The sequence below is a fragment of the Coffea arabica genome, chromosome 11c (assembly GCF_036785885.1).
Source record: "Coffea arabica cultivar ET-39 chromosome 11c, Coffea Arabica ET-39 HiFi, whole genome shotgun sequence".
Classification (NCBI taxonomy): domain Eukaryota; kingdom Viridiplantae; phylum Streptophyta; class Magnoliopsida; order Gentianales; family Rubiaceae; genus Coffea; species Coffea arabica.
Genome location: NC_092330.1, coordinates 18346811 through 18418899, shown reverse-complemented (window position 1 = coordinate 18418899; position 72089 = coordinate 18346811). Strand labels below are relative to the sequence as shown.

General features: G+C 39.2%; 1 protein-coding gene and 1 non-coding gene across 2 annotated transcripts; one reads left to right on the top strand and one right to left on the bottom strand.

Annotated features, from left to right (window-relative positions):
* The first annotated feature begins 30842 nt into the window (after window positions 1-30842).
* LOC140016488 (uncharacterized) lies at window positions 30843-54652 on the top strand. Its single transcript, XM_072070018.1, has 2 exons — window positions 30843-31476; window positions 54627-54652. Exons 1-2 carry the CDS (start codon window positions 30843-30845, stop codon window positions 54650-54652), a joined length of 660 nt encoding a protein of 219 aa, XP_071926119.1.
* Window positions 36113-36184, bottom strand: TRNAT-UGU (transfer RNA threonine (anticodon UGU)). Its single transcript has one exon. It is a non-coding gene; the product is annotated as a tRNA-Thr (tRNA).
* Window positions 54653-72089: the final 17437 nt, after the last annotated feature.

Below are 72089 nucleotides of genomic sequence, written 5' to 3'. Positions count from 1 at the left end.
ATTTTAATTTGTGCAATGATAATTTTAATTCATTCCACCTATTAATAAATTTATGTTAATTTATTTCCTTGTTTATGTTGTTATTACATAAAACACAAACTATCAACTATCTTAAATCACACGCACGAAACTGCCACGGGTTGCATGGTCCCTATCCCCTAGTAGAGCACATAGAAAGCTGTTTTCTGGTCACACACTACAAGGTTTTGTTTTAACTTGTTAGTAATTGAACAAAGATCAAGTTGCCGAACAAAGATCAAGGCTTTACTGCACCTATTTAATTCCAATTAAAGCGCAACGGATCTTCTGTCCCACACTCTGTGTCACTCTCTATTCTATTTTTTATTATATTGCTATTTCTCATTCATAAACATCATGTTTTAATTCTTTTTTACTTGCTTAAGATCCAATAACTATTAATTGAGTAATACACAAAATTTAACAAACTCAAAAAATCAAAATGCATAAAAAATGAGATTTTTTATGAATTTTTTGCTGTATTTTTTAATTTTCTATTATATATTGCTTTTTTGAAACTGTTATATTTATTTTTTACTTAATTAATAGTTATTGGATCTTAAGGAAGCAAAAAAGAATTTAAACATGTTATTTATGTAGGAGAAATAGCAATATAATAAAAAGTGGGACAGAGAGTGGCACAAGATGTGGGACAGAGAGTGGCACAAGATGTGGGACAGAAGATCCGTTGCGCAAGTAAAGATTGTTCCTTTTACCATTGCACATGGAATCCGTGCAACCATCAGAAAACTAGAGGCATCCTCAGTGTCATATGCTTCTCATTCTGCTAATGGCATCAACATTTTGAAATTAACATAGAAGCATCTAAGACAAAGCGCCAGTTGATCCAATGGCTGAGTCATGAAAGAACAACACAGAACTTGAAATGCATTAACAACAATGAAGCAGCAGCATAATCAACTCTTAAAGGACAGCCAAGCCATACAAGGCCATTGCACAACAGCATGAACCTCCCGAGGACGAACCAAACTTAAGTCCGTTTCTAAGAATAAGCACTACGTTCACCGACCAAAGCCAGCAAAAAAATAGCAATAATGCCCATTATACACTTGTACAACCTCCCATTTGAGATTGTAATCTTCCTCTGTTGCATCTGAACGGCCAATGCATTTCTTGACCGAAACAAACATTGTCAACAAACCCGTGGCTAGTCGGCTCTGAGAAATAGAAACCACGTAAACTGCCTAGAACCTGGTACTTTCTGCTGGTTCTACAATAAGGATGAATTGGAATCATTGATTTCTATAAAGGAAAGCCCAAACCATTCAAAATGTGTGCTATTTTATGTACGTTATCAACCATAATCTAATAGTATTTTTCATGATGTACAAGTTCTTGGATCACATCATCAGTGCTTATAAAAAGAGTCTGAATCAATTAAATTACCAATTTTCAAAGGAGTTGTCTAGTTTAATCATCAAGAATGAAACATCTAAAACCACAAAAAAAAAAAAAACGTAAGCCTGCTCAGCATTTCATGGCAATAATAAAGCGAAGAATTAATAAGCTGATCAAATACATTTAACTAAAATGAGCACTTAAATGTCTCGCTCTTGCATGTCCTCATTCAGTGAAAATCCCACCCCAAGAATTACGACTCTGGAATCACATATATACAAAATCAAAGACTAACCAATGAACAGTCACTACCGAAAGACCGTTGCCCTAGCGTTGCATTGCAACAAGAACCATCACTATAAAATAAATGCACCTTAGTCCTTACAGATCCAAAAGAGAAATTCAGTTTACGAGACAAAATAGCCAAATAATCCCATTAGTTCCAATAGTAAAGCAACCAACAATCCCCTAAACTTATATTTCAACATTCTTGAGATTAATACAAGTGTTAAGCTTAACATAAGTGTTCCCACAACTTAAAGGTATACTTCAAGTTCCAAGCATAAATGTGCATATAGCAAGTTGTCAAAGATTAATATGAGAAAACAAAGAATTAAACCACATAAAGGTCTACCGACCAAATGAAATATAAAACTAGTGGGTGAACTTTTTCTCCTCTAACTTGAAGCCTTATTCTTGGAAACGTTATGCATGAAGCATAGCTAGTTAGACTGCAGATCATGTTACTAGTCTAACAATTACTCTATGAAATCGAAAAGGAAAAAAAAAGGTGAAACACGGAGAATGGTTTGCACAAACTCACGAACAAATAGCTCAATTCCATTATAAGGCACGAATGGGAATTTTAGTGGATGGTCTGTGCAAGCTCAAGGAGAAACAGCCTAATGGCATTGTAAGCCAGCACTAAAATGGGAATTTCACATAAAATTCACTAAAATTCAAAACATATTAACAAATTCAATAGATATTAGCTGAGAGACATGGAATCCAAGATTGAAGCAATCAATTTTTACCAACCTGTTAAATTCCAATATGTCATTACCTAGGGTTTAAGAAATGGAAATGGATGAAACAGTAAAATGCAAACTCCAAGATCAGGAAATGGGGCTTAATTGTATTAATAATTCTGTAAAACTATTATAGAAACAGAGGAGATGGAATAAGGATAGAAGGGGAGAAGAATGAAGGAAACTTGGGGAGGGGAAAATGCTACAATCTGTCTGGGTTTGGCTATCTGATTAGAAATCTTTCTTCCTAATTTTTCCTTCACTACTGATTCACCTTCTTCCTTATCCATCTTCATCTCTTTTCTGATCAACCTATGTTATTATTAAAAACATTAAACCAATATGGAACCCTTGAAGAAATCTCTAAAATGCTGAATTACTTGCTGGTGGAGCTTAAGAAGCCTAAACAAACAACTAACGTAGTAGAGTATATGAGAAATTTGAAGAGTGGAGACACCAAGTGTTGGCTTTGAAACCAGAACTCAGTGAGGATTACTTTATTCATGGTTTTAACTTTGGGCTTGATTGGAATATCCAGATGAAGCTAAAGGGATTTAAGAATCCACCCTAGATTTTGTATGAAGCATATCTCCGAGCAAAAAACAAAGAAGTCGTAATGGAGAAGCGTGGTGGTAAGGATGGTGTTAGTGTGGAGTAAGGATGTGTGAATGGTGGCAGGGAGATTGTAAAAGCCATTGACGATGAGGAAGACCAGAAATCAGCTTCAAGTAGAATTGTTTTATTTATTAATAATCAACCAAACGAGCAGGTGCTTGATGAATTGCTCAAAATAAATTCTAGTGAAATTGAAGATGGAAACCAGGTATCTGTGATAGGGAGAATATTTGGAAATGATGGGTTTCAAGTAGAAGAGAGGGAAAAGGAACCATTGGTTCTGAAGAGCTTGATTCTGCTCTTGACTTACCAAAAGGAGAGCAGCTTATGAAAGAAAATGAGGTTATGGAGGCTGAATGTAATGATATAATCACTAACTTAATGGATGAAAGTGTCGTCAGCCACAAGTTTGATGAATTGTCTCAAAGGACTCCAGAGTATTTTTTAGAGGTGAACCAACATGAAACATCAGCAAGGGACTATCAAGAAGAAAATGCTATAAATCAAGTGTTTGGCCACAAGGCTTTACAGGCAAGGAAATATTTAACTTTGCTTCAGCACTTTATTGTCCCAGAAATCAGATTGGTCGGCCGAGAGGTAAAGCAAAAGGTCACAGAGGTAGAAATCAATGGGATCAGTTATCCTGTAGTGGTTTTCAGTTCAGAAACCGTTCTTTATATCTAAAATCTATGTTATCATCTAAATTTGTAAAAATGGATAATGATGAACAAAAACATGAAGATGCTGTTAATACTGTTCCTTCACAACAAAATAGACCAATTCATGACTGGATATTTGATACTGGGGGCGGTATTAAAATAGCAATGAACAAAGGCTGTAATGACTTTGAAATTGGTGTGCTTTTGATGCAAGGTATATTTTACATAGCAATAGTTGAACACCTTGTTTGCTTGATTAAAGGGTTGCAAAGATTAAGGACTACAATCCTAATGTTGCTGTAGATGAGTACTGCTCTGTGTCCTCATTTTGGATAATGAAAAATGCAGCACTTGGGGTGAAAAAGGATGCAAATGCATTCATTCTCATGTTTGACCCCAGTGGGGTTATCTTGCTTAAAAACTTCTGCAATGGACAATTGAAATATTTACAGGAGTGCAGCTTCAAATTGCTTGAAAGAAGATGTCCACAGAAAGGAGAAGTAGAGAAGTATCCAACAGTTATCTATGGTGTCCGCATTTCCATTTCACGACTTTATGCTCTTGCTATACATGGTGACAAAAGTAAATTTGTGATTATGGAGGCTGGGGAAAGTGAACCTTTTAGTGAGAAAATTTCCCAATCTTTGTTATGGTGCAGTCAAATTGACTTTAGCAAGGATAATAGCACATTGATTTGTGGCATATTACAAGCGATAGTGTTTCAAGATAAGGATATCATACAAGTACATGAACCAGTGAAAGCTATATCAGTGCTTGCTAATTTCTTGAAATTAAGTCAACAAATAGGTACTTTGGTGTCCAGTGTATGGTTGGCTTGGCCTGTAATGTCTATATAGTAATTCTCCTGTGTATCTGTTTCAAATCCAGGAGTGACAGTAGGACTTCTAACCTTGCTTGGTTGTGTTGATGCTGACATGCAAGATCTTTTAAAGCCAGTACAGAAATTCCATTGGTTGCGTTATCTGGATCAGGTTGCTTTTAGAAGATTATTTATTGTTGGTGGTGCTACTTTTAGAATTTCAGCTTTTGTTGCTCGGCTAAAATTAATTCCAGGACTTGGCTTTGGGAGTGATGGACAACATAGAACTTTAATGGTTGTAAACAATTTTGAGGCACAGGGCCTTGCTGACAACCAAACTTGTAAACTCCCAGTTCCTTTTCTTGATTCTTCTATTTCAGATGTGCAACAATTGGTGGTTAAATTTCTTTTGCATGAGTTTATGGAAGATCAACTTCAGAAGAATCAGAAAGCTTTGTCATTTTCTTATACTGCTTGCTTGCTGCGAATTGCCAAATATCAATCTAAAGACTTTGTTTGGAATCCTGGAACTTTGTTTGATATCCTTGAGGACAAGGATTGATTAAGAGGGAGCGTTTGTCATGGAGTGAGCTGAGTAAAATGAGGGATCCCAATCAGCTAAATTGGGAAGCTATGGAGAAGGCGGCATGGAACCAGACAAAAAGGGCAGCTAAGAGGCCATGAGAGCTGAAGCACGTCTTCACTTTGAGTCTCAACACTAAACATGTGCAGTAACCTGGCCAACATCTACATTCCACTTAGCCACGTGTTTAGATTGTGTTGGGAGTCTTGGAAGTTAGTTAGAATAGTAGCAGTATAAGTAGGAGAAATTGCTGTTGTAATTTTCAGATTTTGGTTTCCTGGAGTTTGTATTGGTTAATACTCATCCGAGTGCCGAGTGTTTCCATTTTGCCCTCCCCAAGTTTCCTTCATTCTTCTCCCCTTCTCTCCTTATTCCATCTCCTCTATTTTTGTAATAGTTTTGCAGAATTATTAATACAATTAAACTCCATTTACTGATCTTGGAGTTTGCTGTTTCGTCAACTCCCTTTTCTTAAACCCTGGGTAATCTGATCACTCCATGACACAATATCATTATTGAAAAAAATTTGAAAAAACAAAATGCAAAAGGTTTTTGAATTCATCATTATCATTATCATTACTATATATGAGTCTTGGCAATAGAGAATGTAAGCATGTTTTGATTTTAGTTTTTGTTATACCTATATTACACTCATGTCTTTTAATTAGAGTTATTGCATTTCAATCATGACACTAATATGAAAAATGAAAAGTTTCAATAAATTACATCTAAAAAATGTTGGTAATTAAAATTAAAAACTGCCCACTTATAACTATATTCATCAATCGTTTTCTTCATCTTCAATTGCTGTATGTGTTAAAATTATCTCCAATTATTATATTCTTATGCGTGATAATTAAAACTAACTATATTTTATATACATATTGGTTTAGAAGAAAATTACATTTAATAAGAAGACAAAAGGTTATAAGCATTTAATGAGAAAATAAAAGGTTCAATTGATTATTAAATTCACTATATTATGTCATATTGACTAAGAAAACTTCAAGAATACTATCAATAATTATAAAAAAATATAGCAGAAAAGGTTTTCAACTACTAAAATTGATAAACTTTGTTGTATCAAAATCATAATTGTAGACACCAAATTTTTGATTTTTAACTTTATTTGTTTAATTAATTTAATTTTGCTTTATTGGTTTCAATTCTAGAGTTTTTATTTTTATTTTATTTTTATTTTTGTTCTAGTTCATTTTATTTTATTATCTATTTATTTTTTGCCTTCATACTAATTTTCAAAACAAAAAAAAGAGGAATATGAAAAATACAAAAATACAAAATGTGTGGATAGGTGGAAGTGTGCATGTTGGACAAGTGTACAAAATAATCATTAGACAAGTGTCTAAGGAATTATAGGACAAGTTGTCAGGAACTTAAGTGCAATTGTTTATATCTGAGTTACGTTTGGAAATTAAGTTGGAAATGAGCTGAAGATTGCAGAGAGGGAGAGAATCAGAGAGAATGGGGAAGAAACAGAATTTAGAAAGAGGAATTGAAATACATCTGATTACCAAAACAAAGTCTGTATCTCTCATGCGTGGGCCCCCTACTTATAACAAACTTAACAACCTGCAATTGCTAAGTAACTACTTTAACTAACTACTTAACCCAAACGACATCGTTTTGACCTTAATTGAAATATACCCAATTAATCTCAATTCAACAATTTCATATCCTGACAATTCCCGCCTCTTAAGATCAGACTTGTCCTCAAGTCTGGAACGTGGGAAACTGGTGCTCAATGAAGGACTTGTCCTCCCATGATGCTTCCTCATAGTCCAGTTGATCCCATTTGATCAACAATTGTATAACAGGTTGGTCTCCCCGCATAATGGCCCTCCTCTTCAGGATGACTTCTGGTTGTAGAGGGCATTGATCCTGAGTGTCGAACTCTGGAAGTTTGGTGGAGCTGTTCTGCAATGGCCCCAACTTCTTTTTGAGTAATGACACATGAAACACAGGGTGCAGTTTAGTGCTTGCAGGTAGTTTAAGTTTATAGGCCACAGACCCAATCTTCTCTTCCACTTGAAAGGGACCAAAAAATTTAGCAGATAACTTGAGACATTTCCTGACCGCAATAGTTTGTTGTCTGTATGGCTGCAACTTCAGAAACACCCAGTCTCCCACAGCAAATTCCCTTTCAGTTCTGTGTTGATCAGCAAAATACTTCATTCTCTGTTGAGCTTTGACTAAGTTATCCTTGATGCAGTTGGCAATTCTGGTCCTTTCCTGGATCATGTCAGAAGCTGCTGGCACTACTGACTCTAAGTAAGGACCAAGGGACAGGGGTACTGGTTTGTATCCAAACAGGGCCTCAAAGGGAGTCATTTCAAGACTGGAATGGTAAGTAGAGTTGTACCACCACTCAGCCATTGCCACCCACTTACTCCACTGGGAAGGCATTTCCCCAGTCATGCATCTGAGATAATTTTCCACGCACTGGTTGAGTCGCTCGCTTTGTCCATCAGATTGGGGATGGTAGGATGAAGTATAATGCAGCTCAGTTCCCATCACCTTGAACAGCTCTCTCCAGAACCCACTAGTGAAAATCCTATCCCTGTCAGTAATAATGGATTCTGGCAGACCATGCATCCTGTAGATGTTGTCTAGGAAGGCTTGAGCTACTGTCTTGGCTGTGAAGGGATGAGTGAGCAGAATGAAGTGGCCAAACTTGGTGAATCTGTCAATGACTACCAATATGGTATCAAAACCCTGAGATTTTGGCAGTTTTTCAATAAAATCCATGGATATGTGAGACCAAGCTTGTTTAGGAATGGTAATTGGTTGCAGTAGTCCAGGGTAGGGAACATGCTCAGACTTATTTCTCTGGCAGACGTCACAGTTCCTTATGAATGACACTACTTCTTCCTTCATTCCTGGCCAGTAAAACAGGCTCTTTACCTTCTGCCAACAATTCCTCTGACCAGAGTGGCCCCCTAATGCTGAGGCATGTAGGACCCTAATGACCTTGTTCCTGGTCTCATTGGCACTACCAACAAAAATCTTACCTTGATGTCTAAGTACTCCATCAACCCAAGTGTAGTCAGAATGTGAGGTGGAATCCAACAGTAACTGAGCTATGATATCTTGGCACTGAGTGTCACCCTCATAGCTCCTCTACAGTTCCTCAATCCACCCAGGTCTAACAGTAGTGATATCTAGACAGGAACTAAGTGGAAGGTGGTGAACATCATCAGGTCGCCTGGATAGTGCATCTGCTACTTGATTCTCAGCACCCTTCTTGTATCGTATCTCATAGTCCAATCCCATTAGCTTGGTCATCCATTTGTGTTGAAGGGCAGTGTTCAGCTTCTGATCCAGTAGGTACTTCAATGACTGATGATCCGTGCGGATGATGAAGTGATTTCCAACCAAGTAGTGCCTCCATTTGGTAACTGCCATCACCAGAGCAAGCAATTCTTTCTCATAGACTGATAGGCCCAGGTTCCTTGTGGATAGTGCCTTGCTCAGGAAGGCTATGGGATGTCCTTCCTGCATCAGAACTGCTCCAATGCCCCCTCCACTGGCATCTGTCTCTATCACAAAAGCCTGCTTAAAATCTGGTAATTTAAGAACAGGAGCTAAACACATGAGTTGCTTCAAGAGATCAAATGCAGCCTGTGCCTGTGTGTTCCACTTAAATTTGTCCTTTCTAAGTAACTCAGTCAGTGGCTTGCATACAAGTCCATATTGTTTAATGAACCTCCTATAATAGCCAGTAAATCCCAAAAATCCTCTCAGTTCCTTGACAGATCTTGGTATTGGCCATTGTGAAATGCTATGGATCTTGGAGTCATCCATACTAACCCCCTGATCAGTGATAGTGTGCCCCAGGTAGTCCACTTGTTTCTGAGCAAACGCACACTTGGATTTCTTCACATAGAGTTGATGCTTTCTCAGCAGGTCCAGTACAATCCTTAGATGTTGAACATGATCTTCCAGTGTGTGGCTATATATCAAAATATCATCAAAGAAGACTAAAATAAATTTCCTCAGGTAAGGTTGAAATACCTGATTCATGAGTGACTGAAAGGTTGCAGGGGCATTTGTGAGCCCAAAAGGCATTACCAAGAATTCAAAATGGCCACAGTGAGTTTGGAAGGCTGTTTTAAAGGTGTCCTGTGGTTTCACTCTGATTTGGTGATAGCCTGCAGTCAAATCTAACTTGGTTTTGAACACAGCTCCTGATAACTCATCCAACAGTTCATCTACATTGGGTATTGGAAATCTGTCTTTAATAGTGATCTCATTCAGCTTCCTGTAGTCCACACAAAACCTCCAGGTGCCTTCCTTCTTCTTGACTAGTAGTACAGGGGAGGCAAAGGGGCTGTTACTGTGTTTCACAATACCTTTCTGCAGCATTTCAGTAACCTGTCTCTCTATCTCCTCCTTGTGACAGTGAGGATATCTGTAAGGCTTAAGTTTGAATGGCTGAGCCTCCTGTTTGAGAGGAATCTCATGGTCTACGCTCCTACTTGGGGGTAATGAGCTAGGAGTCTGGAAGACATCCTTATAGTCCTGTAGCAGGGCCTCTACCTCTTGAGGTGTGGTTTCTGACTTCCCTTGTCTGTCTTTTTCCTGTTGGCCACACATAGCCATACACATCTGTTTCTTGTATTCTATAAATGTTCTTAAGTCCTTGCCCCTGATCAAATCCATGTCACAGTTATCGGCTTGGCCATGTAGATGGATTTCATCTCCTTCATGGTGCAGGGATATCCTGAGTTGTTGGAAGTCGAATGTGATGGGACTGAAGTGTGTCATCCAGTCCACTCCTAGGATTATGTCCCAACCTCCCAGTTCCATTACCTTGAGGTTATACCTGAAGTTGTGTTGATTAATCCTCCACTGCACCCCATTGCATATTGCATTGCTGGTGACACATGATCCATTCCCCATTATGACAGAGAATGGTTGATCCACCCACTGATAGCCTATGTCCATCCCAATTACAAGCTCACTGCTAATGTAGCTGTCTGAGCTCCCAGTGTCCACCAATATCAGTACTTCCTCCCCATCTAAGATTCCAGAGAGTGTAATAGTTTTTCTCTTAAGAGCCTCAGATAAAGCATGCAGTGACACTTCCATGGCCTGTCCAGGATTCCCAGTCTGTTCATCTTGTTCTCCAAGGGCATCCTCAAATGCAGAATCCTCCTCCTCTTCCAGTGTCATACAATTTGAGTGACCCACTCTACACTGATGTCCCATTCCATACTTCTCTCCGCACCTGAAACACAATCCATTACTCCTCCTATACTGCAACTCCTGAGCAGACAACTTTGCTGGTTCCTTAGTATCCCCTGGTGAACTCCTAAACTTAGTGTGCTTAAAATTGCTAGTGGCAGGGACCTTGTAAGAATTTGTTCCAACAGAAGTGTTAGCACTTCTGGTTATGCCAAATTTGTTTTCTCCCATTGGCCTGGTGTTTTCCTTGGAGCTTTTATTCTGGATTCTTATGACTTGCTCTTGCCATTGAGATAGCTCGAAGGCTTCAGATAGTGTGGCAGGTTTCAGCATCCTGACCACAGGCTTAATTTCTTCCTTAAGTCCACTTATGAAACTGGAAATAAAATAGTTTTCATCCAGGTTTCTATTTTTGATCATCATCAAAGGCTTCAGCTCCTCAAATCTCTCCTGATAGTCCTCGATACTGCCTACTTGTTGCAGTTTATTGAATTCTTCCACTATATCCTTACACGATCTGTCATTAAACCTCCTACATAACAGATCTTCAAATTCCTCCCATCCTAATCTAGGCTTTTCAATTTTTACACCTTGGAACCATTTGTCAGCCTTGCCATCCAGATACATTTCAATGATTTCAATTTTATGCTCGTGTGGAACTTGATAATTCAAAAAGTATTTATTACATTTCCTCAGCCAATCCCTAGGATGTTCTCCAGAAAATAGCTGTAAATCAATTTTAGGAGGATTTGGAATCTGAAACTTACTCCAGTCCTTCTTGAAGAGTTTCTGAGCTTCGCCTTCAGGTTGTATCCTGCAGTGAGCTGGTGGAGTTGGTAACAGTGGCGTCTGATCTACTGGCAATCTTCCATCCCCTTCAGTAGTCTTCTCCTTCATAGGAGTCCTTAGCAGAAGATTGTTCAGCTTTTGCTCCAAAATTTTGAGAAAATTCTGCTCCATACCTGATAATAGGCCTTCCATCCGTTTGCTACTCTCCTCCAGTTCCTGTTTCAATTCCTTTTTAATTTGCTGCTGCTCCGACTGTGATGTAGATTCTACCAATTCCTGCAGCTTGATTTCTTATTTCTTAACTTGCTCCTCCAATGACCGGAATCTAGTGCCTTCTGCCATTGCTAATGGTAATTTCCAAGGATCTCTTGCTCTGGATACCAATTTGTCAGGAACTTAAGTGCAATTGTTTATATCTGAGTTACGATTGGAAATTAAGTTGGAAATGAGCTGAAGATTGCAGAGAGGGAGAGAATCAGAGAGAATGGGGAAGAAACAGAATTTAGAAAGAGGAATTGAAATACATCTGATTACCAAAACAAAGTCTGTATCTCTCATGCGTGGGCCCCCTACTTATAACAAACTTAACAACCTGCAATTGCTAAGTAACTACTTTAACTAACTACTTAACCCAAACGACATCGTTTTGACCTTAATTGAAATATACCCAATTAATCTCAATTCAACAATTTCATATCCTGACACAAGTGTATAGAGGGGTAGGTGTCAAGGACACTTGTGGGGCTTAGGGAATTTTTGAAACAAAAAGAGGATAGAAAAAGAAAACAGCAGGGGAGGCTTATGGCGGCTGGGGAATGACCGAGAGAGAGAGAGGGCTAGGGGTCAGTCGGCTAAAAAAAAAAAAGAACGGGAGCAAGAAAATGAAAGAGGCTTCGGCTGAGAACAAAAGAAAGACTGGGAATTTGAGGGAGACAACGGAAAGAAAAAGAAGAGTGACGGCTGAGTTTTAGAATGGAGGAAAAACTGAGAACGAAAAGCAGAGCAAGAACAGAGGCCGGCTAAAAGAAAAAATTTGGAGAGAATTGGGGGAAGGCTTCGGCCAAAAGATCAGAGCAAAATAAAAAAAACAGAGGAAAAATCCGCGGCTGCAAACGGAAGCAGAGGAAGAAAGCATCGGCAAAAAATGAAGGGCAAATTCGAAAAGCTCGTAGCCACTGCCGTTCACTGGAACCGCCATTGCTCGCCACCGCATCATCGGAATTCACCGCTACCGCTTGTGAATCTTCACCGTGAGAAACAAGGTAAGTTATTCTTGTCCTTTTACATTTCAGTTTTTTTTTTCTTCAAGAATGGATTTCAGAAACATGTCTGCCGTGGGTTTGTTCATCGCAATCGTCCTGTTGATGGTTCATGATTTTAGCATACGCATGTTCATGTATTGTTTGGGTTGTTATCTCTTGCGTTTCTGACCAATTTGGGGCTAATTATGACATTGATTGAGCAAAGAATCGTTGAAATTCTTCATGCCCATTGATTGCTTGATAAAATACCCCAACGAAAATCTTGAGCCAAAGGTGTAAATCTGATAAGACTCCGTATGCATGGGAGGAGAGTTCCCATCAGCCCAAAGCTTAGTTGAAACCCGTGAGTGTACCCAAAAATTTGAGAGAGACCGATTATGTTTTTCTTCTATTTCCTTTTTGCCGTAGCACGAGGATGATGTTTATATGGTTTTGTTCTGGTTCTTCCCTGTTTCATGATATGGCAACGGCACTTTGCACAAAAATTCTGTTTTGATCACCTGTTTTTTTTTCCTCTCCTTTTCCTTTAGCATAATTCTCTCACCTCTTTCTGATGCTTCTGGTTTTTTCTATAGGAAAGTTTATTGGGTTGCTGTGAATTTTGGTTTTTGCTATTGCGCAAATTGATGAATCAATTCAAGTTTGATTAATGCACCTAACCTGTTTGATGAAATGCTTAACTGAAAATTCTAATTGAAGGGTGAACTTTGTTGCATTTTTTTGTACGTGAGGAAAATAATATGGTCTTTGTGAAAGCTTGAGTCCAAGAAAACAAGTCTGGGAAGATGAGTGGCCTGCATTTTGCTTGTAAATAAAATCTGGTAACATTTTCAGAAGAAAAGAGCCTGAGCATCGCGAGGAAGACGAACTGGGTTGGAGAAATGTTTATTAATTTTCAGTTTGGCCCCTGCTCTGTGATGAAATCACATTAAAGCCTGCATAACTTCTAGATTTTGTTCAACTGAGTCATGACTTAAACACAAATTGACTCCTGGGCTTTACTTGTCTTTAATTTCGACCCCAAAGTCTTCACAATTCATCCAATTAAGTCCCTATTTTGTTGTGATTGAACCCCAAGTTCCCTCCTTATTCTGATATGGCCCAAAATCTGGGAAAATTGAACTAATTTTACCCTTTTAAGTTTAATCCTCTGTTTGTATTTTTATGTGATTTCTTGGATAGATTAATTCTTGTTTGTAGGTTATAATTGTGGTTTAACAATTTTATTTGATTTTATCATGTTGGGTTTAATGAAACAAGTGATGTTGGCTAAGAGTTTATTTGTTGTTTGGGTTTAAGAAAGTGGGTTTGGTTTATTTTGTTGGGGATTTTGGTTTGGGTTTAAGAGGTAAAAGCCCACTCCTTTGGCTGATTTTGTTTTATTGGAATGTGAAGCCTGATCCACTCCATTTTGCCTTGGACTTCCGTTTGGATTTGGGAAGCTTGGGCCCAAACAAATAGAGGAAATGGCCCAATGTTTTGGTCCATTAGGAAACCAGAAAACGTTTTTGCAAATCAGTCCCTGAATTTCTCCTTAACTGCATGGTGGCCCTGGAAATTTTCAACTTCTTTTAATTCGGTCCTTAATTTCATTGCAATTAGGTCCCTGAACTTTATTCTTCTTTAATTTTGACCCCAAAACTTTGTTCATTTTTACAATCAAATACTTTCATCTTTGGACTTCTTAAATGTGGGTTGTCTACATGATTTAAGTGATTCAATTTCATGTTTACTTTTATTTTTTTGTGATTATTTCTTGATTAAAGTGATGCCTTGACTCTTTTATTATTTTGGAGGGTAAATAAGTAATTTCTCCTCATTAGGAATGCCAATTCAAGGGAGGTACACCCTAATCCTTATTTTTACTTTATTTGACTACTATGTGCCTTATGTGCCTTTACATGCTTGATTGTATGCCTTTTGGATGCCTTTTATTCATTTCATTTATTTATTTATTTGCTTTATTGGCTTTGAACATTTATTTTACTTCAATTTCATCATTTGGGAGGCACTCGAATGCCAAATTTGTAATAGTTAGGTATTTATTTTTTTACCCTTAGATTGTAGTAGGGCATTCCCTTTTGTAATAGATAGGGCTTGGAGGAGCATTCGATGAAGACCTATTGAAGACGTGTGCCTAGCTAGCAAATGTAATAGTTTATTAGTTTGGTTGCTTGCTATATGTTATGTGTTACTTGCTTTATTAGGTTCTTGCATCTAATCGAGCATGCTAAGTGTTATGTGCTACGTGTTTATAAGCGTTTGGCATGTCTACTTGCTTTCTATAATCGTAGATGAATGTGATGGATGAATGTACGTTTCCACTAGTCCAACGCTAGTAGGAATTCATAAAAATGGGCTAGTCCAATGCTAGACCCAATAGGCCGCCCCCTTTCGTAGGTGCATATTTGCGTGTTTCACTTCATTTCACGCATTTTTCCTAGTTTTTCTATCATTTGGCATGCCCCTCTAATCCCTTCCCTCTCACTTTAGGTTTTTTTTGCATTTCACGCTAGTTATAAGGTACATTTGCTTGAAGGGTCCCCTTAAATATGGGATATAGACGAGTGTGGCTTTTTCTAAGCCTTAGCACGCTTGTATTCCCTCTATCAAAGGGAAAATTGAGTCACGATTTAGGTCTCCCTGTGCCCAATATGCATACATCCCTAGGCTCATGCATTCTAAATCCACTCTATCATTACACTTTCACTTTCCCTCCCATTTGCACACGTACACCTTTTTATCCCTTCACTTGCACACGAACACTTTTGTCTCATTTGCACACATGCACCTTTTTATCCCTTCACTTGCACACGAACACTTTTATCTTCATTTGCACACCGACACTTTCACGTTTTTCTAATTGCATATATGTATTTTGCCCACTTGCACTTGGAGTATATTTTTACGTTCAAAGACATTTTTTGCACACCTTTCATATTTTCTCTCCTTGTTTGAGCATTCCACTCGCATTATTCGTGACTTCTTCAAAGGATCGTTATTGGGCTTCACAATTAATGTGATTGACACCACTCAACCTTTGAAGAGAAATTTCCCCCAATACCCCTAGGTCTAGGGTTTGCATTCATGTAGTGCATCCAAATGTAATAAATTCTTTGGTTAAAACAAGAAAATCTTTGATTAAATCATGCAACTAGCCTTGGCTAGGTCAAAGGGGTGCCTTGGATTTTATCCTTGCCTTCCCCTTTGTCAAATGTGACTCCCGAACCTTTTTCTTTGGTTTACGTGGACTAGGAGTCGTTTAAAAGGGGTTTCTAACTACTTTTTCCTATTTTTTCTTTAAAAATTCATTTTTTGGTAACTTGGTACACCTTAACTCATTACCAAGTGGCGACTCCAATTTTTATTTCAAAAATCCTTTTTAAACTATAATTTTGGGTCAAATCGTCGCATTCTCAACCCCCCATTTAGACCCATTTTTTCTTTTAAATCACAATTCATTTTTCAATCACAAAAAAAAATACATTTTTTAAACCATTTTATTTATTTATCAAAAATGGGGCGCGACAATAATGTTTTAGCATGCATTTTGCTTAGGTTTTGTTGTATACATTGGTTTAAAAAAATATAGAAAATTTTCTCTTCTTACCGTCATAATTCAAGAAAAATATACAACAACTTAGTTTAAAAATGATAATCTTCCATTTACATAATTCAATAAATTTTTAATTACTTTGTATATAATAAACATTTTCTAAAACTTAGCAATTGCTTAATTTTGTTTATTATATGGTTTCTTAATCAATATTATATCAACAACTTAGTTTAAACATGATAATCTTCCATCTTCAGAGTTTTTATAATTGTAGAATGCCTAATAAACTTTTAATTGCTTTATACACAATAAACATTTTGTGCAATTACCAATTGCTTAATTTTGTTCATTATATAGTTTCTTAGTTTATATTATGGCAATAATCAAAGTTTTGCAAAAAAATTTAATATATTAAAGGTTCTATATTTTGAAAAAATATATTCACGTGCAAAGCATGTGAATTATTACTTGTTATCTAAAAATTCTCAATATCTCAATGTGAGATCACCATCCTAAATTTGCAAAATTTCAAAACGAGCTATGGAAATATTTTAGAGATGTTTCAAACAAAAAAGGCAACCGTAATAGAGGCAACGCATAATCTCACTTTGCCGGGGTCAATTGCCAGTACCATTGAAGATGACCGCTCTCACTTGGGCACAGTTGCTCAACTTCTCTACTTCTCTGTGTTGTTGAGTTTCAGCGTCTCTAATTTTGGGCAACTCTGCCTCTCCTGTTTCATTCTTCTGGTAATTAGAAGTGAGATGTGAAAGGTAAAGCTAAAGGGAGGAGGCAGTCTTTGGATGTTTTAATTATTCACTAGTATTAAAATTAGAATAATCCCTATATGGGTATTAAAATTAGAATAATCCCTATATCCAATTTCCAATTTTTTGTTTCTTTTCCTATTTTGATACTACTAACTTCCTTTTCCATAAAGGATACCAAAATAAACATAAAAATTAAAAGGGTTATTAATTAGTTATACTAAATTTACTAATACATTTATACTAATATATTTAATTAGTGAAAATTTCTTATATCCCATTTACAAAAACCAATGGACCAAATATCAACTATAGTAATAATATACATTCCTGACACTAAACCAAACAAATGTATTGGAATGATTGATTCCATTCCAAATCCGATGAATGATTCCGAATCCGAATCCGATTCCAAACGCCACCCTAGTTTTCACCTAAACTATCATATATATATATGTGCATACTAATAATTATTATCCTCTCTTGCATTTATATATTTTTCCTATTAAATCTTGTCCACCCTCCCTTGTATTTATTTACTTTTCCTAATGAATTTTATATTTTCCAAAATATAACACATCAAATGTATTTTAAGGGGAGCCCAAACCGTAAATAAAATAATACAAAACCCCAAATAGTCATAATTTCCTATTCCCAAATGGAAAACCACTAAGAAATACTCCCTCCGTCCCAAAAATATCATGGCACTTAGAAAACTGTGCTTTTTATGAATAGTTCCAGCATAGGTGAGTTGCTTCAGGTATTGATGCCAATTCAAATTAAAAGCCTAAACAACTACTGGAGGGTAGGACAATAACTTTTGCTTTGTTTGCATATATCTTGTGGGTGCAAAGAGGTCTCAATCAAGTTCCTTATGGTTTTTTACTCCATGCACGTATTCATATGAACTTTTCAAACACATGAATACTGAACAAGTGGGCTCAAAGGGCACACTTAATTTGATTATTGTGGGGACTAAAAGGATAAAAGAGTGAAATTGAATGAAAAGTCTTTACTATTTTTAGCAAGTGACAAATATTTTGGGACATTTTAAAACAGAAAGTATGACACTCTCAATAGAACGGAGGGAGTATTTGTTAATGAACCAAAATCTATATACCCTCAGTCTATGGGAGAATTCACCTCTCATTTGCTTAATCGGATACATAGGCCACTGAAATTTTTGCTGAAACAGTCAAGAGCATTTACTTCGTCTTGTGGCAGGTTTATGATCACACGGAAGAAGGCAAAAAAGTTTACACGTATTACAAATTATTAGTAGACTCAGAAACTGATAATACTCTTCCTCTTATCATGGTGATTGACTTGTCTCAAGCCAGAAACTAAGCTGTTGGCGAGAAATGAATGGTGAATCTTGTATAGTTCATGGATGGCACCCCCAAGGATCATCATCTCAATCTTTTGCCAAAACGCCGTCCTCTACAAGCTCAAGAAGAAGAAGAAAAAGTAGAAAAAGATGAAGAAGTGCATGCTGATAGTGGTTGAGTAATCAAAAACTGTTGCTTATCCAGCTCTAATTGAAAAAACCTGTGACGGCCCCACCTCCCCCTAGGGCGTACCTCGGGGTTTAGCAGACCGCCTGCCCAACTCTCGCCAGGATTCACTCACTCGTATCTCAAGAAAAAACTAAGAACGTACATCCATAGAAAATGAATAACACATCCACTTAATATATACATTGATACTCAAATCCAGATACAAAGCTTCTACACACCAAAATACTCCAAAGTGTTTACAAATCGAGTACAATCAACCCTAGTCGGGTACTAGCGTGAGTACATATTCAAAATTCAAAATAACTAGGCTATGCTAGTCTGTATATGTCTTATGCCTTGCTCGTACCCCCTGTAAGGAAAACAAATGGCGTGGAATGAGCTAAAAGCCCAATGAGGTTCCAAATAACAAATTGACCATTTTGAAAGTACGAATATCAACGTAGCAAGTTAATGGCATCAAAAGTTCATAAAAGTGAACAATAATACTTCAAGTAGCAAATCTCAAAGTGAGCGAGTGTAAAAGTTTTTCAGAAAAAACAATAATCCAATAAACAATAATCATTCCAAAGTATAAGGATACGGATAGCTCTCAGGAGCCAAATTCCCATCGCGTCACCAGAGCTTGATTAAGTAATAGTTGACACTCCGTCAACCTTCAAGTAACCAATCCAGTAGAGCATCACTTACACTACTCTCCGTCCACCATTCACACCCCCTTACTGGGCCCAAAATCCTCAATAAACACGGGTGGTAATACTCGAGTATACCGATTAGTCGAGGAGATATCATTACAATCGACATAACTAACGATCCATTGTTCATTATCTAATCGACCAAGCCCTTGCCGGCTCGACTCGATTAACTAGCCAATGGGGTTTGGGTCCCCAAGAAGTCGATGAGATAACCTCTCCAATCGACGGAATTAAGATAAAAATATGGAGACGGGAATGAGAGGCACCTCCCACTCGGATTGAGTGTGGTACATACTGCCGCTCCACACTTACAAATCAAGTACATGTATATCAAGTTAATTGCAACAATAAACAAGTATAGATCATGTTAGGGCAAGTGCGATAAAGTACACTCTTGCCCGATCAACAAATCTCATATCAATTATGTACAGGTATTGTGAACAAGTGTCCAGGTCAACCAGGTATTTGGAAGCACTCACCCAAAATGCGGTGCCTTTACGAGTTACGTTCGGGTATTACTCCGTGTGCGGAGTCCAAATCTACGATAAAACATTGTTTAAGAACTTTTATAAATAACTAAGGCTTGAAACTTAAGCGTTTCATTTAATAAGAATCAAGAAATTAAAATTCACTTGGAGAATATTAGTGAAACACTCGCTCGCTTTTCAAACTATATAACTTTGTAACATTATACTTGAAAATGTCATTTGAGTCAAAAGTGCAAGGAAAATGTATTCCGAGCAGTCATTATTTTATTTCTCAAGGGTACAAGTTCGGCCAAGTCCTTATTGATATACCTCGATAAAAAAAGATGCAATATCCTAGATGTTTCAAGCAGTAATCAATCTTAACCCTTACTCAAGTTGCAAGTATGTCTACCTAGCCCTTGAACGTAAATTTGGGCAGCACGCCATTTGTATTTTCCTATTTTTCAGCCATTTATGGCTTCATTCTTTTCCTCAATCAAACCCAAAGTTACACACTAAACAATCTCATTCCAATAGCCATTCAATAGGTTCGAGGTAATACAAGTACAAAATCAAACTAACAACATGTGCGGAAATGAGGTTTAGCAAAAGACAGATTTGACGTGTTTTTGCGTAATGGACACAACCGAAGCTATGCTTATTGGTTTGGGATGCAATATATACCATTTCGAAACTAAGACAAAGGGTTACAATTTTGATGAAGATCACTTAGTCCAAATTCCAGTGTAACCTAGTCAAATTCCCAATTCACAGAACCAATTTCCAACTAATAGACCAGTTAACCGCACTACCTTCAAATGGCCATATCTCAAGGTACCAAAGTCTGTTTAAGACATTCTTGGAGGCGTTGAAAAGCTAAGACAAAGTACTAAAACTTTCCTGTTTTGGCTAAATGCTAGTTCAGTACGTATCAAGGTGAACAAACTCAACTAACTTAGTGTACTGCCAAAACTGTCCACTGACTTTACTCCTATGGCAGTCAGGGTATTTTCGTCTTTTCACAGGCTACGTTGATCCGATTGAGCTGAAATTTTGTAGGTAACCATAAATGTCATTCTCTACAACTTTCATGTTTTGTGCCAAGCCTGATTCGGCCTCTAACATGATGAAATAGAATCGGGCAGAACTGAAGCTAAATTTTCCAGAAATCTGGATTTTTTGTTATTTCAAGCTATAATTCACATTTTCACCTTGAAACTACCACTACTATTACCTTCACAAGATCATATACCATACATATACATCATACCACACCTAACTCACAAGAAACCCTAACTCAAAAGTCATCCATCTAATCATCAAAATCACTTGAAACAAGCATCACAAACACAATACCAACATTAATACCCAACTTAATCATGATTAATGAAGAAAGAATGGTTGATCAGCCATTATACCTTAAGACACAAGCTTGCAAGGATGATCCTTCACCTCTCCTTGAAATTCTTGGTTCTTTAAGCTTCCCAAACTTCCAACTAGTGATTAATTGGTTTAGTTTTTCTTGGTTGCACTCAAATGGTTGGATTCAAGGTAAAAGATTAAAAACTCTCCTCACTCTCTTCCCTCTCCTTGCTCTCGGCCAAACCAGAAAAAAAATGAGGGAAAATGAAGCAAGATGAGAGATAAGAAGGCAAGATAAATGGTTGGTTAAGACACCATAGGTGGTTGACACTTGTCACCACCAAGACCAACTAAATTTTCTCTTTCTTTTCCTTGCATTTTGGCCACAATTTTTGGTCACATGTCTGAGGATAAGGGGGGATATTTTTCACAAATATCAAAGGTATGTGGTGGTAAGGAAGTGGTGGTCAAGTGATGGGTTCAATCGGTAGTGATCGATACCCGTCACCCGTCGGTTTGAGCCGATTTTTCTTAAATCGCGTATACTAGGGTTTTTACCTTCTAATCACTAACTTATTATTATCACTTCTAATCATATAATATTTCCTCATCCAAAAGTCACTCTTACCTACCAAATTTGATCCTCACTCCATACCGAAAAGTCACACTACGAAAAAACGTGAAAACCCTAATTCGTGCTAACTTAAAATCGAAACGTGAAACCCTACTTTCTAGGTTCATTTGCACTTATTGTGGGGTGATTGAGTAGTAAAGATATTATAAATTAATAATTTCCAGATAAAAGGGTATTTTTAAGAAAAACGTGAGGGTTTTACAATTTCATAAATTGAATTTAGGGTTTCAGTTGAAATATGAGAAATTTGAGAAAACGGTCAGTCACAAGTGAAACTAGGGTTTTGATTAGACTTTTAGGGTTTCTAGTCTTTTAAAACAAAACAAGGTTTTAAATCAAACCCAAAGAAATAACTTTAGTTTCTTCTTTAAAACAAAATAATGTTTTTTTTAAATAAAAATAAACTAAAGAAACCGTAATATCCTCTTTGAGACTAAACAAAAGATGATCCTAAAAGTTGGGGTATCACAAAACCCAAGGGAGTGATAGGAATGTTGTTTACAGGATTGGTGCGAGGCTTTCTAACAGACGAAGGGTTCAGAGCAATTTTCTCCGATCTGATCCAATTCAGTTATTGTGGTCATTGATGTATGTTGGATTTGTTGGAATTTTGCCTCAAATTTAGAGAGATGCCTTTTCATATTTCGCTAAGGTTCATTCATGTATTTGCATATACATGTACTTAAAGATTTATATCTATTCATTCTACGTTCATTTACTTCTAGATTCATGTAACTCTTGGAATTTATTTGTTCATTCATGGAACTTCAAAATTCATGTATGTGTTAATGATGGTACATATATCTATATCCTAATGTTACTATGAATAGTGAACCTAGAGTCTAAGTTGAGTAGTGAACCACATTTTCTTCTTCCTTCTTAATCTTTGGAATCGACTAATCCATTGAACTCGAAGTTTTGACTTGCGACTGCACGCAACCGAGGCTAGCTATTATATCCTATAGGGTTACCGCCCAATGACCATTTGCACCATGTACACGTTCCTATAGGGACTGAAATCGCTTTCAATGGCAGTAGGGTATCCTATGCTTTAGCTTTCTTCCTAGTTACCAAATATCCCATTTCTTTACACTCTTATTTCGGTAATCAATGTACTTCTTTCCAACAGTGTATTCTCAGCACAACGAAGAAGTAGCTAAGACACAGAAATTTGGCTTGAAACAAGCTATGTGAGGACCCGCAAATTTCCTACATTTTTCCTCAAAAATGCCTTTTATTTGAAAAATATTATTTATTAAGGCTCTACAACCAAATTGTTCAACTATAAGTGCAGATGAACCTAGAAAATAGGGTTTTCCGCTTCGGTTTCAAGATTTGAGCAAAATTAGGGTTTTTCGATTTTTCCGCCGGATGAATTTCCGGTACTGGCCGAGGATCAATTTGATGATTAAAAGTGACTTTTAAGTGAGAAATAATATGTGAGTAGTAGCAATGATATAAGGTTAGTGAATGAGAAGTAAAAACCTTAGTACGTGAGTTTTTAAGAAAAACGGCGCGAACCGGCGGGTCCCGCGCGCTACCGTTTGAACGCACCATTTGACCACCACTTTCTTACCCTACAAGCTCATTGATTTTTGAGCAAAATATCCTCTCAATATCAGCTAAGTCTGACCGAAAATGTTGACTAATTATGCAAGGAAAGAAAGAAATAAATTGAGTGGATGTGGTAGTGCCAAGTGTTGGCAAATGAATGACCAAGACCTTACTTAACCATCTTACCTTCTTATATCCCAAATTAGCTAAGTCTTCCACCTTATTTCTGCTGCTAAGAGCCGAGAGAGGGAGAGAGGAAGAATAAGAGAGAAACCTCTTCATTTCTTCTTGGATTCATCTATAAAGCAAGAATCAAACCAAACCAAACCGATTAATCTTCTCCTTGAGTGATTAGCTAGTGTTTGGTGGTGAAATTTTGGAAAGAGAAGGCTTGGGCTACCCTTGGAGAACTCAAATCAAGGTAAGAGGATGATATCTCTCTAACTTTCTCTTTCAATCATGGTTAAAGTAAGCTTAGTAGCTTGATTGGTGGTGGATTCATGGATGCTAGCATGTGTAGAAGTTTTTCCCCAATTTAATTGATGAACTAGGGCTGTGGAATTTCTGCCCAACTTGATGTGTGATACTTGTATGTTACCATTGAGGTTTTATAAGGTGTTTTGGGAGTGATTGGAGTGAGAAATTAGGGAAAGTTTCACTAGAAACTACAAATTCCAGATTTCTGGAAAATTCTTGATCATTTCTGTCCGAATTTGTATCTATGTGTTAGAGGCCGAATTGGCCTTGGGTCAAAGAATGAAAGTTGTAGGAAATGATGTTTTATAGGTACCTATAAAATTTCAGCTCAATCGGAGCAACGTAGAACGTGAAAAGTCCAAAATACCCCTACTGTTTTAAGAATTTCCCAGCAGTCCGTTTCTTCAGTTCAGTCCAGTTTATCACGATTTTTGACCAGGATCCATTCTGATTTAGCTCTGGGCCAAAACATAAAAGTTGTATTGTTCTGAAGTAGCTTTAAAATGCCTCAAAGAAAACCTGATTCGGACTTGTGTACACTGAGTTAGGTCCGTTACAGCATAATGCGTTTAAACAGCCGATGAATTGGTTTCTGGTTTAGTAATCTGAGATTTTGACTAAGTTACATTAGGAAATGGACTAAGTGACCTTCATGAATGTTGTAGCTTTGTGTCTTAGCTTCGAAACGGCATAGGTTTTGCCTTAATCCAATAAGCGTAGCCTCGGACAAGTTATTTCCGCTTTTATACGTCAAATCTGTCTTGTGCCACATTGAATTTCTGCACTTGTACTTGATGCGATTCTTGTTGTTATGATATTGTGAGCCTATGGAATGGCTCTTGACATAAATTGCTGATATGTATGTTGTTGGGTTGTTGTTGAAGAAAAATAATGAAGCCTAAATGGCTGGAAATTAGGTAAACACAAAGGGCATGCTGCCCGAATTTTTACTCGAGGTCTAGAAAACTATCTTTGCGACTTGAGTGAAGGTTAAGTGATTATCACTTGAACTATCGAGGACCTTTGCCACTTGTTTATCGAGAGCTATACGTTAGGGCTTGGCCGAACTTGTACCCTTAGGAAAACGACATGAATCACGATGAAACCGTTTTACTTGCACTTTTGACTCAAGAGTCATCTTCAAGCAAAAATGTTATCAAAATTTTCAGTTTGAAGGGCGAGCAACTTTTTCACGACTCGTCTCAAGTGAATTTCAATTTCTTGATTCTTATTGAACGAAACGCTTAAGTTTCGAACCTTGGTTGATTTACAAAGTTCTCAAATTAAGTTTTATCGCAGATTTGGACTCCCAACTCGGAGTACCACCCAGACACGAGCACTAGAAGCACTATTTTGGTGAGTGCTTCCAAATATCCGATTGTACTTGATATGTGTACTCCTTACTTGACTTGCGTGATTACATGACAATGAATGAAAGGGCACGGGTGTACTTTATCGCACTTGCCCTAATATGACCTGTTCTTGCTATTGATCATACTTGACTTGTTGTACATGTACTTGAATTATATCTTGCCTGGAATTCCAGAAACCCTGTGGCTAGTTAATCGAGTCGAGCCGGCAAGGGCCTGGTCGATTAGATAACAAACCCTGGGTCACTTGTAGTGTCGAGTGGAGTGTTATCTCCTCGACTAAACGGTATACTCGAGTATTACCACCCATGTTTTGTATGGCGTGCGGGCCCGGAATAGGGGGTTGATCGGTGGACGGAAATTGGCGTGTAGTGGAGTTTATTTGGACTTGATAGTACTTGAAAGTTGACGGAGTGTCAACTACCACTTAACCAAGCTGGAATGGAGCTGGAAATGAGTACTGTATCCTTATATGTGAATGTGAATCTGACTACTTGGCTAGCTGAAGTGCTATTCCCCTGATTTGACTTGTTTGCTCGCTATTTCCCTATTATTTTGCTATAACTTGGTTGTTAACCAATTTGATATTTGGGAACTTCACTGAGCTTTGGCTCACCCCGTTAGTTTGTTTTCCTTACAGGGGTACGAGTGACGCGAGAGACTTGTAAAAGACTAGTATAGCCTTTTGTTTTGACTTTTGACTTTCGGTCTTGTACTCGCGCTTTTCCTCGAACGGAACATGTTGTACTTGGATTGTATACGATTTGAACTAGTTTGGTGTATTAAGACTTTGAAACTCGATTCCTATCAATGTAAATTATAAGTTTGAATTGTGAATATTATTTATGGTTCATGGATGTGTGTCTAGGATTCGTTTGAGATAGTGAGTGAGTCCTGGCGAGAGCCGGGCAGGCGGTCCGCCGAACCCTTTGGTACGCCTTAGGGAGAGGTGGGGTCGTCACAGGTGGTATCAGAGCTTAGGCTTGAATTGATCTGGATAGATTGAGTGCTTGACTTGATAGGCTAGGGTGTTATTATCGAGCTTAACCTTAGTCTTGTTTTGTGCTTGATGTGTACTTACCTTTGCAATGTTATTTGCAAACTTAGGTGATGGCAGACACTGACTCTTCTGGGGGTGCTGGACCGTCCCAGCCTGCACCTACTGACATACCGACCGAGATACCTACTGATGTACCTGAGGTGCCGACTGACGTACCCACTGACGCTCCCATGGTTGAGCCATATCTAGCGGGCCCTGTATGCCGCGTGATCACATACCAGGAGGTTCCCGGCGGGCCAGTGCAGCGGTGGTCCCCAGCGCACAAGATCCGGCGCTGCGACTGCTGGAGGACCTACTCCTATCCAGACCGGGTAGTGCTCGCCGTGGATGACGAGCGGAGACGATTGGGTAGCACCAATCGTAGGTGCTTTGCGGAGATAGAGCGTCTCCAGGCCACTCTCCGAGATCAGGGAGCTCGGATACGCGAGTTGGAGGCCGCAGTTCTGGCAGAGCAGCAGCAGTCTGATGCTTACCGTGATCAGGCTCATGCGACGACCGGACGCCTGATGCGAGTCGTTGGGGACATACGCGACCGGACCGACCACATCCTGACCAAGTGCGAGGCACTCGTAGAGGATGTGATACAGGACTTGACCGAGGAGGGCCAAGCGCCTGTAGCTCCTGCCGCTCCCGGTGCCCCTGAGGAGGATCCAGAGGAGGATCCTGAGGAGGACTTGGGGGAGGAGCCGAGCGCGTCCTCGGAGTCGGTTGGGTCGGCGTCTAGCCAGACCACTTGTTAGGATCGGGGTTTTAGGAGTTTTTGTGGGATAGTTAGGAACATAGTGGGATGACACGTCTTCTTTTGTTTTTGTTTTAGACGTGTCCTGGTGGATGTAAATATCTTTTGTTCTATGTTCCTTGGCTGTCATAGCCTCTGACTACGTGACTTGTTGGCCTGTATATATGGCTTGGTTGTTATATGTATAAAGTGCTTGTTTATTACATGCTCGATTGCCTCTATTTATTCTATTGCAACGTGTTATACGACCCATACCTTATTTTGTTTATATGCGTATAGTTGGTTGACTCTCAAACATGGAGGATAAAAGGAGTCGGACCAAGAAAACTAACCGAGAACGCGGTTCTAGGCGGGGCCGTGAAGGTGAACAATCACAAGAACCGGTGCCAGAACCGAGAGAGGAAAGGGAGGCCGCGGTTGAGCAGCAACCTGAACCCCATGCTGCCGGGGGAGATCAGGTGGCCACTGCCATCCAACAGATGACTAACATTTTAGCCCGATTGGTGGAGCAACAGGGTCAAGCCCCTGTAAATCAACCTAGAGACCCCGATATGGGGCAGGATAGAGTCTTGGAGAGATTCCAGAAATTCTCCCCACCCAAGTTTCTAGGAGGGCCGGACCCGTATGAGGCTGAGAAATGGCTGGAGGCCATGATAAATATATTTGCTGCTCTAAACTATGCTGAGGAGAGACAAGTTCAATTTGCTGTATTTCAGTTTGAGGGGCCAGCTAGGGCCTGGTGGAACGTAGTAAGGGCTAAATGGGAGAGAGAAGGAACTGCCTGGACTTGGTTAAACTTTGTACGGGATTTCAACGAAAAATACCTTCCACCCATCGTTCAGGAGAAGAGAGAGGACGAATTTATTAAACTCCGTCAAGAGCTGATGAGTGTAACTGAGTATGAGGCTCAGTTTACCAAGTTGTCCAAATTTGCTCCCGAACTGATAGCTACGGAGCCGAGAAAAGTACGGAGGTTTATACAAGGATTAAATGTGGAATTACAAGAAGCCTTAGCAGCGGTCCAAATCAATACTTTTACTGAGGTTCTGGAGAAGGCCTTGAGGATAGAGACTGCTAGGACGCAGGTGAGGAATTTCCATGCTAAGCGGAAAGGGGCACCTAGTGGAGCCCAAGGGTCGGTACGAGGCGAGCGGAGCATGCCACCTGCTAAATCCGGTCGTGGAGCTGGAGGTGGACGATTCTCGAACACGTTTAGGGGCAGTGCTCCGAGAGGGAATGCCCAGAGGGGTGGCCAAGGTGGTAGAGGTCAAGGTAGAGGATTTACTCAGGGAGGTCAAACCTCCACTCCCCGAGTGACATGTGGGTATTGTGGAAAATCGAACCACACTGAGGACGAGTGCTGGAGAAAGGCTCGGAAGTGCTTGAGGTGCGGAAGTGCGGATCATCAGATGGTCCATTGTCCGCTAATCAGTGACACCCAGTCGACTGCCAGGTCAAACCCAAAGCCGACTACTGCTGGAGGGGCCAGGTCGAGGGTACCGGCCAGAGTGTACTCGCTAGATCAAACAACTGTGCCTGAACCAACCAGGGTGGTAGAAGGTACAATCCCTGTTTTTCACCGGTTAGCTAGAATTTTAATAGACCCCGGTGCTACTCACTCTTTTGTTAATCCTGCATTTATGCTTGAAATTGATTTGAAGGTTGAAAAGTTACCTTATGACTTAGAGATAAGGACACCTACGGGTAATCAAATCTTGCTGGCAAATGAGGTATATAAGAATTGTGATATTTGGGTTGGTGAACGGAAATTGGTAGTGGACCTCATTAGTCTAGCCATTAAGGGGTACGATGTCATTCTAGGTATGGATTGGCTAGCTCATTATCATGCTCGGGTGGACTGTAGGCTAAAAGTGGTTGAATTTTGTATACCAGGAGAGGCAACTTTAAAGCTTGATGTGAGGGGTATGATAGCCTCTTCTGCACTTATTTCGGGTATAAGGGCTAGGAAATTGCTTAGTCGTGGGGCTCGTGGTTACCTAGCTTTCCTAATTAACACTCCAGGAGAAAAGACTAAGTTGGAAGACATGCCAGTAATCAGTGAATTCCCGGACGTATTTCCGGAGGAATTGGAGTCTCTGCCACCCGAAAGGGAGATTGAATTTAAGATTGATTTAGTACCCGGAACCACTCCCATTTCTAAAACCCCTTATCGTATGGCACCTGCTGAGCTTAAGGAATTAAAGGTGCAATTACAGGACTTGCTAGAACGGGGGTTCATACATGAGAGGGAGTCGCCATGGGGAGCTCCAGTGTTATTTGTTAAGAAGAAGGACGGGAGTTTGAGGTTATGTATTGATTATCGAGGGTTGAATGCAGTAACTATTAAGAATAAATATCCTTTGCCCCACATAGATGAGTTATTTGATCAGTTACAAGGGGCTGTAGTATTTTCTAAGTTGGACCTGCGACAAGGGTATTATCAATTGAGAGTTAAGAAGGAGGATGTGCCAAAAACGGCGTTTAATACTCGATATGGGCATTTTGAGTTCGCAGTGATGCCTTTTGGTTTAACCAATGCCCCAGCAGCATTCATGGATCTGATGCATCGAGTGTTCAAACCTTACTTGGATAGGTTTGTGGTGGTGTTCATTGATGACATCTTGGTGTATTCGAGGTCAAGGGAAGAGCATGAACAGCATTTGCGGATAGTGCTGCAAACCCTAAGAGAGCACCAACTGTTCGCTAAGTTCAGTAAGTGTGAATTTTGGTTGGAAAGTGTGGCGTTTCTAGGTCATATAATTTCAAAAGATGGCCTTGCTGTAGACCCAGCAAAAGTGGAAGCTGTAGCCAAATGGAAACGGCCAGAAAATCCCACCGAGGTGCGAAGTTTTCTAGGCTTAGCAGGGTACTACCGCAGATTTATAAAGAATTTCTCGAGAATTGCAGGACCCTTGACTAACCTGACCAAGAAACAAGGAAAATATATTTGGGATGTTAAGTGTGAAAGTAGTTTCCAAGAGCTTAAGAAACAATTGACTATGGCTCCAGTTTTAGCTTTGCCCAGTGGAAAGGATAGTTATACGGTCTATACCGATGCTTCAAAAGAAGGGTTAGGGTGTGTGTTGATGCAGAATAGGAATGTGATTGCTTACGCATCCCGAAAGTTAAAAACTCATGAGCAAAATTATCCGACCCATGACTTGGAACTTGCAGCTGTAGTGTTCGCTTTGAAGAAATGGCGACATTATCTCTATGGTGTAACTTTTGAGGTTTACACAGATCATAAGAGCCTTAAGTATCTGTTTTCTCAGAAAGAGTTAAATTTAAGACAACGTCGGTGGGTAGAGTTCTTAGAAGATTATGACTGTACAATTAACTACCATCCTGGAAAGGCCAACGGTGTAGCAGATGCTTTAAGCCGGAAGGCTCAACTAGCAAGTTCTATAGTGAGAGAGTGGAGCCTATTGGAAGATGTATGTGAGTGGAAACCTCGTTTGGAACCGGAAAAGGTGGTTTTTGGAAATATTGAGGCGAAATCGGCATTGATGGAATGAATCAAAGAGGGCCAAGTGAAGGATCCAATAGTGCAGAAGTGGGTAGAGAGAGTGAAGAAAGGGGAGTTACCTAATTTTAATCTAAGCCCTGATGGAATTTTAAAGTTTCGAAATCGTGTCGTGGTACCTAGGGATGAGGAATTGAAAAGGGAGATTTTAGAGGAATCACATTGCTCTAGGTATACGGTGCACCCAGGGAATAATAAAATGTACCAAGATCTTAGGAATCTGTATTGGTGGGAGAAAATGAAGGCGGAGATTGCCCAGTTTGTGCAAAAATGTCTTACGTGCCAACAGGTAAAAGCTGAGCATCAAAAGCCGTCAGGTTTGTTACAGCCTTTAGAGATCCCTGAGTGGAAGTGGGAGCACATAACAATGGATTTTGTGTCAGGGTTGCCACGCACACAAAAGGGGCATGATGCAATTTGGGTGATAGTGGATCGATTGACTAAGACTGCACATTTTCTGCCAGTGAACATGAAATATTCCTTGGAGAAACTTGCTAAACTTTATATGGATGAGGTAGTGAGACTACATGGGGTACCAGTGAGCATTGTATCTGATAGAGACCCTAGGTTTGTATCCCGATTCTGGCAGAAATTACAAGAGGCTCTAGGAACTAAGTTGAGTTATAGTACAGCGTATCACCCGCAAACTGATGGACAATCGGAGGAACTATTCAAACTCTTGAGGATATGCTGAGAGCCTGTATTGTGGATTTTGGAGGAAGCTGGAGTCAATACTTGACCTTAGTTGAATTTGCTTATAACAATAGTTATCATTCCACTATTCAAATGGCCCCATATGAAGCCTTGTATGGACGACGATGTCGATCTCCAATCCATTGGGATGAGGTAGGAGAGAGAAAAGTAATAGATCCAGCTACCATACCATGGGTTGAGGAAGCCTATGAAAAGGTGAAAGTGATCCGCCAGAGGCTTCAAACCGCCCAAAGCCGTCAGAAAAGTTATGCTGATCATAGGAGGAAGGATTTGGAGTTTGAGATAAGGGATAAGGTGTTTCTTCGGATCACCCCATTGAAGGGAAAGATTAGATCAGGAAAAGGGAAAAAGTTGCAACCACGATATATAGGACCTTTCAATGTGCTTCAGCGCATAGGAAAAGTGGCTTATCGACTTGAGCTACCAGCTAGTTTGTCTAGGATCCACGATGTCTTCCACGTCTCTTTGCTTAAGAAATACCATCCGGATCCGACTCACATTTTGCCACCCGAGGATGTCGAACTTGACGAGTCCTTAACCTATGAAGAACGTCCTGTTCAAATATTGGATCGAAAGGTGAGGGACCTGAGAAATAAGCAGATTCCTTTAGTAAAGGTTCTATGGAAGCATCATGAAGTGGAAGAAGCCACCTGGGAGCTAGAAAAGGATATGCAAGAAAAGTATCCTGGCCTGTTCACGACAAAAGGTATAAATTTCGAGGTCGAAATTCTTTTAAGGGGGAGAGGGTGTGAGGACCCGCAAATTTCCTACATTTTCCCTCAAAAATGCCTTTTATTTGAAAAATATTATTTATTAAGGCTCTACAACCAAATTGTTCAACTATAAGTGCAGATGAACCTAGAAAATAGGGTTTTCCGCTTCGGTTTCAAGATTTGAGCAAAATTAGGGTTTTTCGATTTTTCCGCCGGATGAATTTCCGGTACTGGCCGAGGATCAATTTGATGATTAAAAGTGACTTTTAAGTGAGAAATAATATGTGAGTAGTAGCAATGATATAAGGTTAGTGAATGAGAAGTAAAAACCCTAGTACGTGAGTTTTTAAGAAAAACGGCGCGAACCGGCGGGTCCCGCGCGCTACCGTTTGAACGCACCATTTGACCACCACTTTCTTACCCTACAAGCTCATTGATTTTTGAGCAAAATATCCTCTCAATATCAGCTAAGTCTGACCGAAAATGTTGACTAATTATGCAAGGAAAGAAAGAAATAAATTGAGTGGATGTGGTAGTGCCAAGTGTTGGCAAATGAATGACCAAGACCTTACTTAACCATCTTACCTTCTTATATCCCAAATTAGCTAAGTCTTCCACCTTATTTCTGCTGCTAAGAGCCGAGAGAGGGAGAGAGGAAGAATAAGAGAGAAACCTCTTCATTTCTTCTTGGATTCATCTATAAAGCAAGAATCAAACCAAACCAAACCGATTAATCTTCTCCTTGAGTGATTAGCTAGTGTTTGGTGGTGAAATTTTGGAAAGAGAAGGCTTGGGCTACCCTTGGAGAACTCAAATCAAGGTAAGAGGATGATATCTCTCTAACTTTCTCTTTCAATCATGGTTAAAGTAAGCTTAGTAGCTTGATTGGTGGTGGATTCATGGATGCTAGCATGTGTAGAAGTTTTTCCCCAATTTAATTGATGAACTAGGGCTGTGGAATTTCTGCCCAACTTGATGTGTGATACTTGTATGTTACCATTGAGGTTTTATAAGGTGTTTTGGGAGTGATTGGAGTGAGAAATTAGGGAAAGTTTCACTAGAAACTACAAATTCCAGATTTCTGGAAAATTCTTGATCATTTCTGTCCGAATTTGTATCTATGTGTTAGAGGCCGAATTGGCCTTGGGTCAAAGAAGGAAAGTTGTAGGAAATGGTGTTTTATAGGTGCCTATAAAATTTCAGCTCAATCGGAGCAACGCAGAACGTGAAAAGTCCAAAATACCCCTACTGTTTTAAGAATTTCCCAGCAGTCCGTTTCTTCAGTTCAGTCCAGTTTATCACGATTTTTGACCAGGATCCATTCTGATTTAGCTCTGGGCCAAAACATAAAAGTTGTATTGTTCTGAAGTAGCTTTAAAATGCCTCAAAGAAAACCTGATTCGGACTTGTGTACACTGAGTTAGGTCCGTTACAGCATAATGCGTTTAAACAGCCGATGAATTGGTTTCTGGTTTAGTAATCTGAGATTTTGACTAAGTTACATTAGGAAATGGACTAAGTGACCTTCATGAATGTTGTAGCTTTGTGTCTTAGCTTCGAAACGGCATAGGTTTTGCCTTAATCCAATAAGCGTAGCCTCGGACAAGTTATTTCCGCTTTTATACGTCAAATCTGTCTTGTGCCACATTGAATTTCTGCACTTGTACTTGATGCGATTCTTGTTGTTATGATATTGTGAGCCTATGGAACGGCTCTTGACATAAATTGCTGATATGTATGTTGTTGGGTTGTTGTTGAAGAAAAATAATGAAGCCTAAATGGCTGGAAATTAGGTAAACACAAAGGGCATGCTGCCCGAATTTTTACTCGAGGTCTAGAAAACTATCTTTGCGACTTGAGTGAAGGTTAAGTGATTATCACTTGAACTATCGAGGACCTTTGCCACTTGTTTATCGAGAGCTATACGTTAGGGCTTGGCCGAACTTGTACCCTTAGGAAAACGACATGAATCACGATGAAACCGTTTTACTTGCACTTTTGACTCAAGAGTCATCTTCAAGCAAAAATGTTTTCAAATTTTTCAGTTTGAAGGGCGAGCAACTTTTTCACGACTCGTCTCAAGTGAATTTCAATTTCTTGATTCTTATTGAACGAAACGCTTAAGTTTCGAACCTTGGTTGATTTTCAAAGTTCTCAAGTTAAGTTTTATCGCAGATTTGGACTCCCAACTCGGAGTACCACCCAGACACGAGCACTAGAAGTACTATTTTGGTGAGTGCTTCCAAATATCCGATTGTACTTGATATGTGTACTCCTTACTTGACTTGCGTGATTACATGACAATGAATGAAAGGGCACGGGTGTACTTTATCGCACTTGCCCTAATATGACCTGTTCTTGCTATTGATCATACTTGACTTGTTGTACATGTACTTGAATTATATCTTGCCTGGAATTCCAGAAACCCTGTGGCTAGTTAATCGAGTCGAGCCGGCAAGGGCCTGGTCGATTAGATAACAAACCCTGGGTCACTTGTAGTGTCGAGTGGAGTGTTATCTCCTCGACTAAACGGTATACTCGAGTATTACCACCCATGTTTTGTATGGCGTGCGGGCCCGGAATAGGGGGTTGATCGGTGGACGGAAATTGGCGTGTAGTGGAGTTTATTTGGACTTGATATTACTTGAAAGTTGACGGAGTGTCAACTACCACTTGACCAAGCTGGAATGGAGCTGGAAATGAGTACTGTATCCTTATATGTGAATGTGAATCTGACTACTTGGCTAGCTGAAGTGCTATTCCCCTGATTTGACTTGTTTGCTCGCTATTTCCCTATTATTTTGCTATAACTTGGTTGTTAACCAATTTGATATTTGGGAACTTCACTGAGCTTTGGCTCACCCCGTTAGTTTGTTTTCCTTACAGGGGTACGAGTGACGCGAGAGACTTGTAAAAGACTAGTATAGCCTTTTGTTTTGACTTTTGACTTTCGGTCTTGTACTCGCGCTTTTCCTCGAACGGAACATGTTGTACTTGGATTGTATACGATTTGAACTAGTTTGGTGTATTAAGACTTTGAAACTCGATTCCTATCAATGTAAATTATAAGTTTGAACTGTGAATATTATTTATGGTTCATGGATGTGTGTCTAGGATTCGTTTGAGATAGTGAGTGAGTCCTGGCGAGAGCTGGGCAGGCGGTCCGCCGAACCCTTTGGTACGCCTTAGGGAGAGGTGGGGTCGTCACAAGCTATCCCAAGATCTTCTAAGTCATTGGACTATGATACTGAGTTAAGTTTTGACTATGCTATCGGTGGCTTGGGAATGAATTGAAAATTACGTGCACACATCAAACAAGAGTAGCATATGGTTTCTGCTGATTTCTTGGAAGGAAAGGCTTTAGGGAATGTCTGCATTTATATTTAGAATGCTGGTAATAATTGAAATTATGTATTCATTTGTTAATAGCAAACATCTCAAGGTTTAATTTACTAAAGTCAGTGATTGTAAAAGCCCTTGCCTCCCTAAAAGATTATGTTATCCTGTCTCTGTTTATTTGTTTGGTGCAAAGGAGTTATTTTCGCATTTCAGGAAGAAAAAAAAAAAAGATGCTGTGGCCTCAAGTTTGAGGCGTCAAGAATGAGAAGTTTTAATTCAAGTTTCACTATTCTGACTTTTTTTTTTCCTGACTATATGTGGGTTAGTTTTTTTTTTTTCCCGAAACGGTAGAAGTTTTTATTTCTACTAATAGAGAAATTACACTATTCGAGCAAAGGCTCAAGTTTTTCTTCACAAAAGTGTATTGAAACACTGAGGATCGAAGAATTCCTCGTCAAAATGTAAATGCATTGCCTGCTGACTCAGTTTATGACTGAGACAATTAATGCTATCATTAGCGGACTGAAACTCAAATGAGCATATCGTAAACATTAAGCTAAGATCTGTTATGTCTTGTATGTGGGCTGCTAGTAGCATGTTGCATGAAATGCACAACATTTGTTGGTTAGTTTGTTGATTGTTTAATTCATTCCCACGATTTTGGATCCTTTGTGGGATCCTTCATAATCTTATAATAAAAAAAAAGTAAAACAGAAAAATGGTTACAGGTTTTAATTGCTTCAAGAAGTTGTGTTTAGGCCTTAATGGGAAAATTAGAATGCGACGGAGACGTACAAGGGAAAGGTGAAAAGCAAAAAAAGAGAGAAGCTATGGGGTTTAATTGCTTAATGAAATTGTTTTTCTGCTTTAGCAAGAAAATATGAATGCTGCATGATAAATAGAGAAATTGGCAAACTGGTTGACCAAAACTTCATAGGGTAAGTAAGAGGAAAAGCTGCAAAGCGAAACAATTTCGGCCCAGAGCAGAAAGGCGAAAAAATGCATTGGATGCCTGGCTTTTTATTTGCTTCTGAAATTTGCTTAGTTTATGGCAGAATCTGTGGACTTGGAGAAAGTTTATCCAGGTTTTGACCTTAAGAATGTTGGAATAGATATATGTCTATACCTATTTGCTAATAGCTTGTGTCTCAGGTTTAATTTGCTAAATTTAGTGGTTGGGAAGTTTATTGCTGCTTCATTTTTCTGATTGAAGAAACAGGTTATGGGTTCTCGTTGAAGCTACTTTTAGGAGATGTAAAAGAAGAGGAATAATGAAAAGCAAAACCATTTTGCCCCCATGCAGGATCGAACTACAGACCTTCAGTTTACAAGACTGACGCTCTACCACTGAGCTATAGGGGCAATGTGGCCTAAGTGCATTGAGTTTATACTTATTCGGTAAATGTCTTAATTTTGTAATCCACCTTTCATCTACTCGTGTCCTGAAGACCACAGAAGTGGTGGTAGATTAGAATGTCACCTTTTGGCCATAAGATTGGTAACTTTTCCTCAAGATATGCTTTTCACCATTCGATGATTTCTCATTGTACTTGCCTTTGTTCTCCACCGTTCGATCTTTGTGGAAGATTCGCGCTTTCATTTGGTGAGATTCAATGGATGTACTTGTCAAAGAACTTCAAAAAGTAAAGAAATAGTGACACGATTATACATGGGAAAGATTAATATCTATCCTTTAATGTACAATCAGATCATCGACCGTTAGATTGGATCAAGTACAAAAAATTTGAGATACATACTACTACAAACAATCGCCACCTTAAAAACATATGTCTATATCCATATTATATACTATTTCTATCTACCTATTATATACAAAAAATGTGGAGTTACTATAGCAATTCCAATGATTGCCAAGTGAATCCCTCTCATTTTGACATATTGCTCATTTCTCTTCTTTTCTTCATTTTGTTTTTTTCTTCCTTTTGTTCGCCTTATTTCCTTTCTCCTTTTTGGCTAAAAACAATTAAACAAACCCTTCCTTATTAGTTTCCACTCTGTACTCGTTTTCTTTTTCTTTTTTTTCTGTCATCTTAATCATTTATTCTGTTTTTTCTCTATTGGATTAGTTGATGCATTTTTTTTCATTTTTGTCCATAATTAACTAAATGAATGGTTTCATTATCGGAGATCAAGAATGGGTTGGATATTTCCTTTCTTCTATAGTCCAATAATCATGATTCATGATCTTCTACTTTTACTGTCTCTCTTTGATATGTACTATTTGATTTTTTTTTTTTTTGCATCTTGATCAGAAACCTTTTACTTATTGCTTTTCTCGCCGCTTCCTTCTTCATCTGACTTTTTTTCGCATATTTTTCTCCCAAATCTAAAGAAACCTTTTGTGAGAACCCTCACTGAAGAATATGAATTCTCCCAAAAATACTTGCATGACAGTAGAACTAAATCACTCATAACATTTCCCTTGCCTTGCATTTTATTGCTCTTACTTGAATGGTAACATTTCCTTGAGTTAACTTTATTTTACTTCGCCACATGCACTTTGACCAAATATTTTTTTTATTAGTGGTTGGGACTTTATATGATAGTTTAGAGGTGTTAAATAGACATTGGTATATTTGGAGGGTAGAAACTTCATTAGTCAAAAGATTAAGGGAAGAAAGAGCCAAGATTGGGCCAAATGGCCAAATCCTAGCCATCCACCTTGTTTGACCAAAGGATTAGAGGAAATTTAAACCAACTTTGCTCCATTTTATCCTTCTTATGGCTGAACCTCTTGAAGCTTCCAAGGGAAGGAAGAAAACTCCATCTTCTTGGTTATAAAGCCCTAGTTTGATCTTGAGCAAAAATCATAAGAGAAGGAACTTGAGTTAGTGAGTGAACCACCTTCTACCCTAGTATGTGTTTCAAGCTTGGAGCTTTGATTTTGGTGGTTTGTTTTGGTGATTCAAGCTTCACATAAAAGAGGTATGTGACTCTTAAATCCTAACTTTCTTGTGTTGTATCATGTGTTTGAAGTTTTGATAGCAAATTAGGAGTTGTTTGGATGGTATTTGTGGTGAAACTTTCTTGAACTAAACAAGTGGTAGTAGAGTTGGTTGGTTAGCATACCATGTGTTTGATGAAATGCTTGAGTTTTGTTTATGGTTTTTCTTTATGTGTTAACATGTTTTGGACTTTTTTTGAGTTAAGGATAACACTTGGTATGATGATAAGTTAATTGCAATGAAAGGATGGAAGTTGGTGATGCAAGTGAACCAGTGGACTGTTTTTCTTTCTCTTGGCTGACCGGTTTTGTAGAGGAGGTTTCTCCTTGATTTTCTGATTCATTTGTACCCTAATTAAGTTTAAGAAACTTGGCTAAACATTGGTTTAAGGTTTGGTGTGAGTTGAAATGGAAATGAAGCAAGCAAAGGGGTTGTTCGGACCATAGTTATTAAACCCAACCCGGGAAGGAACCCGGCGAAGGGGGTGGGTCAACGGGTTACTGGTTCGACCGGTGGGTGAGTGGTTGAACCGGTGGGTCACTAAATATATTTAAATATTATATTTCATAATTTTTTATATAAGATATATGATATAAATTGTAATAAATAATGCCATAGTAAAAGCTCATTTAATTTAATTTGCTATAAAATAATTAATTCATATAAGAATCAATTAAATATAAAGTTATTTAGTAATACACCAAACTTCAAGTGTAAAATTTTATCTATATTTAGTGTAATAATGTAGCTTATTTATGAATTTTAAGTGTAAAAAATTATTAAATTAATATTTATCTTTGAAATGAATTATGTAATGTGTTATTTTTGAAATTCATTTTATAAATTATAGAGTTTGGAGGGTACTAATTTTTATTAAAAGATTTCAAATAAATTTATTTTAGAGAAAGAAAGATAGGATTGAAAAAACATATATATATTATAATAAAGACCTTTTATAAACAAATTTCGGAGTAGCCTAGTGGTAAGCATGCGTTATTGATTGGTGGAGGTCCAAGGTTCGAGCCTTGACAAAGGCAATAAAATTTTTTCACCAAAAACGGGCCGGGAACGGTTCGTGGACAAACCCGGCCGGGTTTCCGGGTTAGCCTGGTCCGATCGCCGGGCCGTTGACTAGTCAACGGTTCCGTAGCCCAAACGATCTAATTTAAGACTCGGCCCGGCCCAATGGCCGGTTCACCGGTTTGACCGGTTCGACCGCCGGGCCGGGCTGGGTTTAATAACTATGGTTCGGACCACTAATGGACTGTTTTGGTTCCTTTTGTGGCTACACTATTTTGGTTTTTTTAATCAATTATGTGTATTGATTTTTGAGCTCTAATGGTATTGGATAACTTGCTCCCCTGTATATGAACCATAGAAGATTGAATTGGATGAATTTGAGCCAAAACAAGTGAAGTTAGCATCAAGAACTAGTGTAACCTTGCTAGGGTTTTAGGGCTGATCAGAACTGAAAAATCAGCCGACTTCCCTGGATCACAGGTATTGATAGGAGACGAACTAGCATGTGCATTTGGTACCGTTAAAAAGCCCTTTGAGTCTAGTTTCTAACGTAGCTAACGACTCCTGATTCTGACCTTTCTACACTGAGATATAGTTATTTTCCCGAGACTGCGTGGGGGCAACTGTTTTACCCGTGAAAAAGACTTTGAAATTGAAGGAATTTTTCTTTTACCCAACTTTCTTGCACTTGTCAAACTTGTTTTCTCATGACCTTTTTGTGAGGACTCGTAAAAAAAAAAAACTATTATTTTATGCCTAATTTATGGCTTAATAAATTATTTAATTGGATTTTATTTCCAAGGAATATTTTCTAGTCTTATTAGACCTAAATACATGGTAATATAACTTCGTTATATTTTTAAAATGATTCGTTTCAAAAATTAATTTCCTGGAGTGCGTTTAGTAAAACTAGTGAATAGTGCTTGGAGATTTATCCGCGTAGGAGCACAATAAACTTGGAATATTGGAGACTTGTACTATGGTTCTAAAATAGGTAATCTTATGAATAAATACTCAAGTGATAGTTAGTAGTGCAATCGTTATAAGAATTTCTCGGAAGTTTTGCGTTATAACGTTAAATTTGACGGTACGCGTTTTCACACGCGCGACTTTATTTGAGGGACCTTAGACCCTTATTTCGAGACAATTAAGAGTGAATAATACTTACATGAATATAAATGTATTGGAGGTTCAGTGCACTAGTGAACCAAACGCGCGAGAAAATCGAGCCCTAATCGCGCCAAACACGCCCTAATAAGAGTTGACTTTGGAGTGATTGTGCACCACTCATTTAATCTTCTCTTGGAAGCTAAAAGAAATCTGATCACTCTCCATCTTCTCTCACTAAGACAGCCCGCCAACGTCTCCCTCTCACTCACTCTCTTGCTTCACAAATTTCTTCACTAAATCAACCCAAAACCTCAACCAATCTTCACCAAACTTGGAGATCATCTAGCAAACTACTTGGAGGTTGGATTTAGCTAACAAAAAGGGCTGCATTTTCACGGTTTCTTGGAGCCTTGAGGACCGAAAATTTCTGGGTTAAGACACTAAGGGAGTATAACTTCATCCTACACCTTAAGCTTGGGTTATGATGGTAGAAATGCATCTTTAAGCTATTGCATGTGTATGGATGGCTTGATATGGTTGTAAAATGTGAAAGTGGTCTCTTTGTATTCCCACACTTGGGTTGTTGTTGCTGATTAGATGATTAATGTTGGATTTAATGGTAGTTTAGTGGTTATAATGATGGATTTATGGAGTATTATTGTTGGAAACTCAAAGTTGAGGTCATGACAAGAAATTTCCGAAACTACCCCTGTTTTGTTCGGCCACTACAAGGCTAATTTTTGGTGATTTATTGGCATGAACCTGATGTTTATATGTTATACTATATGTGTAAAAATTTTCGTTGGAAAACATTAACGTTTGGATGGGCAAATGAATTTATTCGTGAACTAGGCAAGCTGGAAAATCATTTTCGGGTAACCCTGTCCAGCGGTAGCATTTTGGCCATAACTCTGTCCTCGGGTGTCGAAATCAAGTGCCGTTGGTGGCGTTTGAAACTAGACATTCCTGGATTTAATTTGGGATAAAATACACATTCTGATTATTTGTGAGTGATCCGAACCAAACGTTTTAAGTTAGCTGTCCGGTCTCTCGGATTTGCTGGAATGGCTTGTAGAGGCAGCAACTTGAGGCTCAATTTTGAGCGGGTTGCTTGCCGAATTTCAGAACATTTCCTTCTGTGAACCTTTAGTCCTATGCATTTATTTTCTAACACCATAAACCATGCCTCATTCTGAGTTAAATTGATTTAGTTGTGACTAAAACAAGAGGACTGCCCTGTTTTGGAAAAACGTAGTATTTGGACTGATTTGGGGAAAAACTTGGGAATGATTTTTATTAATTGAAGTCTTGATGCTCATCACTTACCAAAGGTATCATGAATGTATCGTAGACCTTTATTTCACAAATGAACCATGATTGGATAGTTTTCATGGTTAAACGATTTGAATTTGGAAATGGAAGTCAAAAGGCAGACTGCCTTAGAATTTTTCCTGAACTTTGGTTGACTAACTAACTATCTTTCCGAAGGTATTTTTCCCTGAAATTTTATAGAGCGGTACCTTTCATATGGGAGTGAAATACTGCCAATTTTGGTACCAATCCAAGTTCGTTTCGATACCCAATTAAATTCCTAGTGTTGGAGGTTCAAATCTGGAAATTCTTCTCCAGTCTTGAATTTCCCTAACTTCGGGCTACCGTATCTCGGTATTCGAAACTCCGATTCTTGATCCGCTTATTTTGTTATAAACCTCACTTGTAACACTAATTGAGCTGCAAATTTCAGAGGCCAGTTTGCAACGTGTGAATCGTGCCGAATTTTCAAAGTTGGCCGAAATCCAACTTAATTCTGCCTCGTACAAAGAACCTGTACCTTCAAGCTCATTTTTGAGTACTTTCCACTTAGATTCGTGGAAATGTATCTTCTAAGAACTTTTAACACTTTCCAAAAGGTTTCCAACGGTATAAAGTTTTCCAGTTTTGGGCTTATATCGAGAGAGATACGAATTTTCAAGGATTTAGGATAAAACTGAAATTTCTCAAATTTCAAGGCAAAGGAGTTTTTCCAAAACTCTTAATTCTCTTGGTATTATTCAAACGTTTTGCCCTCGATTTTCATGATAAAAACTCAAATAATATTGTACATAATAAAAGGCAAGTTGAACCTCGATTTACGTGTAATTGAGGTTCCTTTTGCGAAATAATCCTTAGATTGTACTAGTGTACAATCTTCTTGATAAGTGGGTTAATTGTGTGATTATCCACTATTAATTGCCAGGCGCACAAGGAGACCTTCAAGAGGATCTCACAGTGGACACTTGAACTCCCAGAAAACAATTCTTATTGAACTGCTCGGTGAGTGTCAAGTGTGTGAATTTTGATACTTGCTTATTTGTGGTAATTGTTGGAAGTTTTAAGAATAAGGGCGGGTGCGTACTTTATCGCACTCGTTCTAATTTCTAATGAATGAATGAAATGTATTGAATGAATGAATGAAATGCAATGTTATGTCATGAATACATGTGTCGTTGGAGTGAATCTTCTCGACTTTCAAATGAATGGGGGACGCCCAAACTCATGGGCCGACCTTGGACTCGAGCCGGCAATGGGCTTGGTCGGGAACTTGGGCGAGCCATGAGATATATATAAGCTCGACCTAATGAGAGGTCTTGCTTGGCATACTCGTGGAGTATCGCCTTATAAATGACTTGTGGGCCCTTGAGGTGTACGGTGGACGGAGGGAAGTATGTGGTGATCTACGGAAATGAAAATACCGACCCGGTTGACAGGAGGGTCAACGCGGGAAGGTATACGAATGACATCGGCAGAGCGAGTGGAACTTAGCTCCTGAGAGCTACTATATCCTTGAATTGTTTCTGATTACTTTTCCTGTTCGAATGATTGATTATTGAAAAGACATGGTTTTATTTATTAAATTTGGGATTGTTATTTGACAAAGTGCTTGCATGTGTGTTCTTGGCCTCACGAGCGTTTAGCTCACCCTATAGTTTTGTTTTCCTTAACATGACCGAATCTTGGAGAAGTATGGAGAAACCATCCGTTGTACTTTTGTTAAGACTCCTGCTATATATTTTGACTAGGCCCTGGTTTGAGTTGTACTTTTGGAAATTGTAAACTTGAAAAGTTTGGGCCCTGACATGTATTTTGAATTTAAGTCGTTTTATGATTACCCGATGTACTGGTTACACGTTAAGTGACTTGTTAAGCTTGAACGCTTCCGCATTATTGTATTCATGTTGCTCTCTTCGAAGTGTTTAATTCGGTTTTAAATTGAATGGAATTGCTTGAGTCCTGGCGAGGCTGGGCAGGCGTCCGCGGATACCCTTTGGTCCGCCTTAGGGAGATGTGGGGCGTCACAGTTGGTATCAGAGCACTAGGTTAGAGGTCTATATGGGAGACATATTAGATACTCTACCTTTAAGACTCGATATGGGATGACTTAATCCTACCCTAAGTGATACTTGAGGCGAGCTAGCAACTAAGTTAGTCCTACCTCAAGTGACGATTGGAATGAACCAACAATTAAGTTAGGCATGCATTGCAGCATATTGGAACTAGGTAGTGATCTAAGTTTCTAACCTGAAAAGTATTATTATTTTGCAGGGATGGATGACGGAAATGGAGCCCCGGCGGCTAATGAGAATGGCCATGCGAATGGTCATTACGAGCCTCTTAGGACTATCTTCTACCGAGCTCTAGCGGGAGGAGCTCGAGTACGCTACTTACCGTATGATAGATACCCTCGATGTTCGTGTAGGTTGACTTTCGCCTACCCGAACCATATAGTGCTTGCTCTGGACGACGAGCGTCGTCAGTTGGTGGATGCCAACCGCGATTTACAGGCTGAGGTAGACGAGTTTAGGCAGATGGTTGGCGTTCAGGGTGAGCGGATTGCCGAGCTCGAGGAGGTGCTAGAGGGTGAGGTAGCCACATCTGCAGTGGTTAACGAGGAGCTTCGGGATACTAGGGCTCGACTCACTAGACTAGGACGGGATGTCCGTACTCGGGCTTTCGAGATCCTGGCTGATGCTACTAGATTGGTTGAACATGCTACTGAGGTGATTCCTGATGATGAGGAGGAGGATCCCGAGGAGGAGGTTCCTCCTGATAGCCCCGCTGTGGACTAGGATCTTAGTCGTTGACCCCTTTTGACTTTTGACCGGTACAGTTAGGACTAGTTAGGGTGACGCGAGTGCTGAGGCCATTGTATTTTGCATGCTTGTGTGGCCTACTTTTGGGCACTTGTTCTTACTTTAGTCTTCTGTGACTAAAAGTATACTTTTGAGCACCTGTGTGCTATATTTTTGTGAATTATCCCTAACTTGCTAATTGTACGAACTTGACATGCTTATGAATGTAAATTATTGTTAATTTCAATGCTTTCCTGGTTGGTTCTAATTTTGATATATTTCTTCTTTTCCGCTTAAATTAATCTATTTCTTGCACTAGGCACATTTAGACTAATGGAAGGATTAAGGAGTGGTCGAGGCCGTGGGCGAGCGTCTAGACAGGCCCAACCTCAGGGGGATGACTAGGGATCGGCAACTGGACCGACCCAGGGACAGGAAAACATTGAGGGTAACCAAGTGGTTACTGCCATCAATAGGATGACTGATATCCTAGAACGTCTAGCGGAGAGACAGGGTCCTGGACCATTTAACCAACCTGGGGGCCAGGATAGAGCTCTGGAAAGATTCTTAAAGTTTAACCCGCCTAAGTTTATGGGTGAACCTGACCCCGAAATAGCAGAGAATTGGTTAGAAAGGATGACCAATATATTCGCCGCTCTAGACTACACTGAGGATAGGCGAGTGAACTTTGCTGCTTTCCAATTTGAGGGAGTAGCCCGTGCTTGGTGGGATTTGATAAAAGGAAAATGGGAAAGGGCTTGAACCCCTTGGACTTGGGAGAATTTCACAAGGGAGTTTAATGAAAAGTTTCTTCCGCCCTTAATCCAAGAGAAAAGGGAGGACGAATTTATTAAGTTGAAACAAGGAACCCTTACTGTAGCAGAGTATGAAGGGAAGTTCACTAAACTTTCCAAATACGCTCCTGAGTTAGTAGCCAATGAACGGAGGAGGATTAGAAGGTTTGTACAGGGGCTTAATGTGGAACTTCAGGAGGGCCTGGCTGCAGCCCAAATCTCTACTTTTACTGAGGCTTTAGAGAAAGCGCAAAGGGTTGAGAATGCAAGATCTCAAGTGAGGGATTTCCACAACAGAAAAAGGAATTTCCTAGTCGCACTTCTGGGCAGACCAGTAAGTTTGTACACCTTTCTAAAAAGGGAAGAGGGGAAGGAGGAACGAGAACTGCTGGAGCTTCTAGGGGAGCTCTATCTAGGGGAGGTCGTAGCGGGACGACTCAAGTTAGGGGGGCACCATCTGTTAGATCGACTGTGACACCTCAAGTTACATGTGGGTATTGTGGTAAATCCAACCACTCTGAGAACGATTGCTGGAGAAAGTTGGGAAAATGCTTACTGTGTGGGAGCACTGAGCATCAAATCGCAAATTGTCCGAAATCGTCGAAGACAGGGGGAAGCCTGCAAAGACCTGAAAAATCAACCTCTAAGCAGACGAGTGCCGGAGGGAGTCGACCGAAAGTACCGACTAGGGTCTACACATTGGACTATCCACAAGTTCCAGAGGCGACCGAGGTGGCTGAAGGTACAATTACAATCTTTCACCGCCTAACTAGGGTTTTAATTGATCCGGGTGCAACACACTCTTTTGTAAACCCTGACTTCATGAGTGGAATAGACTTGAAGCCAATTAAGTTACCATATGACTTGGAGGTTAAAACACCGACTGGGGACAAAAGTCTAATTGCTAATCTGGTGTATAAGAATAGTGAAATCTGCGTGAAGGAAAGAAAATTGCTGGCCGATTTGATAGGCCTAGCGATTAAAGGATATGATGTGATCCTAGGGATGGATTGGTTAGCCCGTTATAATGTCCAACTGAATTGTAGGACGAAAATTGTAGAATTGTGTATTCCAGGGGAGGCAACCCTGAAATTGGATGTGAGGGGTAAGTTAGCCTCGTCTGCACTTATTTCGGAAATTCGGGCTAGAAAATTGTTAAATAAGGGAGTTCAAGGATATTTGGCTTTTCTTGTTAATACCCCTAGTGATAAGGTGAACCTGGAGGACACACCGGTAGTGAAAGAATTTTCCGATGTTTTTCCTGAAGAATTGGAGTTTTTACCCCCGGAACGGGAAATAGCTTTTAAAATTGATGTAACTCCGGGAACAGCACCTATATCAAGGACACCATATAGGATGGCCCCAGCTGAATTAAAGAAATTGAAGTTACAATTACAGGATTTGTTGGAACGGGGTTTTATACGGGAGAGTGATTCCCCGTGGGGAGCCCCAGTTTTGTTTGTAAAGAAGAAAGATGGGAGTTTGAGGTTATGTATAGATTATCGAGGTTTAAATGATGTTACGATTAAGAATAAATACCCGCTACCCCACATTGATGAACTGTTTGACCAATTGCAAGGGACGGTAGTGTTTTCAAAGTTGGATCTAAGGCAAGGTTACTATCAATTGAGGATTTTAGAGAAGGACATACCTAAGACTGCTTTTAACTCGAGGTATGGGCACTTCGAGTTTGCAGTGATGCCTTTTGGGTTAACCAATGCACCTGCCGTTTTCATGGATTTAATGCATAGGGTTTTTAAGCCTTACTTGGATCAATTTGTGGTGATCTTCATTGATGATATTTTGGTGTATTCTAAGAATGTGAATGACCATGAGAAACATTTGAGAATTGTTTTACAAATCTTGAGGGAACATCAGTTATATGCTAAGTTTAGCAAGTGTGAATTCTGGCTAAAAGAAGTGACTTTCCTAGGGCATATAATTTCTAAGGATGGGATTAAAGTGGACCCAGCTAAAGTTGAAGCTGTTTCGAAATGGAAAAGACTGAAAAATCCAACCGAAGTTCGGAGTTTTATAGGATTGGCAGGGTATTACCGGAGATGCATCCAGGATTTTTCGAAAATTGCTGGGCCTATGACTGAGTTGACCAAGAAAAATGAAAAATTTATATGGAGTCCTAAGTGTGAAGGAAGTTTTCAGGAGTTGAAAAGACGATTGACTAGAGCGCCTGTTCTACCTCTACCAAATGGACAGGATAGTTTTGTGGTTTACACAGATGTTTCTAAGGAAGGTTTGGGATGTGTTTTGATGCAAAATGATAAAGTGATAGCTTATGCCTCTAGGAAATTGAAACCGCATGAAGGAAATTATCCGACACATGATTTGGAGTTAGCGGTTGTAGTCTTTGCTTTGAAGAAATGGAGACACTATTTGTACGGAGTGACATTTGAGGTTTTTACAGATCACAAAAGCCTTAAGTACTTATTTTCTCAGAAGGAGCTGAATTTGAGGCAATGTAGATGGATGGAATTTCTGGAAGATTATGATTGTACGATTAAGTACCACCCTGGGAAGGCCAATGTAGTGGCCGATGCTTTGAGCCGTCAGGTACAAATGGCTGGATTGATGGTTAAGGAATTTCAGTTGTTAGAGGAAGTTAGCTATTGGAATCCTCGATTAGAACCAAGGAAAGTAATTTTGGGGAATATTTAATAACCTCCACTTTATTGGAACGCATTAAGAAATCTCAGGAAAAGGACCCTGAAGTGCAAAAGTTGGTGGAGAAAGTTAAGATGGGAGACCAGACGGATTTCAAATTGGGATCAGATGGAATATCGAGATTTCGAAATCGGGTGGTTGTGCCAAAAGATGAAGGGCTTAGAAAAGAAATTTTAGAAGAGGCACACCGATCAAAGTTTACAGTACATCCAGGAGGGAATAAAATGTACCAAGACTTGAAAAGTCTATATTGGTGGAAAAATATGAAGAAGGAAATTGCCCAATTTGTTCAGACATGCTTGGTTTGTCAACAGGTTAAAGCCGAACATCAGAAACCATCAAGGCTTTTGCAACCTCTAGAAATACCTGAGTGGAAATGAGAAAATATTACCATGGATTTTGTGTCAGGCTTACCAAGGACACAGAGAGGCCATGATGCCATTTGGGTGATAGTGGATAGATTGAGTAAATCGGCTCATTTTCTACCGATTAACATGAAATACCCGTTAGAAAAGCTGGCCAGGTTGTACTTGGATGAAATCATCAGACTACATGGTATACCTGTGAGTATTGTGTCAGATAGGGATCCAAGATTTGTTTCGAGGTTTTGGCAAAAGATGCAAGAAGTGTTGGGGACTAAGTTAAACTTTAGTACCACCTATCATCCTCAGACTGATGGACAATCTGAAAGAACAATTCAGACCCTTGAGGACATGTTGAGGACTTGTGTACTGGATTTTGGAGAGAATTGGAGTAAGTTTTTGACTTTAGTGGAATTTGCCTATAACAATAGTTTCCACTCTTCTATTCAGATGGCTCCATACGAAGCACTTTATGGTTGGAAGTGTAGATCTCCAATTTGTTGGGATGAAGTTGGCGAACGAAAAATTTTAGACCCAACTACCGTATCTTGGATTGAGGAGGCAAATGAAAAGGTAAAATTGGTACGGCAAAGGATTCAAACCGCTCAGAGTAGACAAAAAAATTATGCCGACAATCGGAGAAAGGATTTGGAGTTCACTGTTGGTGATGTGGTATTTCTCAAGATTACGCCTTTAAAAGCAAGTTTGATGTCCGGAAAAGGGAAAAAACTACAATCAAGGTTTGTAGGGCCTTATAAGATTATTCAACGAGTTGGGAATGTAGCCTATAAGTTGGAATTACCACCGAGCTTATCTCGTATTCATAACGTATTTCATGTGTCCATGCTTAAGAAATATCATCCAGACCCCTCTCATGTTTTACAACCGGAGAATATCGAGATCGATGAAACCCTGACCTAAGAGGAGAGACCGGTAAAACTTATGGATCGAAAAGTGAAGAAATTGAGGAACAAGCAGATACCACTAGTGAAAGTTTTATGGAAGAACCATGGAGTAGAGGAGGCAACATGGGAAGTTGAAGAGACAATCAGAGAGAAGTACCCAAACTTGTTCATCAACCAAGGTAAATTTCGAGGACGAAATTTTCTTAAGGGGGAGAGGATGTGAGGACTCGTAAAAAAAAAACTATTATTTTATGCCTAATTTATGGCTTAATAAATTATTTAATTGGATTTTATTTCCAAGGAATATTTTCTAGTCTTATTAGACCTAAATACATGATAATATAACTTCGTTATATTTTTAAAATGATTCGTTTCAAAAATTAATTTCCTGGAGTGCGTTTAGTAAAAATAGTGAATAGTGCTTGGAGATTTATCCGCGTAGGAGCACAATAAGCTTGGAATATTGGAGACTTGTACTATGGTTCTAAAATAGGTAATCTTATGAATAAATACTCAAGTGATAGTTAGTAGTGCAATCGTTATAAGAATTTCTCGGAAGTTTCGCGTTATAACGTTAAATTTGACGGTACGCGTTTTCACACGCGCGACTTTATTTGAGGGACCTTCGACCCTTATTTCGGGACAATTAAGAGTGAATAATACTTACATGAATATAAATGTATTGGAGGTTCAGTGCACTAGTGAACCAAACGCGCGAGAAAATCGAGTCCTAATCGCGCCAAACACGCCCTAATAAGAGTTGACTTTGGAGTGATTGTGCACCACTCATTTAATCTTCTCTTGGAAGCTAAAAGAAATCTGATCACTCTCCATCTTCTCTCACTAAGACAGCCGGCCAACATCTCCCTCTCACTCACTCTCTTGCTTCACAAATTTCTTCACTAAATCAACCCAAAACCTCAACCAATCTTCACCAAACTTGGAGATCATCTAGCAAACTACTTGGAGGTTGGATTTAGCTAACAAAAAGGGCTGTATTTTCACGGTTTCTTGGAGCCTTGAGGACCGAAAATTTCTGGGTTAAGACACTAAGGAGGTATAACTTCATCCTACACCTTAACCTTGGGTTATGATGGTAGAAATGCATCTTTAAGCTATTGCATGTGTATGGATGGCTTGATATGGTTGTAAAATGTGAAAGTGGACTCTTTGTATTCCCACACTTGGGTTGTTGTTGCTGATTAGATGATTAATGTTGGATTTAATGGTAGTTTAGTGGTTATAATGATGGATTTATGGAGTATTATTGTTGGAAACTCAAAGTTGAGGTCATGACAAGAAATTTCTGAAACTACCCCTGTTTTGTTCGGCCACTACAAGGCTAATTTTTGGTGATTTATTGGCATGAACCTAATGTTTATATGTTATACTATATGTGTAAAAACTTTCGTTGGAAAACATTAACGTTTGGATGGGCAAATGAATTTATTCGTGAACTAGGCAAGCTGGAAAATCATTTTCGGGTAACCCTGTCCAGCGGTAGCATTTTGGCCATAACTCTGTTCTCGGGTGTCGAAATCAAGTGCCATTGGTGGCGTTTGAAACTAGACATTCGTGGCTTTAATTTGAGATAAAATGCACATTCTGATTCTTTGTGAGTGATCCGAACCAAACGTTTTAAGTTAGCTGTCCTGTCTCTCGGATTTGCTGGAATGGCTTGTAGAGGCAGCAACTTGAGGCTCAATTTGGAGCTGGTTGCTTGCCGAATTTCAGAACATTTCCTTCTGTGAACTTTTAGTCCTATGAATGTATTTTCTAACGCCATAAACCATGCCTCATTCCGAGTTAAATTGATTGAGTTGTGACTAAAACAAGAGGACTGCCCTGTTTTGGAAAAACGTAGTATTTGGACTGATTTGGGGAAAAACTTGGAAATGATTTTTATTAATTGAAGTCTTGATGCTCATCACTTACCAAAGGTATCATGAATGTATCATAGACCTTTATTTCACAAATGAACCATGGTTGGATAGTTTTCATGGTTAAACGATTTGAATTTGGAAATGGAAGTCAAAAGGCAGATTGCCTTAGAATTTTTCCTGAACTTTGGTTGACTAATTAACTATCTTTCCGAAGGTATTTTTCCCTGAAATTTGATAGATCGGTACCTTTCATATGGGAGTAAAATACTGCCAATTTTGGTACCAATCCAAGTTCGTTTCGATACCCAATTAAATTCCTAGTGTTGGAGGTTCAAATCTGGAAATTCTTCTCCAGTCTTGAATTTCCCTAACTTCGGGCTACCGTATCTCGGTACTCGAAACTCCGATTCTTGATCCGCTTGTTTTGTTATAAACCTCACTTGTAACACTAATTGAGCAGCAAATTTCAGTGGCCGGTTTGCAACGTGTGAATCGTGCCGAATTTCCAAAGTTGGCTGAAATCCAACTTAATTCTGCCTCGTACGCCGAACCTGTACTTTCAAGCTCATTTTTGAGTATTTTTCACTTAGATTCGTGGAAAGGTGTCTTCTAAGAACTTTTAACACTTTCCAAAAGGTTTCCAACGGTATAAAGTTTTCCAGTTTTGGGCTTATATCGAGAGAGATACGAATTTTCAAGGATTTAGGATAAAACTGAAATTTCTCAAATTTCAAGGCAAAGGAGTTTTTCCAAAACTCTTAATTCTCTTGGTATTATTCAAACGTTTTGCCCTCGATTTTCATGATAAAAACTCAAATAATATTGTACATAATAAAAGGCAAGTTGAACCTCGATTTACGTGTAATTGAGGTTCCTTTTGCGAAATAATTCTTAGATTGTACTAGTGTACAATCTTCTTGATAAGTGGGTTAATTGTGTGATTATCCACTATTAATTGCCAGGCGCACAAGGAGACCTTCAAGAGGATCTCACAGTGGACACTTGAACTCCCAGAAAACAATTCTTATTGAACTACTCGGTGAGTGTCAAGTGTGTGAATTTTGATACTTGCTTATTTGTGGTAATTGTTGGAAGTTTTAAGAATAAGGGCGGGTGCGTACTTTATCGCACTCATTCTAATTTCTAATGAATGAATGAAATGTATTGAATGAATGAATGAAATGCAATGTTATGTCATGAATACATGTGTCATTGGAGTGAACCTCCTCGACTTTCAAATGAATGGGGGACGCCCAAACTCATAGGTCGACCTTGGACTCGAACCGGCAATGGGCTTGGTCGGGAACTTGGGCGAGCCATGAGATATATATAAGCTCGACCTAATGAGAGGTCTTGCTTGGCATACTCGTGGAGTATCGCCTTATAAATGACTTGTGGGCCCTTGAGGTGTACAGTGGACAGAGGGAAGTAAGTGGTGATCTACGGAAATGGAAATACCGACCCGGTTGACAGGAGGGTCAACGCGGGAAGGTATACGAATGACATCGGCAGAGCGAGTGGAACTTAACTCCTGAGAGCTACTATATCCTTGAATTGTTTCTGATTACTTTTCCTGTTCGAATGATTGATTATTGAAAAGACATGGTTTTATTTATTAAATTTGGGATTGTTATTTGACAAAGTGCTTGCATGTGTGTTCTTGGCCTCACGAGCGTTTAGCTCACCCTATAGTTTTGTTTTCCTTAACAGGACCGAATCTTGGAGAAGTATGGAGAAACCATCCGTTGTACTTTTGTTAAGACTCCTGCTATATATTTTGACTAGGCCCTGGTTTGAGTTGTACTTTTGGAATTTGTAAACTTGAAAAGTTTGGGCCCTGACGTGTATTTTGAATTTAAGTCGTTTTATGATTACCCGATGTACTGGTTACACGTTAAGTGACTTGTTAAACTTAAACGCTTCCGCATTATTGTATTCATGTTGCTCTCTTCGAAGTGTTTAATTCGGTTTTAAATTGAATGGAATTGCTTGAGTCCTGGCGAGAGCTGGGCAGGCGTCCGCGGATACCCTTTGGTCCGCCTTAGGGAGATGTGGGGCGTCACACTTTTACTGTATTTTGGGCCTAACTTGCATGGTGAATTGAATAGATTTAACCACTCACTCACATTTGGGTTGGAAACAAACCTAGATTATTAAAGATTTCACTCGTTGCCCTGGGATTGGGAAAAGGAGGTGAACGTAACAAAAGAACTTGACGTTTGAACTTTGATTTGCTTGACAGGTGAGTGTTCCAAGTACATGAAAATATTTACGTGGAATGTCTCCTTACTTGTATAACATGTTTACTTGGTTAAAGTAATTGTTCTTGAATTGATAACCTTTGAGACGAGAATGTACTTTATCATACTCGATCCTTCGTAGTTTACTTTGTGATAGTGGTATAAAATGAAGTGCTTTACTTATACTTGACTTTTGGTCTTGCACTTGACTTGTTGGTCATTCGGAGGGTTATTCCACCGACTTACATGTTACATGCTCATTGTTGTTAGAAAATGCTAGGTACTGGATTTATCATCTCATATGCATGTGTGTGCCTTATCACACTTGACCTAGCTCAACTGAACTTGTGAGATTTTGTGATAACATGTGTTAGTCGTTTTATTACAACTGAAAAGTGGCCAGAATCCGGCCACTTTCTGGCCAGATTTCCGACCGGATTTGAGGCAGTGAGTTTTCAAAATTTTAAGTATTCCCCAGTCAATCTAGCCCTAAATCCGGCCAACATCTGACCGGATTTGTGGCCGGATTTGCTGATAAAGTTTCTAATTTTTTGAGTTTTTTTCAGTTTTCTTGTTTGATCAGGGTTCTTCACCACCCGATTTTCAATTGTTTGGATTTAAAATACTCAAAATACTTGAAACATGTTATGCTGAGCTTAATTGTGACTTGAACCTGTTTAGGCGAGTGTGCTCTTATGTACACTCAATTGACCTAACTTGACTAAACATTTGATATCTCATTTACACATGAGCAAGTAATTTGATTTGTATATGGCCTATGGATTTACTTGAAATACTTGGAATACTTGAGAATGTAAATTGCTGGACATTACTTGTGACTTGATTCTGGCTGGGCGAGTGTGTCATTATCGCACTCAGCCTCCCTTTCTTGAATGATCTTGTACTCACTTGAACTTGATTGACCTGTACTTGTGTTTGACTTGTAAATGCTGAGCGGCCGTATGTACCACACTCCATCGGCTAACTAGTATGCTTGAATATTACCACCACTATTCATTTCTGAATACGGAGCGTTAAGTGACAACTAACGTCTCCAATCTTTACTGCATGAGCATTCGATATCAGCCAATGACTCCATTACTGTTTACTGAATACTGGGGCTATAAGCCATTCCTGAATCACTGAATATCCGGGGCTATAAGTCCAACCTAGGGTTAGTTGGTCGAATCGAACCAGCAAGGGTTTGCTCGAGGAGATCGACGAACCTTGGGTACTCTTGTGGCATTCGAGCCTAGTAAGGGGGTTGATCGGTGGACGAAAAGTGGTGTAAAATGGAGATCTACAGACGTTATACTTCCATGGTAGACAGAGAGTTAACGGATCTTGATTAAGCTATAGTGGAACTTGCTCCGAAGAGCAACCTGTATCCTTTGACATGAATGTGTTCCTTACTGTACCCTTTTGTATGTTTTATCTGGTTATTTGCTTAGCTATATATTGAGTCATGATCCATTCATGTTTGACTTGTTTCTTGATGTTTGGATATGCTATCTTGTTTGGTATATTACCTGCTTAATTACTTGAAACCTCACTGGATTTTTAGCTCATTCCACACAATTTGTTTTCCTTACAGGGATGAGAACATGACAGGTTGAATTGAGGAAAGTCTCGATTTCTTCTAAGATTGTTAGTTGCTCGAGCGTGTACTTCATAGATATCTAGCCTATTTGTTTGGTTTGATTTTTGTAAATCTGATTCTTTGTTTGTGTTTATAGGTCGTGTGGATGTTGAAGGACCATGAGTGCATATGTTAAAGGTTGAAAATTCATATCGCTTTTGTTATCAAGATTTTTTTTTATTTGAAAGTTTCATGAATTGTGACTGAGTCCTGGCGAGAGCTGGACAGGCGGTTTGCCAAACTCTTGGGTACGCCCTAGGGGAAGGTGGGGCTGTCACACCTTTTTTTTTAGTTTTTTATAGTTTATTTATTTTGAAACTACTTCTTGACCTTTTTACTCTTGGAAAAAAATTTCCCAAGGTTGACCTGAATATGGGTGGTGATTATATGAAGAATTTCTAGGCTAACAATGAAAGAATTGTAACTACTTTTCTCCCATAAAATAAATTACACTGTTATACATATTCATTCTAATTCTAATTTTTTATTTATTAAAATTGTTATTTGATAATAGCGTGATAATGCTAGAGTAGAGGAGAAAGAATTTGACAAATGAAGGTCCAAGGTAAATGATGATCGAGAAGAAAAAAATGATGCTATTAAATTAAAAATTAATCAAAGTCTCTTAATTTATGGATGGGTAATTATATTTTGATTTATATAAAGTTTATTAATGGTGAAAAGTGCTTATAAATTGGATAAGGTGGATGACGTGTGACAGCCCCACCTCCCCCTAAGGCGAACCAGAGGGTTCGGCGGGCCGCCTGCCCAGCTCTTGCCGGAACTCAGTTGATCACTATATTCCTCAAATAAATTACAAGATAAATCTCATATATACATCAAATTCTCCAATAATTTTCGTACCATAAGCGAAGCGAAAACCAGTTAACGTACACATACATCCATTCAAGTCCGAACGTTCATACAAACCCTAATAACAACTATTACACAAGAGGAAAATCCAAATTTAAACCATCCATGAGATAATCCATCCATTCACATGAACAAGCACTACAAGCCCTTTCTTCGTCTCAAGCCTTGTGGAGGAGAATAAAATAGTTTTGGGGTGAGCTAGAAGCTCAGTGAGTAACCAGCAAAATCAGTAAGCTAATATATTTCAAGATAATGCACTTCAATGATGTCATGAATCAAGGATCAAATGTACATTTATCGCTCTCGTGAGCCAGTGAAATCATTGCACTTAAACACCCAACGCTCAAAAAGATTATTTAACGATAAACAATAAGGGGGAGCAACGTTGGTGCTCCAGATCATGTCATGAACTCACGAAAGTGGTGGAGACATTGGCTCCAGGTAAATAGTAGAGGAGACGTTGGTGTTCAGCACAAGACTCCCCAAGAACTCATTTAAGCCAAATCATTTCATGGACTCACATGCCGGCACACATGATATGCAAACGAGTAAATAATGCAAGAAACACTTCGTAAGTAACTTTGGAAACAGTTTAGGGTCACTCACCTCCACGGCTCAGAAACCATCCGTCATATATTATTACCTTGCCCGAGTCCAAGCCCTAAAACCCAAAAACAGATTTGACGTCATTTAGCGTATTGGACAAAACCGGCGCTACGATTATTGGATTGGGGTATAATTTATACTGTAGTGAAGCTAAGACAGAGGGCTACAACTTTGATGAAGGCTACTCAGTCCAGTTTGCAATGTTTCTAGGTCAAAGTTACCAAAACAACCCCAGATTTTCCAATTCAAAGTTTACAGTGGCAGTCCTGATTCATTTAGTCATATCTCAGCATATACAACTCCAATTCAAGTGATTCCAAAGCCATTTGAAAGCTAAGATACAAGGTTATAAGTCTTAAGAAGACATCAACAACCAAAGCAGTAGTATTCCTGGTCAAAACAACCAATTACAGAAGCTGATTAGCATGTTCGGATAGAAACAGGGCAGCAGGGGTATTTTGGTTTTTTTACATGCTACAGTGCTCCGATCGAGCTGAAATTTTATAGGAAACTATAAAATATCATTATCTACAACTTTTATGTTTTGAGATAAAGCTAATTTGGTCTCTAACATACTCAAACAGAAACAGGCAGAACTGAACTATAAGAAATCTCAATTCTGGAATTTTCTCAAACAACCATAGAAATCACCAAATCTTCCACACAAACCCACAAAAGTGATATATAAACCATCATTAATCCTTATTAGCATCTTACAACATCAAAATCAACATTTCTACTCAATTGCTATAAGCTTTTACAAGGGTTCAAGGCTGCTTTACCTTCCAAAGGTGGGTTCACAAGGTTGCACTTCAAGAACCAAGTTCCTTAGCTTTCTTTTGCTCTAACTCCCAAGCTTGTTGGATGGGTTGCACAAAACCAGAATTTTTTCTTGTTCTTTCTCTTATTTTCTCTTGGTTTTTTCTCCCCTCTTTTCTCCCTGGAGCTGGCCGAAATTCTCCTTGTTGTTTTGGCCTTTGGTCTTGCTAAGAAGATTAATACTAAGTCACTTGGTCAAAGTCCAACACCTTTTTGATTAGCCAATCACAATTAAGCTTAGGAACTTCATGGGACCTTTAGGAAGTCTAGCAATTTGTGATTAACCAAAAGTCACGCTATGGCCCCAATTTCTTTTAATCTTTACAATAAACTCCAATGAGTTGTCAAAAATATACCGTATTTACCGCACTAGCGGGTCCCACGTCCATAATACATTTCAAACTTAACGTGGACTAACTTGTATCAAGGAAATGATTTGAAAACTATATTCCTTTATAAAAATGTATAAGAAATTAATATATTGAAAAAAAAAGCATAAAATTATAGACAAGGAAACAAAATAATGTCTCGAAAATATAAAAAAATTTTCGGATTCTCATACTCCTTCTTTCGGGGCGTCACATGACGTGTAAAATAATTGTTGGGGCCAGCAGTTTAGAATGTGAAGATAATATTTTGCATCTCTTCATTCAACATTTTGAATTACTAGATTGTATCCATGATAGGTAGTTTATTTTCATGGTTTTAATTTTAGCAAATAATAGCTTTTTTTTTAAAATTAAAAAACTTTATTGATCAACTTGAGGAAAAACCATTACAGACTGCCCTATTCATGGATAATGCGTCTAACCGAAGGAACCCCCCCTCTATCTAGGCGCATGGCTCCTCTAGCTACACGAGGTAAAGCTATTGAAGAAATGTAAACCTCCCCTCTCCCCTGAGCACAGCCGACATTTGATAAAGCATCAGCGACCTGGTTTGCCTGGCGGAGACAATGTCGAACTGTTAAGAAATGGCCTAGTAATCCCAGCAGCTGCTGAATCTCGTGATACACACTCCAAGGATATGTAGCCTTTCCAAGGAGAATGTGGACTAGCCCAAGTGAATCTAGCTCTACCTCAAACCTGCCAAATCCACGTTGAATGCATAATTGAACCCCAAAAAGAAGCGCACAAACCTCGGCCTGAAGGCTGGTAGCATGGCCAAAATAACAAGAGAACGCCAGAATCAAACTGCCACTGCCATCCCGAAGTATCCCTCCTCCCCCACTAGCGCCAGGATTACCCTTGGAGCAGCCGTCCGTATTGAGTTTGAGAACACCCGCCGAAGGCCGAGACCACCGCACCAGCGTATAGGAAATCCGAGGGGGCCCACCCTGAGATCTCTGCATAGAAACGTACCCAGTCCGAGGGGAAAGGCCTCCGGTGAGGAAGAAACAGACCAAACAGCTCCAGAAGGTCGGACAAAACCAAGTTGCACACCCTGGTCAACCCGATACAGGCCCTGTCATATCGCATGCTGTTTCTGCATTTCCATAAATGCCAGCAAATCAGGAGTGGGAGAATGTTATGCACAAAATCGAGCTGTCGGTTGCCTCTCCTCCCATACCACCAGGCCGCCATGCATACACGAAAGGACGACCCAGCCCAAGATATTCCCACAGGATCCCCAAAGAAATGCCATACCCGTGACGCCATCTTCCCCGTAGCAAAGACGTGGTCAATAGTCTCGATAGAAGGCAAAGGGCAACACTCACACTTGGAAGGCCCCTGAACCCCAAACTTCATCAGGCAACAGTCCACCAGTAAGCGTCCCCGTAACAGGCGTAACAAGAAGAAAGAAATCTTCAAAGGCACCAACGGATGCCATATTCGTCTAGACATAAATGAGCGATTGACATGCCGCCTCACAAGGTGGAACGCCGAACTTAGGTTAAATTGCCCCGATAAAGATGGTCTCCATACCATTAAATCAGGCAAATGACCTACAGGAGGCACAACCCGAACGATCTCACTGATAACCCTGTGCGGAACCCATTGCTGCAGGAGTGGAAGGTTCCAATGACCATTCTCTATGAAATCAACAAGCAAATGGTCCGAAACACTATCCAGCCGAGAGGCCAGAGATCCTATCCCAAGCCAGTTATCAAACCAGAAATTCAAGCCTCCAGATCGCCCAATCCAACCAATGTGAAGCTCTGCAAGCTGCCGCACTGTCACTATCCGTCTCCAGATCAGCGAACCCCCATTACAATTTACCAAATTAGGATGCACCTGCGCACAGTACTTAGCCCTCATAAAGGTCACCCATAAGGAGGACAACGAACGGAAACTCCACCAAAGCTTGATGGAGAAAGCTCTATGAATATCCTCCAATCGTCGAAGCCCCAAGCCCCCTTTATCCCCTGGCACACATAAATCCTGCCACCTGATCCAATGACACTTATGCCCCCACTCCGACTCACCCCAAAGGAAATTTGAGAACCGCCCTTCAATCTCCCTAAATACCGACTTCGGTGGAGATGCAGCCATCAAGAGGTAGACTGGCAGAGCAGAGAGCACATGCTTCAACAGAACAATCCGACCCCCGGCAGATAACAGCTTATTCTCCCAGGACTCAACCTTTCGCACCACAGCCTGGCATAGCCCCGCGAAAAACTCTCTCTTGCGGCGGCCATAATACAAAGGATAGCCTAGGTACTTGATAGGAAATGAACTCGATCTGAAACCCGTAACCCGCTGAATCACCGTTCTTCTCGATCTCCCCAAGGTAGCATGACCTAAGAAACAGCTCTTCGATTTATTCACCCGCTGGCCAGAGGACGCCTCATAGTCGTCCAAAACCCTCATGACGAGCCGCAGGGAGGTGACATTCGCACTTGAAAACACTAGAACGTCATCCGCATATCCCAAATGGGTAACAGTCGGGCACCCTCTTGGAACTCTGAAGCCTTGGAACCCCCGTTGATGCACCAGCTGATTTAAAGACCGGGAGAGCACCTCTGCTCCAATAATGAACAAAGCAGGCGACAAAGGATCCCCCTGACGAAGCCCCCGAGCTGACTTAAAAAAACCGCAGAGAGACCCGTTGACAATAACGGAGAACCAAACATTGGATATAAGCCGCCAGACCATATCAATCCAGCGTTCTCCAAAGCCAAAGGACCGCAAGACCTTAACCAAGAAAGGCCACATCATCCTGTCGTAAGCCTTCATCATATCAAGCTTAAACACTACGTTACCCCCACGTGCCTTCTGCTTAATTCCTGCAATTACCTCCTGAGCTAGAAGGTAGTTATCAGCTATGAAACGACCTCGCACAAACCCGCTCTGATTTGGGGAAATGATTTTAGACAATGTAGGAGCCAGTCGGAGAGCCAGGATTTTTGAAAAAATCTTATTCACAAAATTGCAAAGACTAATCGGCCGAAACTGAGAGAAATCCTTGGGCTGTTGCACCTTAGGCAGTAAGACTATGGACGTCGCAGTGATCCTCCTGGGAAGCTCCGCGTCGCAAAAGAAACTCCGGACAGCATTGTATACATCACCCCCAACTATCTCCCAAGCAGCAGAAAAAAATCGGCCAGAATAACCGTCCGGACCTGCAGCACTATCTCCATCCATCTGACAAATTGCCTGTCGGACTTCCTCCAAATCCGGCACCTCCTCTAGCCGCTCATTGTCCTCCATAGACACCAGACGGGGAATAACATCAGGGACTTCCCGCATCCCAGGGACATCCTCTAATGAGAATAAGGATGAAAAATAACGCACCGCCTCCTCGCCAATGAGCGCATCTTCCTTAACCCAACCCCCATCAGGCTTCTGAATCCGGTGAATAATGGAAGTCATATGCCGCTGCTTTACCACCGAATGGAAAAATTTAGTGTTGCGATCACCTAAGGCCAACCACTTGACCCGAGCTCGCTGCCTCCACAACGACTCCTCCATGGCCAAAGCTCGTCTCAACGAGGCCTGAGCTTGTTGGAGCTCCAAATGGACCTCCTCTGACCCCCCATCTTCTAACATTCTCTCCAAACATCCCACCTCCCCCTCTGCCGTTGCAACATTGTCCGAGAAATTCCCCACTCGGCCCTTGTTCCATGTCGCGCCCCATTTTTTGAATAAATAAATAAATGGTTTAAAAAATGTATTTTTTGATTCAATTTGTAATTGGAAAATGAATTGTGATTTAAAAGAAAAGTGGGTCTAAATGGGGATTTGAGAATGCGACGATTTGACCCAAAATTATAGTTTAAAAAAGGGTTTTTTGAAATAAAAAATTGGAGTCGCCACTTGGTAATGAGTTAAGGTGTACCAAGTCACCTAAAAATGAATTTTTAAAGAAAAAATAGGAAAAAGTAGTAAGAAACCCCTTTTAAACGACTCCTAGTTCATGTAAACCAAAGAAAAAGGTTCGGGAGTCACATTTGACAAAGGGGAAGGCAAGGATAAAATCCAAGGCACCCCTTTGACCTAGCCAAGGCTAGTTGCATGATTTAATCAAAGATTTTCTTGTTTTAACCGAAGAATTTATTACATTTGGATGCACTACATGAATGCAAACCCTAAACCTAGGGGTATTGGGGGAAATTTCTCTTCAAAGGTTGAGTGGTGCCAATCACATTAATTGTGAAGCCCAATAACGATCCTTTGAAGAAGTCACGAATAATGCGAGTGGGATGCAAATGAATGGAATGCATGTATGCAATGTGAGGACATGAGTTTGAAAAAGTAATAAAAGACAATAAATATGTAAATGAAAATGTGCACGTGAGTGGGCAAGGTACGGTATGTGCAATGATAATATGAAGTGCATGTGTGCAAGTGATGATAAAAGTGTTCGTGTGCAAGTGAAGAAACATAAAGGTGCACGTGTGCAAAATGGGAGGTAAAATGAAAGTGTGATGAGGGTATAAAATGGTAGAGTGGATTTGAAAATGCATGAGCCTGGGGAATTCATGCATATTGGGTACGGGGAGACCTAAATCGTGACTCAATTTGCCCTTTTATAGAGGGAATACAAGCGTGCTAAGGCTTAGAAAAAGCCACACTCGTCTATATCCCATATTTAAGGGGACTCTCAAGCAAATGAACCCTATAACTAGCATGAAATGCAAAAAATCCTAAAATGGAGGGAAAAGGGGTTCGAGGGGCATGCAAAATGAGAAAACTAAAAAAATGCATGACATGTAATGAACATGCAAACATGTACTAACGAGGGGAAATCCCTAAGGGTCTAGCGTTGGACTAGCACATTCTATGAATTCCGACTAGCGTTGGACTAGCGGAAACGTACATTCATCCATCACATTCATTCATGGCTATGGAAAGCGAGTAGACATGCCAAACACTCATAAACACATAGCACATAACATTTAGCATGCTCGACTAGATGCAAGGCCCTAACAAAGCAAATTAACACGTAGCAACTAAGCATGCAAGACACATAAGACAATTAAAGCCCTAACTATTACATTTGTTAGCTAGGCACACGTCTTCGATAGGTCTTCATTGAATGCTCCTTCAAGCCCTATCTATTACATTAGGGAGACCCTACTACAATCTAAAAGGGGGAAAAGGAATAAAATAATTAAATCCCTAACTATTACAAGCCAAGGGGTGTACACATACCCCATAAATAATAACTTAAATAAAAAGCAAAAGTAAATGAAGTAAATGAAAGGGATTAAAGAAAAATAAGGGAAGCAAGTAGACATGCAATTTTCACGTAGCACGTTGGATCACATAAGGGAGAGACAAAAAAGATAAAAGAAATTATACCTCCCTTGAAATGGAGCTCTAATGGAGTGAAATCAACTTATTTATCCTCCAAAATAAAAGAAATGGTCAAGGTACCAATTTATTTGGAAAAATTAAAGAACACATGCAAACACGGGCTCACGTGGTCATAAAGCTCTTAAATACATGCATGAAATGCAATTTAAACAAAACATAGTAGTTAATTGAAGCAATCAAGCAATTGAATTGAAAATTTGAAACTGCCAAAGACCAAATTGAGGACATTAACCGAGCACTCAAGCCTAATTAAACATTTTTAGGAACTTAAAGGGTCTAAGGGCAAAGAAAATGTTGAGGAATGGTTCAATTACAATTATCCTAGGATCTAATTGCAAGAAATTGGAATGTAGTTGGGTCTTTGTAGCATTGCTGCAAAATGACAGGGACCAAATCGATTAGTCTTTCCAAATTTCTGGGTCATAGTGGCATAAGGGGAAACTTGAGGGGCTGAAGTGCAATTTTCCCTTTATTTTCATGCATGCAATCACGTAGAAGAAAATTCTGCAGCTAAAACTTTCTGCAACGCAATGAATGGATGCTGCATTTTCATCTTTGACTATAGATTTCAGAAACTAACACAAACTTTGATCAAACTCTCTTAAACCAATATCCAAACTTTGAACACAACGCACAACTTTGACATACAGAACGAAATGATGCAAAATCAAGAAAACTTTCATGCAAAAACCATCATGCATTCTAGTTTCTGCAACTTCCGTTGCTTTGAGCATTCGGCAATCCTTTGGCGGCCAGATTTTTATATTAATCCTCAAACCCAAACAACAAGCTCATCAATTTAGATCCATTAATAACCAACTCATCAACAAGCAAGGAAGATCCGAACGTGAAGCAGCCATTGAGAACTCAAGCAACAAGAACAAAACATGAAAGACACGGAAAAATGCAGCTAGCTTCTGCAACATTGAAATGAATTACGTTGCCTTTTGTTTCCCCAACTTTTACTCATTCGACTGAGACAAACATCCATGCCCAAAGACTCATGATTATCTTCACTCATTCAAACACTAAGCGCAGAGATTTACAACAAAACTAGAGAAACAATCAAACAGGCTTCAGGACACAAAACGCGACAAGATGAGCTAGAAAACATGCTAGCATTTGAAGAACAAAAGCTGCTGCAACTTTGTCGGTCTCTTATCAGCACTATCCATTTTTCATGAGCAAGTAATTTACACACAACATTAAATCACCCTGATGTGATTGATAAAAGAGTCAAGATCGCAGACCAAAAACATGCCACTTCAACTTGGATAAAAAATGAACTCCTAACAATGCTAGTTTGGTCAGATCTGACACACAACATGAAATAAGCTTTGCCGGAACTTCATATTATTTTCTGCAATTTTCATCATTCCAGCGCTGGCCAAAGATTGAAATAACAACCCATGATACAATCCCTTAACATTCAAACACGGTTATCAAAACTCATTGAAGCAATTGAACATAAAAATATAACTAATCTAGACCATGGAAGACCAACGGCGCACAAGAACAGGAATTTATGATTTCAAATGTCTGTTCTAAGAATAAGACAACACATCTCATTCGAAAACAAGCTATACTTCCTAATTAACATCAGACTTTGTTTTCAAGGACAAACCTCAGACACACATCATGCAACAAAATCCAACCAATAGGCTGCTTGCTTTCGGGAAGAAAAGAGGAAAAAATAACGATGAAGAAAACGCAGCGACACTTTTTTACATGCTTGAAACAAATCTGGATTTGTTTGAAAGATATAAGGCAAAAAGGGATTACCTTTAACCCTGGTCACTTACAAGGTTGAACAACCACCAGAGATCGGAGGATAGATGTCCAACTCGAAGCTGATACGACGGAATGTCCAGCTCCTTTCTCTACCACTGCCCGAAGTTCGCTGCTCCGTTTCCTTCAGCCGCTAGTCTTCTGATTTTCCAGCCGTCCCAAGCCTCTCTCTTGATCGTTCTCTTTGCCGTTGTTACAAAACCTCCTCCCTCTAAGATCCTAGCCCAGCCGCTATGCAAACTCCTAGCTCTCAGCCCTCAAGTTCTCGTAGCTTTCCTTTTTTTGTCGTCAACTTTCAGCCTTCCTCTCTCCAAAACTCTCTCTCGTTTGGCTCCTCCTTATTCCTTCCTTCCGTCGTTGTTTCTTTTTCTCTCCGCTCAAAACCCCCGTAGCCTTTTTCTTTCCCTTTGATGTTTTTCTATCTCTCCCCCCCGATCCTCCTTTGCGGCTGCTGTGTTCTTACCTTTTATATGGAACACAAGGTTCCTAAATCCTCACCCCAATGGTGAGGATGCAAAACCTCCCTTGCCTTCACATCCAGCCCTCCGTGGCTGTCCTTGTAAGCTGCGGCAAATACGCAGCTTCATGCCGCGTTTCCTTTTTTTTTTCAACTAATTAATTAATTAAACAAAATTGATAATAATAATAACAATAAGAATAACAACAAAAACAATAAATAAACTAGAAACAACAAAATGCAACTTTCCATTTTTCCTTTTTTTTTATTTTTCTCATTTTTCACTTTTTTTTTCAAAATAACTTAATAAAATAAAATGCCAAAAGGTTGAATTTAAAAGAAATAAAAAAACATTGAATTTAAAACAAAAACGACTAAAGTATATTTTCGAATGGTTTTTCCTTTTCCTTTTTGAGAAATTCTATGCTAAACTTAAAAAAGAGCAAAACTAAAAACTAAAATTAAAACTAACACTAAAAAATGAATAAAACCAAAATGACAAATAAAAATAAATAGCAAATGAACTAGACAAACTAAAAAAACACAAAAATGAACAAAACTAAAATGAAATAACAACTAAAAGTGCGAAACAAACAATAATGAACTAAAATGCAAACAATCTGAAACAAAATTCATGAATTAGATGCAACATACAAAATTATTTAAAATTTGGTGTCTACATTCCACAGTCGAAGATATCGCTTGAGTCTCTGTAACTTAGAACATAACACATGCATCGGAGACCCACCACACTCTTGTTGCCAAGACTCTCTTACCGTCGCCAAGAAATCCTCCCGGTCTGCCCAAGCATTGATGAATCGAAACGGGCGGGGGGCTTGCCATCCAACCTTGTACTGACGGACAGTAGCAATGGTGCATGATCGGAAGGATGACGCTCCAAATGAGTGACGCCAATTGAAAGGCCAGTATCAAAGCACTCCACATTCATCAGTAAGCGGTCCAACCTTTTCCAGATCCTAGCCCGGCCATGGCGATTATTGCACCAGGTAAACCGTGAGCCTGAAAATCCACCATCCACCAATCCAGCAGCGGCCATGAAAGTCACGAAATCATTAGCCTCCGCAACTGTAAACGGCCGACCCCCCTTCTTTTCCTCCTCCCCAACAACAACATTGAAATCACCACACACCACCCAGGAACCATGTGAAGGTCTGCACTGGAGCAAACCCGCCCAAAGGGCCTGCCGGTCCTCCCCTGTGGACGCCGCGTGTACCGCCGAGAAGGACACCGAACTCGTCAACCCGGGATGTTGAACCGATAGTGTCAAAAACTGAGCACCCTCACCCAAAAGAGAGCAACAAAAAGGAGCCTTATAGAAAACCCACAACCGCCCTGCAGAGTGGGAAACCACGTAATCAAATTTCAGTCTAACCCTAAACTCCTCTGCTAACGACATCTGGACATGCGTCTCACATACCACCAGCAGTTGAATGTTATGAAAAGCTACTAATTTTCTAAGCCTACGAAAATGGGATAATTTAACCATACCCCTGATATTCCAGAACAATGCATTAATCATGAGGTAAAAGAAGAGCAGAATTTTGAGAAGCCCTTACCGTAGAACGCAGAGCCCTATCAGAGGGGAACCTCGCGCAGACACCTTTCGGCTTGCCTGTGACCACGTGTAACGAGTCATCATGAATCTGCTGGGGCTGCTCCATTCCTACCTCGAACCCACCAACCTCCTCCACCAGTACCGACTCCACCAGAGCCGATCCCCGTGGGGATAGAACACCTGCTGCCAACACATACTCCCCCGCGGTGGGCAGACTCCCTTGGCCCCCGCGCAGCTGCAGCCGTGCATGATCCACCAATCCCCCATCATCTTCTTCCACAACATCCTCCAACTGCGCCCCTTCGTCACAAACCAAACCAGCAATCCTTTCGATCTCCTTTTCTGCAGCATTCTGGATAACCTCCTCCACCACAAGACAGCCGACTGCCAGCTCGCCTTCCTCCAAGACCTGCCCGACCTCCCGAGTGCCGCTCGCATCCTGCTCATCAGCCATCAGAAGCTGGGGAGGATCCAAAGACGCCCCACCAGAGGCGTGAGACTTTTCCACATCCTCTACCCTCTGCTGACGGTCCTCCGACCGAATCCCAGATGCCACCTAGGAGCTTATCACCACCCCTTGCTTTGCCTCATCAAGAGCAGATGGTGCCTGCTGACCCGCCACATCGCCCCTCCCTGAAGCCCTCTCCACAGCCGGACCCTCCTTCAGCCGAAACACCCGCCCTCTCCCGGCCTTTTGTAACCCATCTCTGTCCCCCGCCGACGGAACATTGGCCTTCTCCATCTCTCGCCTATCCCGCCGTGGCCGCACCACCTTCAACTCTGGGTTCTTCACCCTACATTCATCCACAGAGTGGCCCTGGTGTAGACAATGGCCACAATACTTAGGCAAATTTTCTGGGATCAGCTCCTGCCAGAAACCCAGCCGATCTCCAAATGCAATCCAGACCCTGTTCGGCAACTCTCTCATCAAGTCCACTTCAATACATACCCGAGCGACATTGGGTCTTGTCCCCTTTGCTGTCGCAGCATCCACACACAACGGACTACCCAAACACGAGACAATAGGATACAAGCATTCCTTGTGAAACAAGTGCACAGGTAACTTTGGAAGCGCAAACCAAATCGGAACAACTGACGTCTCTCTATCAACGTGGAAATCTATCAACCATTTAAACACCCTCATGGGGACCTCCTATATGTACCAAATACTCCTGGCCCATACCCGAAAATAATCCGCTTCATTCGTCAGGCGAATCAGTATGTGCCGGCGATCCAGCAACCCTAAAGAGCATTCATCCTTTAAGTCTAATGTCTGGAAGAACTTCCTAATCCCCTCCATCAACGGGCGACCACGAGAAAACTTCCCCACCAACGCATATTGAAAAGGAGAAGCCATGCGCACGATGTCCTCCATAGCAAACATCACGGCCGGCTCCCCCCTGTGAGTCGAGACTGCAGCCTGAATCCGTGAGCCCGTGTCTAGAGAAGCGAACGACTTGGATTGAAAACCCATGTCAGCCTTGGCCGAAACAACATCAGCGAATGTCCTCTGAGCACCAGGGCCCAGCGGCGGCACTCCCTCCCCCGAAGAGGAAGGACCAGCGGCCATGATGGCCAAACCCAACGACAAACCCTAACTTACCAAAACAAGTCTGCAGAGAAAAATCACTTTCATTTTGCGTCTTAACTCTCAATTGTAGTAGTTGCTGGAATTTCTTATGTGATCAGCAAATAATAGCTTGAGAATAAAAGAAATGTAAAATTAGATTTTAGAATCTTTAACTTAAACTGGTTCTATATGACTTTGTATTCTTATCCTTTTTTATTGTCCATAATGATAGATAATGTAATTAGAGTTTGAGATGATTGTTAGGCATGGAACTGGACATATCATTATTATTTGACTAAAGGAGTTCATAATATTTTGTCGATTTGACTAGCTAAAATGATTGCAATTGTCAAAGGAATGCATTTGGTGGTAGAAATTACCATTGAGGCTCTTAGCTTAGAGTGTCACTCAACTAAACATTATTAGAAAATTCTATTTTGATTAAGAAAACATTTTGGCAATCAAACAAATTGTTGGATTTGATTTGCATATGTAGATTCAAAAACATGGCAATTCATGTTTTTATTTGAAGTTGCTATATGTATTCTAGAACTGTTTGGTGAGATAATGTTCTCATCTATTTGTAATGCTGTTAGACATGATTTAAGTGGATAGATTAACTTGCTCTTTCTCTCAAAAAAGAAAGAAAAATATGCAAGTTTGTATGTTTTTATTGATGTTGAAGATTGTGATAGGTTTTGGTGGCTTTTAGAAATTTTTCTAATTATTAAAAGGTTAGAAACATTATGACTACTTTTTATTTAATTACAACTAAAACTAAACTACTATTAAACCGACAATGCACTCATAATAGATTTGCTTTCTTTTCTTTTGTGGTATCATTATGTGCACATAATATTGGTTAACAAATATTTGTCTAAATCACAATAAATTGGGGTTAACTTTATAGATGGAATTTCTTTTCACAACAAAATTTAATTGTTTTTATATTCAAAATTTCTGCTATATTTCTATGCATTATGTATCTAAAACATTTGTTACTATATATTCAACTAATGTTCCGGGGGGGCTCTAGTACCACTTGATATGTTTTAGAAGATTTTCAATAATATGACAATTGTCATCTTTCAAGATTTTTGGATTTTAGTTTGATCAATATTATCTAATGGCATGTCATTTGCAAGTTTTTTTTTTTTGGATTACCTTTTTCTTTAACAAGTTCGATTAAGATTATTTAATCCTTATCTATTAGTTTAGTTTAAATGTTTAAATGTGATAGGAAAAATTTTGGTTAAACTAACTTATACTATTCACCAGTTAATAATCTCCAGGATTTTAAAAAATATAACATGTGTCATTTTCCAATATTGTTGGATTATTTTTTAACAACTTGGATTAATGTTATCTAAAGCTTATCTATTAGTTTAGTTCAAATGTTTAAATTTGATACAAAAAAGTTTGGTTAAACTAACTTATCAATAAACCTACCCAATCTATCTATTATTAGTTGAGATATTCTAGATTTTTTTAATATTAATAGTTTAGTATGTGTTTTATAATTTTTTTAATACTCCAAAAATTTTAGCAATTAGATATAAAAATTTTAATTTATATTTAGAAGTTTTATAATGAACTTAAGTGTATGTTTCAATGTGCATAATATTTAACAATTATGTATTTCAGTGTGACTTTTATTCATATATTCAAAATGAATGAAAAAACCTCAATATTCTTTTTTTATTTGTCTTTTATGAGGTTATTGGGTATTCAGATGCCTTTTGGAGATAAGACAGAGTGATTTTACCACTAGGTAGACCTCCACGTAAATTGGTATCAATGGCTTTCTTTTTTTTGCATTTTGTAAGTTTAAGAAAAACTTCCAAAATCCTTTTCCTTTTGTTTTCAAAGCCTATACATAATTCAAAGAAACCATTACATCATAAAATAAAGGTACAATCATTAGTGTTTCAAGCATGAATTTTGAGATATTAATTATCTTTCATAACTTAGTTGTATCATAATAATTTAAAAGTAGCATATATTGAAATTGTAAAATATGTTATTTCTTTTTCATTTGCCAAATTTGTAATTTTTTTGTTCTATAATGATAGGCAACTTTAGCTTTGGTCAAAAAAGTTGAAGAATGATAATCTCTTTATGGGTTCAAGCTATGAAAAAGAAAAATATTATGCAATGAATATTAAAGTTAAGCATAATTTGAAAAGGATACTATTAGATTATGGGACGAGCAAATGCAATTCCTGTTAGAAAATTGTTAAATATTTATATAAACATGTTTATAGATGCGATCCAATGGTTAAGGTAGAGAGATTTTAGGATTTCAAGTTCTTACATTCAAATCCCCCTTTCCCTCCCTACACTCCTTCCCTAATCCCTGCTAGGGAAAAATTAAAAAACATTTATAAACATAATAATGTAGTAGAAAGGTTATTTCAAATATTCATCTCATTCTTGACTTCTTATTTTCTAATGAATTAAAAATTATCTAAACAAATTTACGTTAGGTACTTTTTATAGAAAGTTTGAATAAATTACAATAGATTTTGGTTTTTATCTTCATTTCAACAAAATCATCATGTGCATCCCTATGTATACGCATGGGAATGAAACAAGTATGCATATTTTCAAGAAGGTGTGTAAGGGTCCTCAAAAGAGTCATAACTACAATTGTTGAAAACAATGTTGAAGATTAAATATTAGAGAAAAATATGCCTACATCTTTCAAACAAAATCACAAATTTAGATAAGAATTAATATTTGTACAATTGTACAAAAATTTATGCACTCTTAGTCTTTTACATTTTCATTTTAAGGATTTTAGATAATTTTGTTATTAACTATTATATCTTTATTTTAAATTTTAGTTATTTTTAAAAATTTATAATTCACGTGCATAGCATGGATTATAAAGCTAGTTGGAAACCTATTCCGAATACCTTCTATCCCTTAAGAGTTTGAAGTTCAACAAACTTCTTCCTTGGAGGCTTTTCCTTTTTTTTCTTACCTAGGCCAACCATAAATCATGATGTCTTTCCTGCCAACAAGCAATTAAGTAGTCTTTTGACTTTTTTTTTTCTTTTAGCACTTTAAACTTTCAACATTTTATAAAATGTCCCAAAATTTACAAAAATAAGTAGGATGTAACAGAACTTATATGCAATTCTCAATCAGTACATGAGAAAATCTTATATAATTTAAAGATGATCACAAACTTTTTTATGCCATACAATTATCACTATGGGATCTAAATTATTCATATCCTTATACATTTCATAATATTTCTTTAACTACTTTAATTTCAATTTGATTATTTTAATTTACTTTCACATCACTACTATGATTTTTTTTCAACTATTAAATCATTTAGTCTCTAATTTATAAAATTTTGATGCAATTCTAATATGGGACAATTATCATATAAAGATCGCATTTGAAAGTACTAAACTAATGATTCTAACTTTTTTCTATTAATCACTTTAGCTTATATTTGTCTATTATTTCATTGTGTTCTACAAAAATTATCAGAGCAATGTTGTTCATTTATGATCTTATTAAGTTCCACAATCATGTACTAGTGAAATCCGTTATAGAGAGTTTGTGATCTAATCTCAATTAATAATGATAAATTTTGAGATACTAGTTAGATAAAAGGATGGTACATGATACCAATTACATGGTACCACTATGACATCTTGATAATAAGATCTTGGTTTAATTATAAAAACTCCCCCTAACGTTTAACTTTGCACTTTATCCCCTAAGGTTATTTTTTTTCTCACTTTATCCTCTAAATCGTTAGTCAACTCTAACACTGAGTAACGGAAATGTTTAAAAGACATTGATACCCCTAAAAGCTAATTATAGTAAATTATCTTTTTAGACATTGATACCCTTAAAGGCACAGAATAAGGCACATTTTGAGGGACTCGGATGGATCCGCAGGTGATAATTTGGGCAGTGGGGAGTCTAGTTGAGGAATTAGGGAGGGCGAAAGTCTTTTCCCTAGCGCATTTCAAGGGTGACTCGAATGATCCATGGGCACTATTAGCTACTTCAAGGCCACAGGTAACGAGGCGCTTGGTGACGTCATGGTTGCCGCCACCAGAGGGTGCGGTCAAGTTGAATATGGA

Excerpts from the sequence above, each read along its gene's own strand:
- LOC140016488 (XM_072070018.1), top strand. The coding sequence starts at position 30,843 with ATGGCCCCATATGAAGCCTTGTATGGACGACGATGTCGATCTCCAATC. Across the intron at positions 31,477-54,626 it reads TGGCCTGTTCACGACAAAAG|GTCGTGTGGATGTTGAAGGA; the intron begins GTATAAATTTCG and ends TTGTGTTTATAG.